Source organism: Crassostrea angulata, chromosome 7, assembly GCF_025612915.1.
Source record: "Crassostrea angulata isolate pt1a10 chromosome 7, ASM2561291v2, whole genome shotgun sequence".
Classification (NCBI taxonomy): Eukaryota; Metazoa; Mollusca; class Bivalvia; order Ostreida; family Ostreidae; genus Magallana; species Magallana angulata.
The window spans coordinates 45427281-45478135 of record NC_069117.1 but is presented as its reverse complement, the minus strand read 5'-3'; the positions used below and the strand labels follow the sequence as shown (position 1 = coordinate 45478135).

The window sequence follows — 50855 nt, the reverse complement described above, 5'->3', positions numbered from 1 at the left end:
CCCACTCACTGTTGTCGAAGTCATGGTCGTCATCACTGACGTCCCATCCGTTCTCCGATACCGACAGGCGGATTCTGCGCTCTTTCAAATACTTTAGCCAATCATCTTTGCAGGATGTGTTGGTAAGGAGAATTTGCATTTCAGTGATAAAATCTACATATTCGGACAATGATTCTGAAAAGTCCTGACGGTCAGACCAAATAAGATTGTTTTGCCACGACAAAATATGTTGCTTGAAGCGAGCAATAAACTCCTTCCATAATTTCATTATGTAATTTTGCCCCAATTTACTAAAACCGTATTTAAGACCGAACCAGCCTGACGGGTAACCGGTGAACAGACGTTTGTGCCAGCCCTCCTCATCATACTCCCAGAAAAACTTCCTCACCACCGAACCAATAGGGCGATTCCAGGGACCTCCAGTGGGCTTGCGTACTATATGCAAATGAGTATATACCGTGAACATAAAAAGCAGTACAAGAAAGCATTATCAAAAGCCCAGTGAAACGAAAATTGCAATTCTGTATCATGCATAAATAAATATTTTTTGTGCAAACCAATCAAGGATATTAATGATAATCGTGTACTACTACTATTGTAACAGCATGCGTATTGTAGAAACAATATTTGGCGTTAGTCGTTAGATCACTTCTACATTTCTAAAGCGCAAGCGGATTGCATTATTCCACGTAAAGCGGCGTTTTTATCCTCTACTGTACTACTGTGCAGCGCATGTTAATACTCAGCTAGAGCAAGGCGTAAAGCTTCGGGGGGATGGCTCCAGCAGTCAATGCACACCTCTCATTAAGCGGGCGTAAATATGAACTCTGTCTTACCGACCCTCCAGTCTGAATAGTTCCCTTTACCCGCGAACCACCAGTCATACTGAGCTCGATTGGATGTGGACATCAGCTCATCATATGCAGTAAAGAGCCAATAGACCCACAATTTATTGTCATTGGCGTACCCCTGGCTTAATACATCCCATCCTTCATTTGTGAGTACGATATGACGATTTTTACTTTTCATGCAGCGTAACCATGATCGGCGCGCACTGGATAATCCCAATATATTGCGCATCTCTTTGATAAGAGATATATAGTTCTTATTTTTGCTTTTACTCCAACATATATATTTTTTCCATCCCCTTTTGCGCACGTTATTTTTCGAAATAAAAAAGCGCCAGAAACGCGCTATTGCCTTGATCCCACTAGGCGCAAAAGGAATACGACTATTTAGCTTCAAACGCGTTGAGTGATGCCACTCTTTTACACCAAATGATTTGAAAAGCCAATATAGAAACGAGTCTGTGTCGTCCTTTGAAACATTTCTACCACAAAAGCAGTCCCATCCATTGCTTGTAGACGCTATTTTGCACTTATGCGCTTTCAGTAAATTTTTCCATTTATTCTTAACCTCACCAATGATAAGAATATTACGCATTTCTTGCAGAAGTAAAACATAGTTTACTTTGTTTGCGCCCTTGACGTTTCTTAAAGTCCATAATAACTTTTTACCCCATTTCTTTGGAATTTCTTGATTGCGCGCAAGGAATATATCCCAAAGCTTTGAAAGTGACCGTATACCATTCAATGTAAACTTGTTTTCTGATGACGTACCGGTATATGACGAAACATCCGTAATGAACAGCCAATCAATTACTGTTTCTGGTGTTAAGGACATGATGGTGTCGACTGTTGTTACGAGCCAGTAGATGAATCCAGCGATGTCGTTTCGTGTTCCACCTAGCTCTATTTCCCATCCCACAGTGGTCAGCACAAAGTTATATCCGCTGTTTGCCATGAAATCGATGAATTGATTCCTGATCACATCGTTATCCAACAAATGTCTCATTTCTTGGAAAAGAAGATAATAGTCTTGATGAGTAACTTCTCCGGTGTGTGTCTTTCGATGTGTCCAGTACAGCACATTGCTCCATGCAGAAACGTCTAGATTAACGTGCGCTAAAAATTGCTCCCAGAGTATTACCAACTGATGTAAACCCGTTGTAGTAAATCCTCTTCTAATATATCGCTCCCAGCTCTGTTTCCCGGGAGTAAAGATCCAATCAATATCGGTGATTGATCGATTTTCAATACTCTCCACTATGTTGAATAACCAAAATATAAATGCCGAAGCGTCATTGGTCGAACCACCTTTCACAACATCCCATCCCTCCGAGACTAAGACGATATTATAATTGTGTTTTGCAAGGAACTGAAGCCATAAGTTTCTGATATTAGTGTCAGATAATAAATGCATCATTTCTTTCAAAAGGAGAACGTAATGCTGATTCTGCATGGTATCTGACGGAGAACGTAATGTCCAGAACATATATTGTCCCCAAGTGTTTTTGTCCAAGTTGGTTTCTACCATGAAAAGGTCCCAAAGGTTCATTAAACTTTGAAGACCGTTCTGCGTTATACTGATCCTGAGATTGTTCAAGCCTTTGCCACTAATTAGCCAGCTGAAATCGGCATCAGGTCCGGAAGATTCAATTTCATCAACCGTAGCAAAGAGCCAGAAGATGAATTCGCCGATGTTGTTTTGCGACCCACCCTTGACTACATCCCACCCGTTATTTGTGAGAATAATGTTATGGTTGTGCCTTTGTAGGAACTCTATCCAAAGCTGTCGCATGTAGTCATCAGCAAGAACGTGGCGCATTTCTCGAAACAATGAAATGTAGTCCTGTAGTCCTGGTTTACCGGTGTTGGATCGAAGAGTCCAGAAAAGCACTCGTCCCCATACATTGACGTCAACGTTCGATTCCTGTATAAATCTTGTCCAAAGTTCAGCTAGAGTCTGTACCCCAGTGCTTGTTATTCCTGTTCTCCAGTCTTTTCCAAATATCCAGTCAAAGTCGGCGCCAGTAGTTGAGCTTTCCATTTCATCGACCACTACGAAAAGCCAGGTTATAAACGCTGCGAGGTCATTGCGCGACCCGCCCTTAACTATATCCCAACCGTTATTATTTAGTACTATATTGTAGTTATGTTTTTGTAAGAACTCTTGCCACCTCCTAATCATGCCTTCGTTAGATAAAACATGTCGTAATTCTCTAAGTAATAGGAAGTAATCTTTGTAGCCATTGTTACCACTACGTAATGTCCAGACAAGTTTATTACCCCACACATTTCTATCTAAAGGATTCTCGGCCATAAATAGTTGCCATAGGTCTGCTAAGGTTGTAAAGCCGTTAGTTGTTATTCCTACACGTCCACCATTGTTCCACCCACCTGGACCAAATATCCACTCAAACCCTAGACCGATATCCCAACCGTCTAGTCCTTCTCCCCCTGGGAACCAAGGCCAAGTGATGGATGTACTTGTTCCGGATCCACCGTGGTTGTTGCCAGTCTGAGTAAAAAGCCAGTATAACCATGCACCAACATCATTCTGGTTGCCTCCACGGACGAGTTTCCACCCATTACCAGTTCCGACAAGGTTGATGTCATATTTCTTTAAAAAGTCTAGGAAGTGGTTTCGAACTGTATCGTTTGCTAGTACGTTCCTTAATTCATCGATGAAAATTTCAGTTCTCTGTCCACCCGTTCCTCCGCCAGTGAGAGTCCAAGTAAGATGTGGATGTAAGGAGGACTGCTGGTCTAGTCTGGCGTCTGTTACGTACTCTCTCCAGATGTCTGCAATGTTGTTAACACCTTCGTGCGTGAATCCTCCGTGGTCTGTATGTATTTTTCCTCCTCCCAGTACGTAGTTCAGCCATTCGCCACCTTTGCCACTTTTTACCAGATCTTCTATGTAGCGGAGAAAGTGTGGATGTTTCTTATGAGCCTCACCACCGTGTGTGTAATTTCCAAAGATGGAAACACTCACGTTTCTTCCTTTCAAAAAGTCAAACCACAGATCTTTAATGGTTTTATTACGTCCAAGTACTCCTTCAATTTCACCTAAAAATTCTATTCCGAAGTGTCTATTCTTATCACCATTAAAGGTAATCTTCAAAATGTCTTTCCAATCTCTCGTATTCATTCCATGTTCATTGACAAATATCCTCCAAAGATCAGCTATAAGTTTTCCCATGTTGTGATCAACATTTAATCCAGGGATCCCGCCTTTGTTCCAGTCTTTTTCGTTCAGGTTGAGTGAATTTAGGAATCTCTGCCAGTTGACAAATGCATGCTTATGGTTTCCTCCTGTATGGTCTTTAATCCATTTATTCATGCCCTCAATTCGAAGAAGATTGTATAAAAGTTTTCTAACTTCTTCAGACCCATGAACGTTTCCAATTTTCTGCAATATCTGATTGATCAAATTAGATCCCTGTCCAGAGAATATAATGCGCAGGATTTGAAGAGCATTTGTTGCATCTGGCATAAATCCTAGATGGTAGAGTAAAGCCTTGAAATCAGGAGAGTTGGCGATCTCAATCATGTGCAGATTCATTTGCTGTGCATTTGTTGAACCCATCAGCTTCCGGAACATTCTTGTTAGTCTGCCTGCATTCCATCCTCCGCCGATTGTAATGTTACGAGTCCATGTCTTGCTTTGTATGTCAAATCTCCAATGTGTCTCGCCCTTCTCATAATGTACAACTCTACCTAAAATATATAATTAAAAGCTCATGGACTTTATGATGATGAAACAATTAAACTTATAAGTAATCGAATATAAAATATTAGTATACGACGATAGACCAATTACATCTTATAGTAACGGAATAGAATATAACAAACGGATCATAAAAAGATATATTGTTTTACCTGCGTGGTCCAAACTGTCCGGCCAACGGTCAAACTTGAACTTAAAGCTGATGAGAAGTTTGTTTCCGAGGCTCATATCTGCATACTTGTACAGGGTGAGCGCGCTGTTGCCCGTGAAATGGGCGCTTCCGTAGGGTGTCATGGTAACGTTCCTCACCATCACTGCAGTGTTGGATCCAGACTTGTCCTCCAAATCGACGTCAAAAGGAAGGTAGGCGGACGCTTTACATTGATCTGTTGCAAAAGGAGAAAAGACCAACGGATATATTGTACATTTAAGTAAAAATAATGCAAAAAAATTCATCATTTTGTAAGACTTGTATGATAACAAATAGTTAATCATGTTTTGATTTATACAGGGAAAAGAACGTCTTCATACCTCCAGGAAGTACAGGAATTAGTCCCTCCATATCAGGAATACAGGTACAGTATTCTTTGCTGAATATTGTTCCAGGAGAACAATGGCGGACAAGTTTCTGTTGCGGGACATCGTCGATGTAGAATCGTCTATCCCAATGGGCCTGTTTCTTGCACGCTTTCAAATTGAATGAAAAGCAACTTTTTCAAAAAATTTTGACATCTTCGTTCATAAAGTCAAACTAATGTAAAATGATTAATTAAACATTTTTTACTTAGTTCTAACTAAATGATTTGGTTAAATTTCTTTAACATAGTATTAATACTCACGTGTATAGATTTTCCCGCCATTCGGAGGACAAGCATCGTTGCATGCCAATCCCCGCATGCATCCCATGCCCTCGACATAGTGGGTCCCAGGAGCGCAGCATGACCCAAGACTGTGACTGTCAACACAGATCCAGTACGAACGACAGCGGGATTCCTCCATTCCGTACGTGAATCCATTGGGAGCGCGTAAGCAGGGGTCTGATTATAAAGGAATTGGTTTCATCTTGAGATATATTTCAAACATATTTTTTTATCTCGATAACAATGTATTGGTATGTGGTTTATGTCACTTACCCATTGTACAGTGAACATGTATAGATGGGACACACTTTAATTCCTCCTGTTTCCAGAACTCTCCAAATGGACATTGCTTCACGACGCCATGTACATAGCCATTATTTTCCCAGCACTGCACGAACTTGCTGCAGTCTCCGGGGAAGAAGTTGTACCCTGTTCCTCTGTCATAGAGACATCCCGCACACAGACCTACAAGACACGTACAAAAAATTGGAAGTTAAAAACATTGATTTCCACAGACTTGATTACACGTGTTCAAAAGGTCAACAGAAAATGAACACCTACATTGTATTTTAATACTTACTTGTGAAGTTATGCGACGGACGTGGAGGTCTTGTTGTGATCGGGGTCATGATATCTAGGAAAGTAAAACAGAGGGAAATATAAGCATTCATAAAAATCCTCAATAAGAAATACTACTAAAATGAATATATTTGAATTACATTTGAATAAGCTTATTTAGCGTATATTGGAAGATGTTTTACCATCACATATCAAATGTCGAAGGTTTGGTAAAATAGATTCCAGGCTTCTAGCGTTGGGAGTAAGCATGACGTGTTTTTCACTTGTGGCTGTATTCAGCAGCTCGCCTCTATCCACCAAGTTTCCAACGCCAATAGTATAAAGCTTCACGCCCTCCGTTTTTGCCAGGTCGGTTTCCGCCATTGTAAGACGCCGTGTTGATGTCGGTTCATTGGTGATCATGACTCCGATTTTTGGAGCTGATGGTCTCCCTTGTTCTCGGAACACCTCTCGCATCATCTTCAAAGCTGTTGTTAGAATTACAAAATTATTAAGAACGTGACACATGTATATACACACTGTTATTATATTAAAGTATTTTAAACTTTGTTCAACCGACCTGCCGCTACATCTGAACCAGATGATGTCGGTTTCATCATAGAGTTGAAGTAATTCTGCAATTCGAATTTGTCTTTGAATGGCTGTAGACCCACGTGGTCCCCGATGGCGCTACCGTAGACGAAGGCCCCGTAGTGGTGAGCGCTGGGACTGGCGTACATGTTGTTGACCACAGTACTAAGGAAACGCTTACTGTCGGCCCAGCTCTGGTCATCCGTAGCCTGGGAACCTTGCAGCATAAACATGATCTCGGCCGGCACGTCGCAATTTGGAACTGAAATATCATATGAAAAAGCAAGGTTTGAATTTTATGATTTATTCATCTACCCTGGAATACTAGTATTTGAACGGGTGGTGTTACTGCGTTTGTATTTTACTTTCATCTTTTAATTAACAAATAATGCCAAAAACAAGTATTTTAAAAATACATGTACTATTTGTCAATTTTCTTAAATACATTTTTCGTGAATGATTTTTATTTTCGATTTTGAAAAATTGTTTTTGCTGTCAAGTACAAGATTATAAGCACTATTTTAGAATTTCTTTTCTTCAAAAGTTCTATAATTAGCGCACACGATGATTCCTGTGTGATCTTATGGCGGATATTCCGTGACATTTATTTCCTCACGAGACAACATACAAGGAATATTCCTAAAATTGGTCAGGATTCTCCATCAAGCCTGTTCTATATTTCTTTGACACGTGTAATTCTGAATTTGACATTGTTCGATTCAAGAACCTACATTGTTCAGTGGCCATTAAAAATTGGCCTCCCCCATTCAAATCTCTTCTGATAATGTAAAACGCCAGTCTGTCAAGGTAACATTTGTAACGGTGTGTAAATTGCATTTTGTACAACATACTGCAGTGATAATGGGACGATTTCTTTGATTTGAATAATTTTATATAAAAAACAAGAACATAAGTTACTTTTAAAAAGTGCAAGACATTTCATTATACATGTAGTTGGATGAAGAAAAATTTAATGCAAATTTGATAAAAAAAAATGATTCGATAGCATCTCTGTTGATCTGGTAGGCGATATCAAAACAATTGTTATCTGTTTGTTGCGAAGTATAACATCCACAAGAAACAGTTCTCATTAAATAGCTTTATAAAGTGAAGAAGATGGTTTACATGTACATTTATTTTGTTGATTTAGAATACCTCTGCAACACATCACGGGGACTAGTAATTAATTCTTATGAAAGATGAATGTATAAATGAAACATCACAATGGAGTTTGTTTTCCCCTTTTTTGTTGTTTATAAAGATCAAACACTGTCAGCTTAAGAAGAGATCGTGACATTTTGTTTGTAAGGAAGCGGAGGTTGTCTTTGGTGTTAATGCTTAACTTATTTTGACAGATTTAACTCGTAATCTCTTATTTATTGTTACTTGCTTAAACAGTCTATCACAAAAAATGTTGTGTGTTCTTTTTTAATAAACAACCATGAACGAAAAAAATGTGAAATGTTGTACAAATAATTTTGATTTTCCAGATGGTGACACATTTTAAAAATAGTTCATTTATCATTAACTATTACATCAACATAGTAAAATGAAGAAAAGAAATAAAAACAAAAATTACAATTTTTGTCGATAATTTAATAAGCATAAGCTTTTGATAAGTTTATACCTTTAATGAAGATAAAATCAGAACAAGTGTTGTGATAATGAAACTTACTTGGTGACAGTGTTGTGGTGGCCGGTAGCGGGGTTGTCGTCTGTATAGCTGGTGTGGTGGTGATAACTGCAAAATAGAAAAAAAACAAAAAACCAATGCGATGTTCGAATCTAGTCTGAAAATAAAATATGTCTGTAGGCAGGAATAAGTTCACAGAAGATTGAAATTAGTCAATTACAAAATATTAAACAGTTTCGACTTATAAAAAAATAATGGAAAGAGATCTGTCACTATTAAAAAGAAACGAAATAAAATTTTTTTTTTAAATAATTGAGGATATTCAAATATGGAGTAATTCTTTGATTCCGAAAAGGGATAAGTATGATAGATGTTTTTTAGAGAATCATTAAACTGTGATCATTTTTTAATTTTTTTTATTTATTAGATTTCTTCCTTTCAAATAAAATTATTATTTAGATTACACTGAATTTCTAGTATAACGCCCACAAATGAAATTAAGAAAATTTCATAAATTGGTTTTTGGGATAAAATATACATGTAAGTATGTGTATAATATTATTATTTTGATTTCTAACAATCGCGGCGCCTGTGGACATTTTGCACGTGATAACAACAAAAGACCTATGAACACCGGAGCATCAATCTCGACAAATGCTGGGCCAGCCCTGCTTAACCGCTGACCGATCTGACCTTTGGCGCCTAAGTGACAATGAAAAATATCCACCATGTTTAATTGTGACGTTGTCATCCCTCTCCACTGGGCGTAGCTGGATTCTTGCCCACTGTTGCTACTTCCTTCGCATAGTCATACGGGCATTTTCTTTACTTACCCGCAAATGTATCAGTCATACAAGCTAATGGTGTTATTCCCGGGGGCTAACCCTTAAATTTTCACTTTGATAATCTAAATTAAGCATTGCTTATGCAACATCATAGGGAGGTGAAGAAAAAAGTCATCGTCATCATCATTTATGCGTTTTATTTAATGAATAAGTATCAGTTACACGGAAGTGCTCGAAGAAATCTGGTGATGAAGAAATGCAACTAATGCGCAGCGGAAACAAGCAAGATTGATGACGAACTCAACCCTCCTAAACCCTATGACTATGTTGTATGCACTAATTTACACAAGGTCATAATTAGAGAAATGACATTTATTATGATAGACACAGATGACCGAAATTACCTGTTCAACTTATCTAAGTTTATGATGGACAACCTCTATCTATACTTTTACGCTTACACTTGACTGACTTTTAATTAAGTCAAAACCGTTAATATATCACAGAACCTTGCCGAGGCACTAAGCGACATTTTTTTTCCAAGACGAACTTTTTTTCCAAATTTACTTTCAGAAAATTGAATTTTTTGGACAGTTCTAACAATTATTTTTAAAAAATGGTCCTAACGCTCTTGAATAAAATCGTTAAAAACAAGCTATCTTATCAAAAATGTTATAGTATTAACTTTTTAAACTGTACATTCGTGCAGTTGATAAACTTACCTTGGCAAATCAAATCTCTAATTGCGATGATGATCCTTTGCAAAGCAGCAAAGTCGGATACCTCAAACAGCTTCCTCTCATTGGTGGCAATCTGTCTCAGTTCGTCTCTGAAGATCTCTGTTCCAACACCGACAGCAATAACCACAATTCCCTCTCGTTTTGCTAGTTCCGCTTCCGCTATTGTCTCCCTCGGTCTGGTGGACCGGCCGTCAGTAACGATAACCATGACCTTGGGTGCGTTAGATCGACCTTGTGTTCGGAAGTACTCCCTCATTTTGTTTATTCCCTTAGCAGTATTGGTACCAACCTTTGGTTGCTTCAAGTTTCTTGTAAGGATTGTTAGCAAGGTCTTTGGTTTGAACGGGGTGAAGGGAATGGTTTGACCAATCAGTGTACTGTAAACAATGACACTAGCGTGGATTGTGTCCGGACCGATGTCAAGGTTGTTTATCAGGTTGGCAGCAAAGTTCTTCTCTTTGATGAACCCGCGGTCATTGATGCTGTCAGAGCCGTCCAGTAAGATACCAATGTCGGCGGGGACGTTACAGATCAGACCTACAGATTCATTATGTCAAAGCAATATGACACTTAAAAACGTTGGAAGTATTGGTTTTCTTTAAGATAAGTTTCCTTCTTAACTAATGCTTATTTTCTTAATTTACATCTTTTCACCATCAAAGTGAAATAAAGATAAACAAATAAATTTGCTCGAATAGCCTTTCGAAAAGATATTTATAAAAGAAACGTTTTTAACATGTAATAACCACTTTATCATATTTGAAGAAAATTATATAACTAACAGTAGGGGTTTACAATATATTAGATTTGTTATCTGTTTTACCGTCTGGTGGTGGCACCCTGGAGGGTGGTGGGGTAGGCATCTCTGTAGTGGTGGTTGTTGAAGTAGTGGTCTTTATCTCTATGATAACAACCGAATAATCAACCAATGTAACACAGTACGTCAAACAAAAAATAACCGTAAAAACTTAGTTACTATCAAACAGCAAAGAACTTTCTTTCAAACTCTCCACAAGACAAGTACCTTGACAGATGAGATCCCTCATGGTGTTGATAATTTCTCCTAGCTTACTGAAATCCCGGACCTCGAAAGCTTGCGTGGGTGAAGACGCCAACTGTCGAAGTTCGTCTTGGAAGATTTCGGTTCCTACTCCAATAGCTATCATTGTAATTCCTTCGGCCTTGGCAAGACTTGCTTCTCGAATGGTCTCTTGCGGCCTAGTTGACCGACCATCAGTAATGACCACCGCCAATTTTGGCGCGAACTGTCGACCTTCCTCCGCCATCATTTTTCTGACCCTCTGTATACCTTTCGCAGTGTTAGTTCCTATTTTTGGTTGTTTCAGACTCTTGGCCAGAATTTTGAGTAGCGGTTTGCCCTTTGCTGGTTGTAGGCCTATAACATCTCCAATCATGGTGGAGAACACTACCATGCCTACATGTATTGCCTCTGGACTGATTTCAAAGTTGTCCACCATGTTGGCGACGAAGGCTTTCTGGCGCATGAAGTCAACGTCACTGATACTGTCGCTACCATCCATGAGGAAAACGATATCGCCAGGAACATTGCAGATCATATCTAAATATATTCATAAAAAATTGTTTTTTAAGAATATTGTATTATCTGAAATGAAAAATTATGTCGTTTGATTTGCAGTGTACTAATTAAGCAATTAATAATTGGATATACTCTTTCAATAAAAGCTTTGTTAGTGTTGTTTGTGCTTTATTCTTATAAAACTCATGTCGTGCTTCTAAATGGTAAAATGATACCATGATGTTAGTGGTTATTTTAAGGTGATAATTTACCCTTTGGTGGTGGCACATAGATAGGCGGCTGTGTTGGAATCTTAGGAGTGGTTGTGGTAGTGGTTGTAGTTGTAATGACTGAAGGATAAACAGAAAAAACGGTTGTAAAATTAACTGAATTTCCATTTTATAACAAAGATAAGAAGTTTGACCATAAAAAAACCCATAACATTGAAACAAACCTTGACAGACCATGTTTCGTATCTCAGAAACCAGCGTGATTAGAGTTCCGAAGGTTGGGGAGGTGAAAACTTTGCTGGGTTTGGAGGCGATGCTCCGAAGTTCGTCCTTAAACATATGACCGCCGACTCCTACAGCTAAGACTTTAATGCCCTCGTTTTTAGCCGCATTAGCCTGTAGTTTTGTGTTCCTTGGATTGTCCGAACTTCCGTCCGTGATCACGATTGCGATTTTCGGAACACCTGGTCGACCATCCATTCGGAACTTCTCTCTTACATATTCAATTCCTTTAGCTGTGTTTGTGCTGTCTTTCGGGTGATTAAGAGCACCTGCTAACAGCTTTAGCATGTTTTTGTCTTTGAATGAGTTGAGGCCAATATGATCCCCAATCCGGGAACTGTAGACCACCATTCCAAGATGGATGGCGTCTCGGGCTATGTCGAAATTGTCAATGAGAAGTTGAACAAACTCCTTCATCTTGTACCAGTCACGTTCTTGAATGGAGTCGGAACCGTCCAGCAGGATCATTATGTCAGCGGGGACATAGCAATTTAGTGCTGGAATATCAAGTAAATTAGTCATTTGATCAAATTGATTAAATTATGATACGACTTTACTGTTTAGACAAAATTTTAATGATCAGGTTGCTTTATATTCTTGGATTATGTTCGTTTTTAAACATTAATACCTAGTATATCATCATGTAAATATTCAAATCAGAGAGTACATGCTTTGCCATTCATTTTTTTAGTAAAAAAGTTTGCGATAAGTAAAAGACAATGTTTGAAAGTCTTCATTAAAACTGTTTTATGTGTTCGTTAAATACATACACACGAAAACAATTTCATAAGTCTTTTAAAAAGATATTATATATCCAAATTTTTGTAAGTTCTTACACTGTAGGTAGGCATTGTGGACGAACAGGCCCAACAGTGCCAGCAAGATCGGCAGGCGCATGCTTCAGGAACCACTGTAAAATAAGAACCGTGCACGTGTACATGTCAGATCAGCTGTATATAAATAATAACCATTAAAAATGAACTCAGTTAATTATCAACTTATAACACAATTTTTGCACTTTTTTCATTAAAACTTCAACAACACGATAGTTTTCGCTTGATACTCAATTAAGTTTTCATGCTGAATTGTGATTTGCCGTGCGTCATCTAAATTGGCTGTTTAGCAGCTATTAACAACGAAAAGTTAGTTTTTGTGCGATTAAAATCGCACGATTGAGATAATTAGAAATGACAACCGTAAATTTCACAAAATTAAGCAATTTTGTCAACAAGCCGCAAGAAAAAAGTCCACTTCACGGCTTGAATTGAGATTAATCAAACTTCTTAAGATGGGCAATAATTACATCATGTTAAATAAGACAACGTGGGCCAGTATTTCATGGTTTTGACACCGTATTACATCCCTATATTATTGCTGTCTTTATCAACGGCTATTTTAAAAATTCACAAGAATTTACTTAAACATAAATTCAGACATTTGTTGTGTCAGTTAAAAAGAAATTGAAAAAACTTTTTTTTTACTTACACAAAATTACATCTATATTGAATTATTGAAGAAATTTGCAAGCTAAAATTTTAATGATAAAATGTTCCTCCCTTTCTTCTTGTCTTTGGTATATTTAAGAATTTATTCTATATGGCACTTGTTCTTTGCTATTTTGTGACTTACCTTTTCAATATTCAAGATGTTTTCACGACAAAATACCATCCAAACTAGTATTACTATTGTTTGTTTTTCTGTGCAATATATATGTTAAGTTCGGACGTATACATTGCGTATATAAGATGAGGAATGGGGTCCCCACCTATATATATTAAATGTATAATTAATATTTGTTATTAGTCCTGCCCATTAACCTTTAAACGTCACCTGGGGTGTTGTTTTCCTAAACTGAATGATCCCATTAACGCAGAAACACGAAATAAACAGCGAAAGATAAAGTGCGCTGAAAAAAGTTTCAAACTTCTTCAGAGTCGGAATTTTTTTTTTTAATTTATGTAATATTATAATAACTTGATATCGATTTTTTAAATACTAATATAAAAAAAGAATTTTGAAATATTATCTTACATATAATAATTTTCATGCATACATAAGTGTAAGGCAAATTGAAAAATATGCCGAATTAAAAGAACGGAATAACATGTTAAGAATTCATAGTTACGATGTATATAGCAGAGATTGAGACTTTTTCCAAAGAACCTAAAAAATACCTGTAACATTGCCGAAATCCGTACAACAAAACACACAAATAAGCCCACATCTTAGAAAAGATAACGGGAAATCAAATTTAGACAAAATAAAAGTCCTACCTGTGTGTAAAAGAAAATGTTCAACACGACATGAAAAAACCTGTTGGTCTGCAAAGAACTTCCGCTGAATTGCCCAGCAAACTACAGTCTGAGCTTTACAAAGCTGAAACACAGAGAGAGATTTTTTTTCTTTCTTGACTTTACTTTGATGAGAAGATTTTGGTTTGGGGGCAGTGAATTATTTATACTGACATATTCAGCATCGCCGGGAGGAGTCAAGAAATGTCCTGCATGTAGGTGTATATTCTGTGTCTCACATGAGGGGAGTTTTATAAATGATCGAGTGGCGGGATTCGGCCTCTGGTCTGTACAATTTTGTATATGGAGACAAATGAGACTGAAGAGGTACACGTAAGGTAAGGCAGAATCAATGGAAAAAAGAAGAACTCTCCGGACAGTGGAGGTAATTTATGACCCCAGTCACTTTTATTGTTGTCAAGTGACGGATTCCGTGTTATTAATTGATTACATATGTTATGATGTATGGGGGTAATAAATTAAAACCATCATTGTCCATCGCGCTCCATATTGCAGTTATCTTGTCAGACTTGACGTGAACATTCCCTGAAAAAATTCCAGAGAGAAAGATGCTGACTCGAAATATACTGAATATAGAGAAATGCTCAAACCAGAATATTGACGAGAAAAAAATATTTCTTAAGCAATCTGCAAAGAAATAAATGCTTATTTCGCACACTGACAGATTTGCTTTAAATTCCGATTTTGTAATGTCAACTTGAAAGCAACATTTAGGTACATGTATAAATACACGTAACTAAAGCAATATCGTTTAGAGCAGAATAAAGAAATTTGAAAAAAAACCCAAGAAAATAGAAATCACGAGTTAGATTGGATTAAGAAAGATTGCTGAATGTTTTTCTCCCAGTCTATTTGTATATTCCATTGTAATTAAAAAAACCTTAACAAAACTGTATTCTAGAAACTGTACTGGAAATCATTTTATTCACATTTCATGTAAAATTTTAAGAAATACATATAATTCTTCACTTTTTGGATTAATAATATACATCAAGTTCAGCTTAAATTTATCTGTCTTTGTCAGAAACCTTTCGCTTCTATCAGTTTTGAATTGACACCGAGATCTTAGTCATACCCATCGACAATTAATTAAAAGTTAATTCGGGAAAAAATACGTGGATTTTATTTTTTGATAAAAGCACAACGCCTCTCGCGAGCTATGGTGACAGTACCTGTGGGCATTCTTTTAACATATTTTCAAAATGATAAAGTATTATAAATCTATGGGACATTTGATGTATACACAGTTGTCTGGTCTTAAACTTACTTTATTTCTCTTTTTACAAGATTATAAAAGATAAATCGTTTTATTTTTGTAAAAAAAGCTATTATTTTGAAAAGTAGTTGAGATATTAACTTGACCCCCCCCCCAAAAAAAAGAATGAGTGAAATTATCTAAGTTCCTTATATCTTTTGCAACCAAATACTTTATGCAAACAATTATGTTTTATTTTAATTTATATTTTATAAATTGATTGGAAAATCGACCAATTAATTTTCATTATCTTTTCAATAAAATGTAGAAAGGACGCGACACAAACCCCCCCCCCCCCCCAAAGTGGGTAGTTTATAAAGGTGCAGCAAATAAGTATGACTAACTGTAGGCAACAATAATAAAAAAAGAAACAAAATATGACATGGGGAAAACAATGAACAAATATGTATGGGCTTTTAAGTAAGGTCGCATTTACGTCGCACGATATGATGTCATGGCGTACAGTCACAGGGTCCGGGCCTCTTTGCACCCATTACATTGTATCTGGACTCCCCACCCGCAGTGATGAATGGGTTATGTCGGTCGTCTAAGGAATCGCCATATAAAGGTAATAAACGGGTCTACGCGAACACCCGGACGCCCACGCGCTGCTTGTCTCCGACCAAGTCTCTCGCTAAAAATAGAATTTTTTTCTTTCTATTTACCTCGCCACGGTGTTTCGAAAGATTACTCGTGTCAATTTTTGTTGTTGTCGATTTTATTGAGTATAGCTTATTCACTTAAATGTACATTACACGACCATTTGACCTAGATTCATTTGTGTTCGTGGGGTCCTATTTTTCCTGGATTGTCCATACAAGGGGACGTGATGTAAGAATTGTGAAAAGTGCATGCAATGATCAATTATTAAAATGCTAAAAAAATGGTTGCATTTCAAGAATATTGTCAAAATATTTCGTCTTGATAAGTATGAATTATTATTTGTATTACAATTTATTATAACCCTCATTGCTGTCCTTGTGCTGTGGAAACTAAAAATGGATGTCTGGTCGATTTTTATAATAAAAAAAATTGCGAAATAAATTTTCTTTCAGGTAAATACTCTTCTCTCATGATATGAATTGTTTTATTTTCTCAGATCAACAGTTCATAAAATTAGTAAATCTAAGAGATTTTGGTATTTATTACTTATTCTTCTTTTCTATTTTTTTTTGTCATTACATGGCAATTGGTATGGCTAATATCAGGAGAAGGTTTTTCTTTTATAGAACTTGTTTAAAAATCTCCTATATGTGCCCTAACCATATGATACGCACAATAAAACGATTTTTACAAGTAAAAAAAAGGTTTCTTAACTTCTTTTAACAGACCCTTTTCCTTGAAAAATAATTTACTGCTTCACAATAAATAATAGTAACAAACAACGGATTATATTTTGAAACACTTTTAAAAAGAAATTCCACTAAACTCTAAAATTCGATGTTCGTATGCTAGAGCGAATTAGTTGATGTAATCATTGCTAACTAGTGATGAACTGGACTGGGGGGTTTTTGTGTCGATCATTCACTCCACATTCATGTTTTGTTGTAAGTATCGGTCATTGTCCTTGCTTATAGCACAGAGGAGACAGATCCAATTCTTTTCTTCTTCCTAATGCAAAGTAAATTCTCGTTTAATTAGTTAAACATGTTTTTTGTTTTTACTGTTTAGATTTGTCCATGTCCAGAGGAGGTTATATGTTGAAACATTGAACCGGAGTTAGTTTTAAATCATGACATAAAGAGATCATCCTGACGGTAGAATTAATTAAAGTCTTTAGGCTTAGTTAAGTTTTATTTTGAGCGGAAGAAATGAACTGTGTAAACCCAAATATCTTGTTGATGATAATGCGGAGATTTATCATGAAGCAAGTAGCCATTGGCTTAAGGAAGTACTAGAAATTTTAATTTTTTTTTTAATTCAAGAAACCTTGATTGTATTTCTATGACTTATCATTCATTTTTCCCAACGGAACATAGAAAAAAAAAATAAACGTCCTGAGATGGTGTTTATTTTAATGCATAAGGAAGTTTTAAAATAAAAGAAGATCTGCGAATTGGATCTGCATTGGCCTATAAAACAGACGGAAGTTTTCATACCATTCTCTACTAATTATAAGTACACAATCCGGGGATTGCATATAAATTCAGCTCTGTATACCTTCTTTAAAGAAGGTTATATCAAATATTATTACATATATCCATAAAATGTAATCAAATATTTGCAAGTATGGATCAATTTCATATTTTTATATGTCATTTCCCGGAAAATTTTACTCGTTAAAACTACAGAAATGCTGTATTTTTTCTTCAAACATACACCTTCGTACTTGTATTATTGACTGATTTGTAACAATCGCAACCTCTCGGGCCTTTCGGAAAAAAACTACGAAATCACTTACTGTGAGTATTTACTTGACCGAATATATAAATTGTAATACAAGATGGTGTCACTTCCAATCAGTTTTCTTCGTGTTTGTATCTATGCAGGATTTTGGCATCCTCAAAAAGGCTTTTTTGAATAAATTGTTAGTATCACATTCTAAAGAAGCATTTGAAAATGAATTTCAGATGCTTTTAGTTAGTAATTTTTGAGGTAAAACAGGTAAAATATTCACCCACGATGATTTCTTTAAGTATTAACTAATTTGAAATTGAAATCACTGCATTTTCATAGATCTCAGAGGCGGATCCAGCAATTTGGAAAAGGGGGGGGGGGTTCCAATTGATGATTATCAATACGTGCAAAATTCATTTTTTTCAACAAACAAGGCCTTTTGAACGTTTTCCATGCGTAAATTTAATTAACAGTTATCTCGTCAATATCTACTTGTATTTCATACCTATTTTAAAATCAGAATGCACTGCATTTATTATTTTTGTTGCTTATAGATGTCTTTAAATTATTGTTATACCAAATATTGGTGCACTTTCATACTTTTTTAGCTCACCTGAACCGAAGGTTCAAGTGAGCTTTTCTGATCACCCGTTGTCCGTCGTCCGTCCGTCCGTCCGTCCGTCCGTCTGTCTGTCCGTCCGTCTGTAAACTTTTCACATTTTCAACTTCTTCTTAAAAACCACTGGGCCAAATTTAACCAAATTTGGTACAAAGCATCCTTATGGAAAGGGGGTTATAAATTGTTAAAATAAAGGGCACAGCCCTTTTCAAAAGGGAGATAATTGCGAAACAGTAAGTATAGGGTGCATGTTTTTAAAAATCTTCTTCTCAAGAACCACTGCACCAGAAATGCCAATATTTACACAAAAGCTTTGATATATAGTGAAGATTCTAAATTGTAAAAATCGTGACCCTCAGACCAAAACTGGGGCCCCAGGCGGGGTTCAAAGTTTAACATAGAAATACATAGGAAAATGTTTAAAAAATCTTCTTCTCAAGAACCACTGCACCAGAAATGCCAAAATTTACACAAAAGCTTTTATATATAGTGAAGATTCTAAATTGTAAAAATCGTGACCCTCAGACCAAAACTGGGGCCCCAGGCGGGGTTCAAAGTTTAACATAGAAATACATAGGAAAATGTTTAAAAAATCTTCTTCTCAAGAACCACTGCACCAGAAATGCCAATATTTACAAAAAAACTTGTATATATAGTGAAGATTCTAAATTGTAAAAATCGTGACCCTCTGACCAAAACTGGGGCCCCATGCGGGGTTCAAAGTTTAACATAGAAATACCTTAGGAAAATGTTTAAAAAATCTTCTTCTCAAGAACCACTGCACCAGAAATGCCAATATTTACACAAAAGCTTGTATACATAGTGAAGATTCTAAATTGTAAAAATCGTGACCCTCGGACCAGAACTGGGGCCCCAGGCGGGGTTCAAAGTTTAACATAGAAATACATAAGAAAATGTTTAAAAAATCTTCTTCTCAAGAACCACTGCACCAGAAATGCCAATATTTACACAAAAGCTTGTATATATAGTGAAGATTCTAAATTGTAAAAATCGTGACCCTCGGACCAAAACTGGGGCCCCAGGCGGGGTTCAAAGTTTAACATAGAAATACCTTAGGAAAATGTTTAAAAAATCTTCTTCTCAAGAACCACTGCACTAGAAATGCCAATATTAACACAAAAGCTTGTATGTATAATGAAGATTCTAAATTGTAGAAATCGTGACCCTCGGACCAAAACTGGGGCCCCAGGCGGGGTTCAAAGTTTAACATAGAAATACATAGGAAAATGTTTAAAAAATCTTTTTCTCAAGAACCATTGCACCAGAAATGCCAATATTTACACAAAAGCTTTTATATATAGTGAAGATTCTAAATTGTAGAAATCGTGACCCTCGGACCAAAACTGGGGCCCCAGGCGGGGTTTAAAGTTTAACATAGAACTACATATGAAAAATGTTTAAAAATTTTCTTCTCAAGAAATGTAATGTTACAAGGAACTGCTGTTCAGGTGAGCAATGTGGCCCATGGGCCTCTTGTTTTATTTTGGGCCATATTGTACACTTGTCTGTATTTCACTAACACATTCTTGGAAGCCATGTTTGCAGTTTGAGTGAAAAAAAAATTATAAGACCTTCATTCTTGGATTTGTTTTTTATTGCATTCTCTTTCTTATATATTTAACTAAATAATATGAAGCTATCATACAGTTCTTTTTGAATTATTGGATATTATGAACTGAGGTTTAATATTACATTTAGTGCTGAAGCACCGAAAATATCAATGGCATACTTTTCTAAATATTTTGAAAACAACAAGGTAAATTTTCATTCTTTTTTTAAATATGGTACTGAGATATATGCTTATTGTAAAAATGAAAAGTATAGGTCTATACCTGATTTAGGTCGTTTTACATTGAATACCTTTAAGCGTTTTGGGATAGGTAAGGAAGATTTGCACAATTTCTAGCCTTAGGAAAAAAAAACAAGTCTCAGCAATGAGAACGTGCGTCTATGCTTAATAGAAAGAAACACTAAAAACAAAAAACAAAAATGATTCAGACTTATTACGACAAGCTATTGTAAATATGAATTTTTTGGTAATTTTTGCTATGTCTTTGCTGTTTAAATTCTGAACTATTTATCGATTTTGATTTCTATTGATTGCCTTCTTAAATAAAGGTCTAAATGATAGGATATGACAAAAAATGGGGATACTTTATCTGCTGAATAGATTGTACATGTGTAATACAATGGTACAAGCAATAGTCGTCCCAGGGAACTTGATGTGACCTCTGTAATGGGTGCGCAACATCATCCGGCACTAGTACAGATGCGATCATATTCAAGAAAGTTGTGAAAAATGTGCAATATACATAATGGTTTACATATAAACCCCTAACACGGTATTTTTGCAACGTAATTTCCGATTCTTGGGGGGAAAAAAGGCTTCGTCTGTGATTCAGGTATGAAGGTAGCTAGCATTCCAGAAAAATAGCATAACCCGCTTAAGAAATTCTTTAAATGAGCAATTTTAAAAGCATTTATTTGAGATAATTAAAGTATTTATGGTATAAATGGGAAAAATTGCCTTTAAATAGGCATTACAAGTTTTCCAAAAAATTCATATGTCCCCCGGACCCCCCCCCCCCCCCCCCCCCCCCTCTGGATCCGCCAATGGATCGGGCTAGTAATCAAATACCAGTATTGTGCAATTTCAAATAATTTCACTGAAATTATGTTAGTTAAGGTGGTATGTTTATCGAATTAAACAATGAAATAAAGTGGTTTCTTTCCGGGTTTTGTCACCTAACAGCACAGAAGTGGGATAGAGGGTTTACTACGAACCTGAAAGTCATGAGTTCAAATCCCGCTTGTTTGTTTGTTTGTTTGTTTGTTTTTAATATACATTCTTTGCCTCTCCAAATATTTTCAAAAACTATTTTTTGGGTTAAATATTAAATATTGTAAAATTCTAAACCCATGAAAGTATTCAAATTATAATATACTTTGATCCACTTTAAAATCAACAGTCCCGACCTAAAAAACGTTAATGCCCTTATTGATAAAATGACACAATTTTTGCCTCAAAATAGCTAACTGTTATACTTAAGAAACCCTTCAAAAAAGGAGGGTGATAAACCTTTATAAAACCCTTTCACCCAAATATCATAAAAGAGAATGAGGATAAAACAGAAATCTGAGGAAGCAGTCACGATTCCCCTTGGGACCCAGGGACCGTTACAAGTGAACCACTCTATGATGACCGTCCGACGTCTTTGGTGTAGAGAGGTCTGTGTGATTTCGTGTCCCCCGGATACAGGTGACACACGGCTGTTCTGGTGCCCCATTGACCTCTCCACACGCCGTTTGTTTACTTTCATCATTAGGAATTGTTCATAAATGACAAGGTGTCCAATTGTCGTTAGCAAGAATCTGTAGCATTTCTGCTATGCTTACATTTCATTCAACATGCTCAAGATTACACTTGTATATTAAGGCACGTGGATACATTTAAAATATTCGGGTTTATATTTATTCACTATAATTACAAATTTTTCCAAGTTAATTTAAATTTGAATACATATACAATAGGCTGTTTTTATTTCTGGATTTACAAAAAAATTGTCGGGAAAATAAAAATCAAAACGAGAAAATTCAAACGCTTTATTAAGTGAGTATTAAGCATACAAAAAATATAAACAACAATTGTATATCAAATCGTAATACCTAGGAGTTGAAAATAAATAAATGTCATCCACATTGCGATTTCAAGCCTGAAAACCATGTTTTTTGTTGAAAACATTAATTGATTCAAATATCATTTCTTTAACAAATGGATTGTAATTAAGCATGATAATTATTTTCAAACACAATTCTGAATTCTGCTCATTATGTTTCCCTTGATTCATTTCCATATTAATTTACATTTACCATTCACAATTTAAGCGAACCATTCTTGTGCATAAAATTAATAATTTGTACCATTTTTAATGAACATAGGTAAAATTGCATAGTGGTGTTTTAAAGAGTGCTATGGTCAAGATGGCGTAAAGACCGCCTTCAAGACCTGTGAAGTTTTGCCTTTGGCGTTGGAGTAGACAAAATACACGTCTCGTTTGTCTGTGAATACCTCCCAGTCAGTATTCGGCAGAACGTCCATCTGATGAACTCGTACAAACTTCTCCACACCCCGCCATTTGTAGATACTTGTCAGGTGATCACCTTCCAAAGCACGATTCTGCGCATTAGAAACAATGAGAAAGTGCTCGTCTCCAATGGTTACGAACTCCCAGTCCACTGCGCTGTAACAAGAGACTTTGATCAGTCACGCATTCTGATGCAAAACAAGACCCAGCTGTTTAAGGGTTAAGCAGGATAAACTTCAAAGTGGAAACCAAATATTTCATCCCCTGGAAAAATGCTTGCGTAGAAACGAGACATGAGAATGCGTTTTACTGTATACTACACACATAACCAAGGCTAATGGATTTTTATTGGGGGGGGGGGGGGGCTAAAAGAAAAGAAAGTTATGTTAACTTTGTTCAAAATCAAAATCAGAAAGATTTGCTGTATTATGTGTAAAAAATTGATATATTGATTCTCATGTGCAGATTCGATGTACATTAAATAAAGTATTATAATGATCATTTAAAGGGACTTGGACACGATTTGGCTTAAAATTTTCAAATTTTATTTTTCCATTTTCAATCTTTATATTGATAAATATATAAGTTTATAATGCTATGTCAAAATTTGAAAGTGAAATATCAAGTATTAAGCAAGATACAGAGTTCCTAATTCTTTGTTTTGTAAACAAAACTCGAATATTGTCATTTTTTACTTAGTTGTTGTATTGGTGTAAGTTTCAATCGAATGTATCTTTCTTTTGTTGATAATAGTATTTATGAAGATAATAAATTAGTTTAAATTGTTTTTTAAATATAATTTTGTCTAAGAAATGGTAATTCTCTACATTACATTTTTTGTAAACAACTATAAGACTCGAGCTTTGTTTACATAACAATCAATTCTTACCTCTGTATCTCGCTTGTAGCTTGACTTTAACATTCAATATTTTGGTCAATCATTTAAAATACACCAGTAAACCATTTTATACATAAAAAATAAAAATAAAATTTTTGATCTCAAATCGTGTCCAAGTCCCTTTAATGTGTCACTGCTTTTTAGACTAATGGAATAGGGGATTGCCGCTTCCATTCTTTTTACCCTGTTAAGGTTGCTCACTATACCTTAAAACAGTATAGCATACTGCACAAGAAGCATAGAAGTCAAATATAAGAAAAATACTCAACTGGGGGTATGATTTTTTTAAAGTTCAAATTCTGAATCAGTAAAGCTTAAGCTTTATCGTGTCTGTGGTTAACAAGCACAATAATTTAACAACTGAGCTCCGATTAATACATTCAATAAGGTCTATATAACAGTAAACTCGCCATCTTGTGACTCTGCGTCCTACAAAATATAAGCCCTTGGTGATGAGCTACCTTAGGCAAGTTGTCTCTCTTTGTCCCCTTGAGTTGTTTTACCTGAAGGTTTCGATGGTTTGGAAGGTTTTAAAAACTCTTCTCCCTTTATCTAGTTTGTAAATGGTTGAGTTGGTGAGGTATTCCTGTTTTTTATCGATGTTCTGAGGTCCGTAGTTATAAGCGTTGGCCACTGCAAGAAAGACCGAGTCTCCAATCTGGAAATATTCCAAGTCCGTAGCTCCATTGGTCTGCAAAATTTAAAGTAGGAAAAAAACTGAGATAAAGCATAATTTTAATAATTAGAATATGCATACGTTTTATTGTTACGCCCTTTTGTCAAAAATTTAAAAAATCAATTTTTAAACAAATTAAAAGTTGAAATTCATTACCCTGATACATAAACAACTTTTATTAAAAAAAACAAACAGAAAAATTGGGATTTTGAATAAACAATTATTTTTAAATTCATTCTTAAATCATATAATATTATTTTGCCTACTTTTTTTCAAGAAGGAGTATAGATAGTCTCGCTTACCCCAGACTCTCGCTCTCGAGACTTGCCTCGAGAGCGAGAGTCTGGGGTAAGCGAGACTAGAGTATAGAGAAATAATAAAGTTAGTAACCTCCATCGTTTGAAACAAAACAAATTGCTTGTCCTGCAAGACATATATTCTAGAGTCAGTAAGCGTGCTAAAGCCATCAAACGCTTGCGCAGCCGCCAGGAAGTGGTATCCATTGACCGAAAAGTAGGTCCAGTCATATGCTCCAGTTGTCATGATGTTTTGGAATAATTTAAACCGCCGAAGTTTCGTACTCCAAATATATATCCCTGAGTCAACCATTTGGCTAGAACCTTTCAATAAAAGGGGAATAAAATATATCGATGTAAAATTCATTCATTCTCAATTATTTGGTATTCTCTTAAGAATAAATACACTTATGCACTATTTCCGTAAACGTACACACTATTTACTACAAGTGCTTTGAACAAATCAAGGAAAAATATGTATATATTGACTTCCTCGATTCTCTCTGAACTGCAGTTTCAATCATATATAGGATAATTAAGAATGATAATAATATAATGTGTAGATGATACCTTTTGCATGGTTAGCAACAGCCAAATAATGTTTATCATTCATCACAAAATGCTCAAAGTCACGTGCCGTCCAAGTGGGTATGATTTGGAATTCTTTGAATCTTTTTCGTCGCTTGTGCCATTTGAATATGGTGGAATTTCCTTGGACTCTCGAATCCTTTCCGTAATTGGCAACTGCAAGGAAAAACTGAAATTGAAAGGACGTAGTTTGGTATATGATGTACTTATCTACGAATCTGGAAAATTCAAAACCATAAAATGATGACAAGGATTGCTCACGTGTTCAGTGAAACATAAAAAATCATTTAAAGAAAACTCACATTGTTATCAATAGCAAAGAACTTCCAGCATTGCGCTGCGTCCGTGTTCAGTCTCTGGTAAAAAACAAACTTCTTTTTCCTCCATTTGTATACAATTGATATATCCTTTTTAGATTTCCTGGGTCGGCTTGACGCAAACACGGCGAACGTCCCCTCGCCGTCAATAGTGAACAGTTCTACGTCAATGGAGGGTCCGGGGGTCCGGATGTCCTGGTAGTAATCTATGTAATCCAGTCTCCGGGGTAGTTCTGGGGCTTTGGTTGGGGCTTATAAGCAAGTATATATCAAATGGTAATTTTTTTTAAAAAATTATTTGTCATGTAAAATATGTTTATCAGTTTTAAGAACTGTTGTCAGAGTAAGGCAAGTATGTAGTAAATGAATGACAGCAGTTTTTAACTTAATTCTTTTATCTTTCAAGAGCCTTGAATCTGAAGTTCAATGGACTGTGCACGAATAAAGCATGTTCTGAAGAAGAATTGCACATTTTTGATGTTTTATTTATGATTTTCAGGTTAGACCAATAGTCACAATTCAGTAAGTTTCAGATAATATCGTATACCGTAGGGATGTGGTATACCTTCTATGTTGACTGTGACGTGCTGCCAGATGCCGTTGACACAGACCTTGAGGGACTTGGCGTGAAGGTCATACGCGATGTCCCCCACGTCCGTCCAAGTACAGTCGTCCCAGCGCGGCCCCGGCGATCCGATGCGATACACGTCTACAAGGGTATATAACTCTATAAACTAGACTGTAAAAGCTCAACCTCTACAGGTCAATAGAATTTACCAGAAAAAGAAGCATAAAAAGACACCTCCTAAAAATATATAGAAAAACAACAAACACACACAACAATAACTGCATAAAAACAAGAACAAAAAAGTTTTTTAAAAAACCCAAGGTACCCAACCTTTTACATGTACATGTACAATATCGATCTATGAATCTTAAAAAGATCGAGTAATTTGTTTTTTTTTTTTAGGTTGTATTTGATATAAAGTCTTATTAATGAATACGTTTTCACAATATAATTATTATAAATAAGCACTTTTTCATATAGATTTGCACATGATGCTATATAGAAACAGCAGAAGCAGTCGTGCACAACGATATCATGCAAAATGTCTGTAGACTATACGTACCAATCAATCGTCCTGTAATGATTGCAGATCGATGATTTGCAATATTGAGTTGTATTCCTTATAACATTTTACTCATATATTTACATCTTATGGAATCTTATTAAACGAAACATGTACATGTGTATGACATGATTCACGTGAATGATTTATACATACCCGGTACAGCTGGTAAGCGGTTGTCAAGGTGACGATGTTGTGGCGTCTTTGGGGGACATGCCCTGACAGCTGCATCAGCCCCGGGGATGAATATAAGATCTTTTATATGTCCCTACACAAATACAATCAAAATGGATATAAATTCTTGTATCCAAGACCAATATGTATATACATGTATAATATATTTTGCTTAATGATAAATATATGTACTTTATGTATAAATACATACAATATCAATGTAACATACATTTTAATTAATTTCATTATATAATTATGTGTTTCCATTTGATTTTCTTAATGTATTATTATCTTTTAACTTGACACCATTTTGAAACGGAAGTGAATACTTGGCATGCGGTAAACCCTTGTGCTTCATTAGAACTCATTTTGAGCCATAAATTGTGTGAAAGCCATTAATTCCACCCCATATACCCCGTTTTATGAATGGAAAACGTATTGGGTGCAAGATAATAACAGACTTTAGAAGTAGGTTTGTTATAACATGCTCAAGATATTTGAAATTGCGGTAAATTTATCTAATGTCTCCTTTTCCCAAATATTTCAGCAAGACAGATAAACCTGTCATGCAGTTGAGGACATCTATTAGGTTGAGGTTTTTGGTGGCTGATTTTGGGTTAACCCCGGTCAAACGCGCTACCGAAACTATCAGTTTCACGACCAAAGGTATCATTAGGCGGGGCCGCATATATCATTATCTTCTGGGCCCCATATATCAACAACTGAACTTTCTACATATCAATTATGATGTGAATATGTGTTTATCCAAAGTTAATAGATTTCTTTAAAGAAGCTGTTTAGATGGGGATGGTTCTTGAAATTTTTCGGGTGGCCGTATCAAACTACATTGGCAAACACCCGTTAGAAGGTACAATCTGGAATCAATTAGACACAAATTACACCACGGGTTTACTAATACCTAGCAATTAACAGATTGTAAAAAAATACATTTGAATAAACTTGCACTGAGATCAAGTGGAGGATATCAATCGGGACATAAGATTTCTGTAACGCCATTGTGGACCGCCGTTTATTCGCCTGTCGGCGAACTATTTATTTGCGGTGTCTCTTATTGTGTAATTTAACCGACGATAAAAGTGATACCCGCTAAAGCTATAGGTAATAAATTAACACGCGTCCATTAAGACGCAAACTGACGGGTGCTGACAAAGAAATGAGAATTCATTTGAATTCCTGGTTTTTGTCAGTTTGTGGCGATATTGCTTTAACACGCGGCGAGGTATTCGATAAAAATCTGTAAAAGGATTATTTAGCCTTAAATGGCAATCTGAGAGAATCGTCTCTTTCTCAAGGAACATGTGTATCTGTTTCATTTAGTTGAAATATGTATAAAAAAATCGGTGTCAGTCTTAAAAGATTTAAATTTCTTCAATTTTTTCAAGATAAATCAATTAGGCATCTTCCCTAGTCAAGAGATTCAGATCCGCTCGGATCAGAGGCCCTTGACTGGGGAATTCGAAGATGTCACTTATAAATGTAGACTTTCAATTTTTCCTTTTAAGCTAGCTTAAAATGGCTAAAATCAAAACCAATCTAAATGACAGACAAAAAAAAAATATCCAAAATATTTTTGTCCGTCAAAAAACTAAACAATTTTCCGTCAGTTAGGAAACAAATATAAAATAGGAATACATATACTTAAACTTATTTTTGGGTATTGATGATTAACTGCATGTAAACCAGCATATTATAATAATGTGTATCGATGAACATGAATTACCACAATATAATATTTATATCATTTCTACTTCGTAATAATGATAAATTGAAGGCCGACTCGAAGTTAAATATACAATATGGCTGTCAAAATGGAAGAATGTATTTTTCTTTACTAAAATTTAGGTTATTGAGAACCAAAATATGTGCATAACAAATGAAAATTTCCAAAAATATAAGTTTTGTAAAGAACAGTACTAACATACAAAAATGTCACATAATAAAAGAATCATATAAGTCTTTCTAATATAAATATCAGCGAAGAATAGTATGGAAAGTTTATCAGCACTAGCAAAATTTATTTCAATTCTTCATTTTTTTTTAAATTTGCTTTTTTCAAAATCATTAGAAATTCAAATAAATGGGCGACAGTTTGCAACATAGCCAAGTACTGTCGCGGTTTCCTCAGTAGCCGATGGCGAAGCTATCGTTTTGAAGGTATTCAATTTGTTAACATCGCGTCAAAATGAGAATTTTATGTTCTAAATTTGTAAATCTTGTGAGGAGACTTTGCGGTGGATACATTATGTAATTATTTACTAAGATAAGCCGGACAAACAAACTTATCGCCTGTGAAATGTATACTCCAACACAAAGTCGTTATGCGACGCAAGGCATGTACAAGCTTTGAGACGCGTTGCGAGTTTTAGTTGTACCTAATCGGTTGCTTATATTGAAAATCAAAAAATAAACCGTGGTTTTTGATAAAAGCCTCGTGTGTTTTATTAATAGTATTAACACGTACTTCGAATTCTTCAGAATCATTTTTGAATATGATTTGGTGTTAAAAAAAGATTGATTGCTTGAGGAAAAAAGGCCCAAATAATGAAATTACTCCATTTTCGTGTAATAAGGGAGATGTACGCAATTCAAAACTAAGAAAAAAAAAGAATGATAACTTGAGAAAAAAGGTTTTCAGATAACAGTATGACTATTGGGAAAAGTATATATAATTAATTCCTAACAGAGACTTCATCAAGTTGACATGCCGGACATCTGCGTTCATGTACAACTGAACGACCCGCTGAACTGAGGTTGATTCGGTCCTTTCGCATGTTGGTATTTACAAATGGATCCTACGCAAATATGCTAATTCTTAACATTCATTATATGTGTCTTGCAGGACGACGTCCTCCTTAAAAAAATCTTATTAACCTAAAATACAAATACTAGCTAACAAAGCTGCATGTATGTTTGCAAAAATTATTATCTAAATATTCAAGTTTTCTTAATTTGGCTTTAAATAGTACGTTATTCATACAGAAGATAGAAATGAAATATATATACATGTAAAAATGTACTTATATTCTCAGTTAATCGCACTTTAATCATGTTCCAACGTCTGTTATCCTGTTATGCATCAATATATTTTGTAAAAGTTTTGCAAGAGAGAAAATGTACATTTTTTCAATAGGTGATGGCTTGTAAAAAATTTTAGGAGGAGGGAAGCACCATTTGTATGGAAGGGGAGGGGGAGGAGGGGATATTTTGAACAGCAAAATGGTTGCCGAAATATTCTAGCTTACATTTTCGTCTTTAAATAAAACACATATAAACAACTGAAATAATCATACCAAATGAATAAATAAATAATTGAAAAATTTTGAAAAAGACATGTCAATTTGCCGATATTGAAATTAAAAATAGCCATCTTAATTTTTGTTAAAAAAAACTAATTCTGTTTCTACATGTAAGCCATAGCAAGATAAAAATATAGCTACATGTGCTATACAGATGAAATACATAACTGGTTGAATCGATTACTAGTATTTACTTTTATTTGTTTCTATACACACGAAATGGACCTTTGTTAAATATACACGTATATAATCACTGGAATGCTAATTACATTACTGTACATTAAAACATTTGCCGTGTCATTTAAATAATGTGCTAATTAATTTTTCAACATGTTCAGAGTTTATCAAAAACTTACACGTATTTTCACACGCGTGGTTTTATTTGATTCTTTGTTAACATTTAGAACCATTTTAACAAGGCCTTGGACTTTCAGTGGGATGTAACTATCTATTTATTGCATCATAACAAGTTAAAAATGGTGCTGGTTTCAAGCAAAATATACACCGATTGCATAGTCTTAGCCCAAATGTTTATTTCAAAGAGCCATGGCTGAATGGCCAGCAATGAAATAGATAGGCCTCTGTTACAATGATGTTTGACACAACTACCCAAAGTCCAAGCTCTTGTTAAAATGGTTCTAAACGAAAATTTCACATTTCACAAAATAATGAATATTGTGAGACGAAACAGCAGCGCTGAAAAAAATCTTTTTAAAAATTTGGTACCCTCAGTCGCTTCTATATGGAGAAACTTAAAAAAAATTGATCTCATCAAAAAGAGTGTGCCTGACTAGTGAACATTACTCAATTTTCGAGTTTTAAAAGCTCGCAGCTGCTGATCCCTGGAATGGTTGACATTCATTTCATGCATATTAGAATTTTAAGAATATTTATAATGATTGTGGTCCTTTTGACATGAAGCAACACCAACGAAACATAGAATTTCGTAACCCAGTTTATGATTCTTTTTATAGGAACAAGACAACATTTTTGTCATATCTTACCAGCGTTACTCCCCGCGCAGGCGCACAGCTTGCAATTTGAAAGGTGGCGTTCTTCAGTGGTAGATTTGACTGCCATTTTCTCTTTAATCTCTTTCTTCTTTTATTCACGCAGTCTGTTGTCATAGTAATATCACTAGCAGACACACTGAATCCGACAGAATGCCATTTCTTGTCCTTCAAAGCGAAATTTCTATATTGCACTTTTCTGTTATTGTAAGTCAATACTATATATTTCCTAGAGAGTTGTATTGACACTAAAGTAGTATTGTCTTGTCCTATATGTAATATACATTCCTTTTTATCATACAAAGGTTCATGTTTTATCACAAAGAATATCGAAAACTCGTCAGGAAAATACAAACAGTTTTTAAAGACTTTGGAGACAGGAAACTGTAAGTCTATATTGTTTCTTGAGAATTTATACGCATGCGCGTGGCTGTTAGTATCGTACAGCACGCTGACTCCATTTGGTAGAAACCCGTATTTTGGTATACTCTCTTCCAGAAGGTCTGCCGGTAAAATTCCTAAAACAAAGATTATAAACTGTATTGTATTATTTATATTTTTAATATCCCATACAACAAAAGCAATGAAGAATAAAATAGTTCACGTAATAATAATCATTTTCATAAATATGAACTGAACACTCCAAGCAATCAATGTTTCTGTACACATGCGCACAAGTTGGTTTTTTATTTCTTATAAATACATTAAATAAAGAGAGTTGTCCATCATTTAAAAATAACAATTGGCACAGCTTGCCACGTTTTAGAAGGCTACCGTCATTTGTCATAATGACAGAGAGCGGCCTATAATACAACAATCAATTTATATCACTTATTATTTCTATTTTCATTAATAATTATCTCCGTTTTCCGAGAAGACTCTTGTAACAGTGGTGGATCTTAATGAGGTGTGGTGGATTTTACTGTGGCGCAGATATTTCACTGTGACTCGATAATGTTTGAATATAGTAAAAATGCTCGAGGAGATCCTAATTTGAACAAAGGGTAGTACTTCAAAATATGGAACCTAACCAATAAACTTACATGTGATTGAATATTGCAAAAACCATTTATTTCTTCAACTATACATAGAAAGAGTTATAGAAGGTTGAGCACAGTAATATCTAAAAAGAACAGTAAGACCTAAGTAGCGAAAACTTTATTAATTGCTGTATGATTGTTAAAAAACCGTTATGATTCAACATTTCTTGTTGAACTGTCAGTGCTTTAAGATTGGTCGCCTGACCATTAACCTTGGCTATCGGAGATGCCTGAGTCTGTTGTATCGAATGATCTTTTCTTGTTTACACCTGATTAGGGTACGCTCGGAGGAGTTTTCGGGGGGTGGTAAGGGGGTGGCGAATCTCCAGGAGCGCTCTGTTTGCTTTGGTTTTATAAAAAACGTAATGCAATAGGGGTATCTCCGTCCAAATGCTAAAATAATGAGATGAATAAAAGTGTTGAATTCAAACATAAGTTGTCTTATTCAATTAAATCAATTTAAACACGTGTTTTTCTCGGGTCGACACACACTGACGACACGCCCCTTTGGACAAGCAAACCGTCAACTGCCAAACGACATTTAAAAGTCATCTCTGTTCGTAAAGGACAGGGCAAACACGGCATTTAACTCAGACTGGTCTGGAAACCTTATTCCTTTTCTTTTGATCGCTTATTCATAATTCATCAAGTTTTAGCCCAAAAAACTTGCTTCAAGCTCATTTTAGACCCGACTTGTGTTAAGGTACCAGCTGATTTTCTTCCTTAAAGTTCTTCACTTTCATAAAGTAACCTAATTGGATTTTTGAACGATCTCTTTGTAAATGATCTTGCCTTTTGATTCCAAAATGTCAAATTAAACTAAAAGTCACTGTTTCTTTAAAGAAAGGAATTCAAGGAACGCTGATTGTGTCACTTCATTTAATTTCATCACATTTAATTGACTGCTCGTTACTTGGACGAAAGAACAGTCATTTGAACTTTTTGAAAACGACATAAAATTTCAAAAGTTGTGAGGCATGAATATCTTGATACAATACGAAACATCATAAATAATGACTTCTATATTGCTACTTAATGGTTTGAAATATTTTCGAATCTTAGATGTAATTTTTTGATTATTTATGAATTAAGTCGCAGTTTCTCTTAATAGAGACGGCTTAAACGTGAGTGAACTACCCTTCGCCTGGCATGACTTCATTATGAAATGGCCCACAATAAACACCTGTGCTCTTAAAAGCACAATTGAGACACCAAATGGTGCGTCACTATCGATTTGAAAACATTTAAAACCGCGGAAATGGCGAGTAATTGAGAATTTACATGTTAAGGAAATAAAGAAAATCTTGATGTCTTACTTAAAATGCGCTAGATCAAAGTATTACATGCAAAATTATTTTGAAGTGAACATTATTAAGTTTTTAAAAATGACAAAACTTGAGTATTTGATGTTTTATGGTTGGTAAAAAGGTTAAATGATGGATAACCTATAAGACGGTTTTTGATTGGATACGGGTACGAATCGGTACAGCTGAGTTTCGACAAAGTCAATAACTTTACTTTTGCAGCAAATAAGATTTTGTGATAAATATCAATCTAGCAAGCTTTTTTTTTCATTTTTTAAGAGGCAAGATCCAATTATTAAGTTAAATTGTGCCAATGACAGATGCAACTTCATTCGCTAAATGCACTATTCAAGAAAAAGATTTTTTTTAAAGATTAGTTTTTGAAGACTTTATTTGAATCCTGTAGGCATATCTGATATTTGTTTTCAGATTGCAAAGGAAAAAAATTACATGTACGTATATTTCGAATAGAAGAAGTCGGTTTAATAAATCTTTACCATTATGTCAACGATCTTTAAGAAATGGAAAGTTCAAATCACGATAAATTTGCTTCTGAAAGGATTTTCCTCTTTTTTAAATTTATCTATGCATTTAGTACTCGCATCATTTTTTTTTCAAAATGTTATTTTAAAGCAAATTCTGACCTTCTTGTTTTTTACAAAGGTTTTACAGTGTATATAGAAACATTTTTAATTCATTTTCCTAAACCTCAAAAAAAGGTAATTATCGATTTAAAGAAAGGGAATTATACAGTTTCTGGCCATCCCACGCTTGTTGTAATTTCTGCCCTTGGTGATCGGTCTGGGGTTCATTACAGCTTGTATGTGGACTTGAATAATTTAATGAATCGACATGTAGATGTGATTTGCATGTAAACAAACTTTAATGTAGCGAAGGAAATTGCCGCTCGCCTGTGAAAGTAAATAATCTTATTTTATGTGAATAGTATTCCATCGACCCTCCGGTGAATAAATATTTATGATATTGTTCCGGAAAATCCTTGTAAATTTCACCTGACTTTGTGCAAATTAAGAGCAGTTCAATGGACGTGTCTGTAACCAATTGGTTTAGCAACATTTAAAACATGAGAAGAGAAATGAGGTTTGCCCCACGAAGTCTCGACAAAAAGAACCAGTTAAATATTCTAATTTGTAGGATTATAGAGCCACCTTTATTAAATCGAATGAAAGATGCTTCTATTTTTTTTTTTTTTTTTTTGACTGGCATCAAAAGAGACATGTAGTTTTTTTTTTTAATTGTCAAAATTGGAGAAAATTCTAGAATATCGGTCAGGATAAATCATACAAACAAATAAAATTTTTATAAAACAATATCACTATATCAATTATCAAAATGATGCCAAGCAATTAATTACTAATAGTAATTGATTATTTGTTTAATTTATGTGTCAGAAAAAATCGCCTCAGAAATTAAAGAGAGAAAAGATATCAAAGCGATCTAAATGAAAATTTCGTTGTTTGATGTAGGCAAATATTCCATCTATTAGATTTAGATTTGCATTTTTCGCCAGGTATTATGTTTGGAGATCTCTTTATCATTTACAATCTCACACACATAGAAGTCGGCAAAAGTAAAAGGCAAAAGTAAAAGCTTACCTGCACACGATGTCTGGCTAGAAATATTCCCGTGGACTCTTTTGCAAATTAAATTGAAATTCACTAAAAATAATATCTTTTTTAGCACCAGAATTAGATCCATTGCTTCTTTCTATGAAAATTAAGTTAATTTTTCCATTCTTTCTTATCAATTCTCCGATCAATCCGTTAAAAAAGAACAAGCCAATGAATACAAGCTATATCATCACATGATTGCTGACGCGATAAGGAGATTTTTCTACAATATGGCGCTGATTGCCATAATTAAAACCTTTGAAACTTTTTTAAACTCCTTTCGCCAATATCATGCCCGTAGTCAGCAAAGGCGGAGCGACAATCACTTTCTGCGTGAATTATTGGATTAAGTTACCGAGAGTTTCTTCTCCGGGTAGCTAAGTGTTTCAAATGGACACAGATAGAAGACTAATCAAAGATCTGCTCCTATCCCCGTGAACGATGTGGCTGACTTAAGTATCTCTTAAATTATTTCCCTTTTTCACTGCTTTCGCAAAGAACTGAAAGAAAATTGCAACATTTACTTTCTGCTTTTTTGGAGACAATACTCCATTTATGAAAGAAGGTTATACCCGTAAAAGACCCCACAAGATGTAAAAAGATTTTTGACTTGAAATGACAGAGTTACTTGGATTTTAACCTGTGAAGTGGAATAGATAGCGCATATCATCAAATCAAATCTGGTCATTTTGAAGAAGGTCCTTTCTGTTCTCATATGAAACTCTGTATTGGTAAACTCTTTCCCAAAAGGAACAAGATCAAGGCATATCGTATGTACCAAACCCGCTTGGAATGCTAATCTGTATCAATAACATGTAATATATCACCTCCAAGCATGGAGGCACTAACGACACGTCTATATAAGTAAAACGCCGGCATTTCGACTTGATGTAATTTGGTCGTGACGATAACACGTGTATCTTGTCGAAATATCAAAGCAACGCAAACAACACAGTCACTTCAAGTTGTCAACACCCAATATAATAATGCGATGCGACCAATAATTCTGATGTTATGATAAAGAAGTCTCTTTATGCCCAGCCATCGCCATGGGTTGCCGTACAAGGTCTATGAAGTCTTTTTATCTCTCTCAGATTTGCTGACATCCCGGATTTTTCGTCGATTAGATGGTCCCTCCATTGCTGATCAGTCTGGGACCCTCCAAAATATGCGTCCCCCAGACAGTAAGAGTTGTTTACAATCAGAATAAGGAATATGGCTTACTGAAAATACTGCTCTTAATTTTCATACATTTTATTAGTTAAGAGCATTTTTTAAATTTAATTAAGACATGATCATATTGTACTTCTGTACGTGTATATATTTTTACACTATTGATATACGTAAGAAGAACTAAAACACATTCCATCCGATGATGTAACAATATTCGAGGTGATAAGACGCTGTTGCGTATTTTGTTTAAAATGGAAAGTTGATCTAGTTTAACAGTTTTTTATTCCATAAATTGCCTGTAAAAAAAAGCGTGTGACACTTAAGTGACTTTGCAGTAAATTGCAATATATATTGCTGCATTTAGCTATTGCGAATAGTATCATACAGTACTGAGTACCGGAAATGAATTGCAGTATTGTAAATTATTCGACGAAATAAAAGGAAATAACCCCGATCTACATTAATTTTGGATATTATACATTCAGTTATTATAATCTACATTTCTTTTCTGTGATTAATCTTGAATAGTTTTACAAGATCCTTTTCCCTAAATATTTTTTTCCTTAAATAATCACAAGTTGGATAAAAATTGTATTTAATTATCATATTTATAACAAATCATGGAGTTTGAACTCATGTACAGTTTATTAAAAAGAAAAAAAATGAAAAATATAAACTCATTCATTCATTCAACTCGATTTTGTTTTCATTAACATGTAGAATGTCTAGAGAATAAAATGTCGAGTATATCATTTGTTGCGTATTTCAATTAAAAAGGAATGCATGATATGTTTTAAAACCTGTTCATGGTTCCTATCAGGATGACAACATGATGAAGCCACCTCGTTCAGTAATTTTTAAGTCATTTCTAAGTTCATCATCTCAAGTAAATGTTGTTTGTTTGTTTCACTAGTGCTTAATAACACATTCATTTAGACTTTAAAATACAACAGAAGCACATGGTCCTTGATATAAATAATGTTGCTTTAAAATTCCTTTTAAGCAAAATTTTGAAATTAGTCAAGGATTTGTATTTTAATTACAGCACACACAGAGAGAGAGAGAGAGAGAGAGAGAGAGAGAGAGAGAGAGAGAGAGAGAGAGCTGATATTTTGTTATGTTCTTCCTTTATAAATTGTGTAAACAGTATTCTACCCCGTGTCATGAAAAATGCATTGAAGTGCTGTCCTTTTTCTGCAAGAAAAATAACTTATAAGCGTGTAAATTGTAATTTTCTTGGGAAGGATTCCTATCACCGCTATATCTTGACTTCTGATAAACTGGTGGGGAGAAGATACTCTGAATTATAACAAAACAACCGGGATCCTTTAAAGCCACTTTAATTGAAAGCACCCGGGCATTTCACATAACCAGCTATTATGGCTTCTCGGTTAATTTACCAAAGTTTAGAGACATTCTTTCACGTAGTGTGTGAAAGTTACCCACGCCAAAATATAAGTCGTACCTCATCTTCCAAAAATAAATATAGAATCCATCGTATTCTTGCAATTTAATTTTGTCTACAAGATAATTAAACAGATTTTGCTCTTTTTGAGTTCGAGGTATTTTCATTTCAGATTCTTTTTCTCTTCGTGTAGACAACTTTTTTCCCCATTTAACTTCTTAAAACTCTTCACGGATGACAATTTAACAGATTATTCCACTCGGTTTTTAAATATTTAATTCGATTTTTTGAGTTTTAATATGATTACATGCTAGTTGAAAACGACTGAACAAGCACTCGTGAGGTCCTGAAGTGCTCAAATCCTAAATACAGATACTCCATACTCTGTCAAGGTTTTGCAGCTAAGGGTCGCATTATTTGCTTTGGGTCCTTTGAACATCCCTGGCTGGTTTACCTTAGTCGGGTAGTGACACCTTTGCTAGTCACTTCGTTTTAATCTTTCATCTCGCCGTTTTATCAGGGAGTCGAGAGGAGGGCTAAATATTTACCATGCCGATTTGTCCGCAATTTGGCAGACTCGAAGAAGAGGCGCTTTAATTAATTTGGTATACTCTAACCTGCTACCTACTCCTCTGTTGTTAAGAAATTCTCTACAGAATGAAATTTATAACATTCTATATGGTCCAAGACTATCAGATTTATAACGCACTATTGGTAGATAGGAATATGGAACGCTTGGCAAACTGACATTTTTCATCAGGTTAAATTAAAATCTTCTTTAATGACTGTTCAGTCTGGCAGTCTCTAAATAGAAAATAAACAGATGCTGTTTATTCTTACAATGAACAGGTCATTAAAGGGATTGACGAAACCGTCTAGGGTTTAAAAATGGAGGTTTTATTTTTAATCAAAGATTCAAAATACTAGCTTTCTTTTTAATTTGTAGACCTTAATTATTTAATATTCTTTCTTTATTTAAACTCAGATCACTGGTATATGGAAATATACACATGTACAAAGAACAAAGGAAAAAAATATAACTAAATAGAATAAACTAAAATAACCCATTTTCCCCCGAAAAATCCCAATAAATAACAGGTAAGTGTAATTATTAGCAGTGACAAGTACATATGTACATGTATGTGTAGAAGAATATGTTAACGTACAATCAGTTGTAAACGATTAGGAAAGAACACACTTTTTTTTAGTGTTTTTGGTTTTCTACATTGCTATAATTCATCAACTCATAAAGGTTAAAATTTTTTAAGCGTATTTGTTAATTAGATATAGGAAATATGAACACGTGTATGGTATAAAAAGGATTACAGAATGGGCATAAATTATCAGAGGCATCATTTTAATAATAATAATACAGTATGTTGTTAATAAGTCTTTATGTGCTCAGTTCAGAATGTAAACCGTGATATATTGAGAGAATAAACACATTTTACGAAACAGTGACGGTTTATTAAAAGCGTAGAGTTTGAATGTCGTCAAAGAGAAGAAACAATTTAAATGAATTGCAGACAGAATTAGCATGGGAGGATTTATGAAACGTTTCACTTTTGAAATAGTATCAAAACTTTTTTTAAAAATAAAACTTATTTTACAAAATATTCACGTTAAAAACAAATGGCAGTGCTTTCTCAAGTGAACGTCACAGAAATTGAATCTAATGAGACTTACAGAAAAAACAAAGTGATGAACTTGAAAATTATAATCTCTTTTATTTGTAATTCAAAACTATATTTACATACCAGAAAAAATACTTTTACTAAATATATTAATCTGTTGCTAAAAGAAAATTTTGAGCAGAACCAATTAATAAATGTATAATTTGGCTTTAGTGACGTCAATAACTAGTGCAATCCCTCATTTTCTACTCAAATGGCAAAAAATTGAAATTTCTCGGTTTTTATGATACAGAGACCAACATAAGTGTATGTCATATTGTAATTTTTGTATTTACACCCACCCAGTAAATTAATTAACAACATGACATGTAGTTGTGGTCGACACATGGCGTCATCTTTTTCCTCGTCAACTTTTACCCTGAACTTTGACGTTTTTTGTTTTTGTTTGTTTGTATGTCTGTTTTTTTTATTTTGTTTTTTCTTTTTTACAAAAATAAACATAAAAGTTTGTCACATTGTGACGCCATGCATTTTACCAAAAGAAAATTAAAATGTGGAGTTTTGATTCTTCGTTCTTGTTTCTGAGGAATTGAATGCGAACTTCATTTTAAATTTTAAAGGAATCAAAAAATGTTTAAGTTTGGAGGAAAAAAGGGAATATGAGAGTTGATATCTGTAGTTGGTAGTAGACATAACGCTCTCTCACTAAAGAGCATCACGCATGTATATGCAGGGGTGTGATTAGGATATGGAAAAAAGATAAAAATTCAAGAGTTTTATTTTCGGTCTGTCATGTGACTGCAGGGACTTTGTTTACCTTAGGTCCAACCAAGAATATGGTATGTTCTCTATAACAGAGTAAGATTTTATATTTATAAGGCAATTCTCATTTTTATTTTGACAACATGTACAAATGTCTTTTGTTAAGTATTATGTGCATCTTTTGATATACATTGAATTAATTATTTCGCTTGGAACTAAGGTATTCCCACACATTAAATAGTTTTTTAAAGAGTTTAAAAAGCATACAATCATAAACTCTACTATGTGTTTAGATCATACAACAAACTGGAAACTCAAACCGCACATTAATTACAAAATCTACTACGCTCAGTACCTTTGGTCCCCCCCCCCCCAAATACTCTAAACAGTGATAATACAGTTATGCATTTCTCATATATTGACAGGCTTAAGATTACTGATAATATTTGATGAAATAACACAGTCATTTCCGCTTTGGCGAACTATGCTCCGCCCTAGGTTTGAGTTTCCATATTACTTTTTGTTTCTTCATTGATTTGCATCTATTTTCAGTCTTGGAAAGGGTCAAGAACGAAATTAGATTTTTATTTCCCAGATGTATATTGGAAAATGTGACTTTTATCTATTCGAAAGTTCTACCCAACACACCGTATAAAATGATATCATTAATTATCACCCTTGTACTTTCATGCCGTTTGCAATTCAGGACCAAATGGAGGTATTTAATTGCATAAAATACCCCTGGCCTGTATTAAAAACTACCATGCCAAAATAGTACAGTAAAATTTATACTAATATTATAACTTTTTATAAACTTAACTGGCATAATTTATTCAGGCTTGTAGAATTCAAATTCATCAGTAGAATAGGTTAATGTATGGCACCTAACTTTCAGACTAGAAATCCACACAAACTCTATCCTAAAGCTACAGAATGTACCAAGGTAAGCTATAATTCCTTGACATTGATAAACTAAACTGACTAATATATGTGTCTCATCGATAATAGATTGAAATGGGCATCCATACAAATGTCACTCTAGATTCTAAACCCAGTTACACCTCTTTATCGGCGGGTAAGCCCCTCGTTGTTCATTTTTTTTAATACTAATTTCTAGGAGCATTTTCAATGTTTCGTTCATTATTTTGATTTAAATTTGAGGTATACAAAGTTCCGCCAAGTAAAGTAACATTTTTAACAATATTTTTATTGCTCACTTTCAATTTTAACGCATCGTTGTTACGTTAATTTTATGATTAATAAGTTTCGATGCCTTGAGAAAAGCGAGATAACTTGAATTTCTAGTCTTGCTCATTAAGACGTTATTTCATTATCATATTTTATGCGTATACAATAACGGTTGCTTTACTCATCGATTCATGATTTGATGGATCTATAAAGTATATTTTTCGATAGGCGATTCTGCAATTACATTCAATTATTTATTCACTATGTTCACTGGTATATGATATTCATGTTCAACTTAAATATAAACAAATGCACACAAACGATCTGGAGAAAATGCATACATAATTAAGGTAAAAAAAAATTTGGAAATAGTTTGATGTATAGATTTTTTTGAGAGAGCAGACCTAGAAAGACTTTTTAAAATAATGGTGACTATGTTTTTAGTTTTTCAGCAATAGCGAGGTTAAAGGGACTTGGACACGATTTGATTCAAAATTTATTTTTCCATTTTTAATGTTTATACTGATAAATATTGACGTTTATAATGCTTTGTCAAAATTTGAAAGTCAAATTTCAAATTATAATCAAGATACAGAGTTCATAATTCTTTGTTTTGTAAACAAAGCTTAATATTGTCATTTTACCGAATATGTTGTATTGGTGTAAGTTTAAATCAAATGTATCATTCTTTTGTTGTTAATAGTATTTATGAAGATATTGAATTAGTTTAAAAGTTTTTTACATGTCATTTTGTCTAAGAAATAGTAATTTTCTACATTACATTATTTGTAAACAACTATAAGACTCGAGCTTTGTTTACATAACAACCAATTCTTACCTCTGTATCTCGCTTGTAGCTTGACTTTAACATTCAATATTTTGGTCAATCATTTAAAAAGTATCAGTTAACCATTTTATACATAAAAAATAAAAAATAAAATTTTTGATCTTAAATGGTGTCCAAGTCCCTTTAATGTACATGTAATTATTTTATATCGTTTTTGGAAGCATGTTTCCAAATTGGTTGGTTCCAGATAAGAAATTTTACAGCTAATTATTCCACGATATGTTTTTTTTTTAGTAAGTTTCATGATAATTTTTTTGAAAACTTCCATACAATAGAGACAATTACAATATGTTATCCTTTCCAGCAAATTACATGACTAAAACTTCAAAGATAATTTATGTGCCGATACACGTAATTATGTGTTTAAACTATCAAAGATAACGGAGACCACATATAATACTAGTCTTTTAACTTTTTCTAATCTTTATTCAACATTATCCATAATCCGAGCAACTTTCTACCTTTGATACAAAGTCTTAAACAACATTAATATTTGTGTTTTATTTGCAGCTTTTTGTTGATCTCAAATTCGTGCAAAAATATGTCTAGATATAGTAGACAGATTGAAATCAACAAAACCAGAAAATTTGGCCATTTTGATGTTTTTCACTTTAACTAGTTGTCAAAATGTTTGATTTATGTATATTTTTGGCATTTTAAAAGGGTAGAATGAGACAACAAGAATTTCGCTCCCTAATATTTTGGGTCCCAATATCAGCTGGGTAAGAAAACAATTCGCGCTTTTAGATAGCAGCGTCAACTTATTCTAAAATAATAAGTACTAAAACTTTCAGAGGTCTATTATTTTCATTAATTCATCGATATTGACTTTCAGCAAAGCGGGAGTAAACAATTTAAAAAAAAAATCAGCGTTTTTCCGAGTTTTGTCGGAAAAGTACGAGATGAGTTGATTGACATTCTAGGGTTTTTTTGGCACGTTTGAAGCCATTTGATTGTTTTTACGTAACAAAATACGTATTGAATATTTTAGGATTCCTTCAACATGCAGTTTATCACGTTTAAGAACTTGACAGTCAAAGGCGGCGATATGTGCTGTCACGGAATTCCCTACGCTGAGTTTGATCGAACAGGTATGTTGTCCGAAGTCCCGTGAGAGACAAGTCGTACGCAGTCATACAAAATGTATATCAATATTTTTAATAATCTATTCTAGGTCACTGGGGTATCTGGAACTTCATGCGCATATTTGAAGCCAGCAGACATGCAATAACAATGAAAAATGATATTTTTCGACTAACATTTGAAAGCAAAGATTACACATTGATGACCCGAAGACAAAAGTTCAAATTCGGCCAAAGGTTTCACGACAATATAAGTTTGTTTTCCCGTTTTCTTCCTAAAGTGACTTATGAACTGGTCGAAATCGGCAATTCTACCTTCACGATACACCAACAACTTTTCGACAACCTTTCTGGATCCAGTGAAATATTTGCCGAGTGTTTAACTCGAGTAGTACACGTTAATTTAAAAACAAAACAGCATGAGGCTTTAAACCCGGAAGTAATCGATCGGTACTCGGACCTTTATCGTAAAACCTCGGCCATATGGCATGTCAAAAACATCTTTCCAGATGACGTGAAGAAGATGCCGTCCTATACAATGTCCGTTCGCGTTCCATACAGTGACATAGACTTCATGCAGCGCATGTCTCATGCCTCATACTGCAAATACTACACAGACTGCGCCACCAACGCCATTGATGCTGGCGTTTACCGTCATTTCGAACAGGACATTTGCTGGTACCCGATACTGGAGGTAGACATTGAGTACAGAGATGGTTTGGCGGCAGGAGAAATGTTTGAGGTCCAGACATGGCAGGACGATGAAAACCTTCAACACCTATTCTTTGAGACGCGATCAAAAGGAGATGTTATCAATAGGGCATCGTTCGTCATGGGACTGGAAAAGTCAAAGAAAAACAGACATTCTAAAATCTGATCTCAGATTTATACTAATTACAGTCATTAGCATTTAACATTTTTCAACCTTCAAAATTAAGTTAATGAATGCAATTAAAACTAATTTTGCCTATTTACTTACAGTTTATCATCGATTCTACAGATAGAGTACTTGTTGTTTAATTAAATATATTGTTGTTAAAATTTATATCAAGAGTAATAACGAAAACTTTCAAAACAAGTGCATCACTTGTTTCACCTACCTGGGTATACAACTTTAATTTTCTTTATTGTTAAAGACAGGTTTTGCAAAATAATTTCTGGAAATTTCATGGTAGCCAAGTGATGAATAGAAAAAGGGACAGTCTGCCTTATTAAGAGTACATGGCTATACAATAATCTATAGATACATGTACATGTACTTCGAAAATGCTTCCAAATTTTTGGAATCAATTTATCTACTTAATATACGAGGGTTGTCCCAAAATAATGTAGACAGGACACATAATTTATCATTTGTTCACTGCAATTTCATTAGAGATTCTATGTTTTCTTCAATGACCCTTTGGCAAACAATACTGAAAAATTCAAATCTGTACTTTATTGATTTCTCGAGAAAATAAATAATTATTAACAACCAGTTTTGTCAGGCGGCGCAATGTGCGACGTCGAAAATTTCCAGTTTTACGTTGTTGCTAAACCCTCCACATCGTTTTACGATAACATTTACGTTTTATTTCCGAAAATGTCTTAGAAAAAATATCATCTTTGAACATGACCCTGAGTGCACATTCAACAAATATTTCTAGTTGTTGTTTTTTTTTTTTAAATATTTTCTAAGTACAAACGATATGTCGGCTCCAGACTTGTCCTGTATTACTTGTTGTCTAACGTCCGTCTTACCGAAATGTGTCGTTCTGCATTTTGACGTCCATTGATATCGTTCGGTGTTTCTTTTTTTCACTTTTTGTCATCATACTTGTTCAAATATTTTCAATGTTGTTTAACTACTTATTGACAAAACGCATTTCTAATCGATTTTGTTAATTTCATTTACTTCCAAAGCAGCTTAGGATTTATTTCACGGTTTTACAAAATTGTATCAGTTACTGCTGCGCCGCCTTAAACGCTGACATCGTCATTTTATTACGATTTAACTTTTTAACTTGTCACAAAACGCGCTATATAATATTTAAAACTTTTGTTATCGCCAAAACATTTTCTGAGTAACTAATAGAATTATTATCAAATATCAATGTATGTTTTATTTGAATTTTTTCATGCAAAAAGTACTTTTCCTCGCAAATTTTCATTTCATTATTTTGATTTTAACTTTTTGTTTTTGACATTGCGCCGCATGTCGAATTTCTGATCTAACATGCTTTCATTTCACTAATTTAATCTCAAACAAAATTTAATTTTAAAACATTATTTGAATGCAAATATCTTGAACCCTTTGTGGCACAAATTTCATCTTCCTTTGTCTTCGAATAACTGAATAACGCCACTTGTCTACGCTATTTTGGGACAACCCTCGTATATGTATTAATCATAAAAGTTGGTCTTTTAAACATTAATGAGTTTCATAAATGAATTATTTTTTCCAGAAACCAATATATATTATTTTGAAAAATATGAAGCATTCATCGATGTCAACTCCAACTGTTATCATGTCTGTTTCTGGACGTGAAACGTTATGTATACATATTGTTGGATTTCACATTACTCACATTTTGGAAACTTCATGATAGAAACAAGACCAAACTGCCCTAGACCGGGTTTTGGTTCTCTGTTCGGAAAAACGTGATTGGCAAAAGATAAGACTGTGCCAAACTTGCGAACATAAAAGGAACCTCTTCTCATTGCCGATACAATTAATACCGCAGTATATTCCAACGAGTGCTTGTCCACAATGGTCTTTTCAGTGGTTTTCGTTGCTTGTCTTGTTTCTGTGGTAAGACTTTTCAAAAATCAAACATCCGTCTTGTTTATCAGATCTCGTAATATCTAAGGATTTGTTTACATTACAGAACGTCTTGCATAACATTTAGAATTTTAACAAATGTTCTATGAAATATGTTATCATGTATTACTCTGCCATTTTTTGAGTGTTGCTTAGAGTTACACGTTTCTTATTGTTTAATTACATAATGCATTCGCTAGTTCTGTTTAAAAAAAACCCCGAAAAATTAATATTTGAATACGACATAATTTTGAGGCTATTGGCAGAATATCAACCAAAAGACTACATACATCCAGCTACATGTATTCAAGCCCTGGTTGAACATTTCGAGTTTGAAGACTTCATACAATATGTAATGGGAAAAATCCAAACATTTGTTATCTTAACACTTGTAATACGGTGCATTATATACTTTGAAGACAAACGAAGTGTACCCAATATGGACTCTATTGTGTACCTTCAATATTTAGAGGGAATCATTGTGTTTTGACACAAAAAAGTATCAGCAAATAAATTTCCCTTAGTTCAATCTATTCTGTTACCTATTTTTGTTGGAATGGAAGAACACTTTGCTACAATAATTCTATTTTAAAAGCTTAGAACGACTGGAGTTTTCACACAAGATAATTTTTAACCTAAGTTTTTGTTGAGCATTCATACTGAATTCGTATGCAAACATGACACAGAATTGCTAAAAAGGAACTGAAGAACTGTCGATGTGTCTTCTTGGAAGGGTTACAAACTTTCACACTGTGATATGCATTTGCTGACATTTCTATTTTAATAGGCAGTGGGTATGACAACACCCCCACACCATCACCATTCCCATGTGTCACACCCGCACCATCATCACTCCACGCACGAGGCAAATATCAACGAAGCTTTCTCCTTCCATTACGATGCTCATTCGGTAAGAATGTACACGTAGTAAATTCTTTGCTTCTTAGGAGCCCAGAGTAACTGACCAATTAACATCATGTGATATTGCAAAGACAGCACTTTTTCCCAACCTTGTTACCATTATTAATTATAATTTTTATCTTCTCTCTAATTATATGAATAATAAAATTGTCGGTACTTGATGAATTACAGACGTCCCTTGCAGTGAAAACGCACAAACACTGCTACTTGTACATGCTCACAGCCGATGAACAAACCACAGTACACACATCAACTGGCCTTCACTCCATCGAGGTAACGAACCGCAGATACAGCTAGTTTGTTATTACACAAGCCTAGGTTGTTTGTGTGTGTCCCATGGTCCTCTCTCTCTCTCTCTCTCTCTCTCTCTCTCTCTCTCTCTCTCTCTCTCTCTCTCTCTCTCTCTCTCTCTCTCTCTCTCTCTCTCTCTCTCTTCTCTCTCTCTCTCTCTCTCTCTCTCTCTCTCTCTCTCTCTCTCTCTCTCTCTCTCTCTCTCTCTCTCTCTCTCTCTCTCTCTCTCTCTATTCATTTTAAAATGTAACTGTATTCTTCCTTATTGGTATCGAATTCTATGTGTCGTTAAATGCATGTAAGCTGTAGTCTGAGTCCCGTACATCTGACTTGCAGAAGACCGTTATCGATCTGATTGACGCCAACAGCGCCACCACCGCCGTCTCGGCACAAGACCTCACCACCATGAGCCACGGACTGTCACATTTCTGTGGAAAACTCACGGCCATGAGATTGAACTGAATAAAGACGTCGTTATTTCATTTCAGCATTCTGTTTGTAACTTGTCATCATCAATGAATATTCATTTTCAACTGTCTTTGTCTGTTTTTAACATTAAGAATCAATTTTGAAGCCAATAGACCAATAATTTCATAAAAGATGAGCGACACAAAGTAGGCGTGCCTTACAGCAAAATAACCGAAAATGGTATTGGCTGAGTCGCGTAGTAATTACGTGGCATGTGCTACCTGAAAAAATAGTGGTTTTGAAATGTTGTTTTCAAAAGTGTAGAAATTGAAAATAATATAAATATAAGTAATAAGGAATCATTCTTTGAATATCATGGGGTGATAATTTGAATCGAGCAAATATTGAACGCCTATACGAACCGCGGTTCTTTAGTTACACAAAGTCACCGGTAAACTTAAGGACGTTGGATCCTGCGATCAAAAGTCTTAAAGTTTTCCTAAAGTGTTTTTTTTAAATCTACACACATAGCTTAACCAAAATTCAAAACAAAATTTTGGGGTCTATATGCTTCATTTTGGCGCTAAGGTCTATTTAATATGACCTTTCTGCACTGAAAGTGCAGATTGCATGCGCACATAAATCGCTTTTCCCTCTAAATTTTATTATCGAAATGAACCATGGCACCAAATACAAATTTATACTATTTAAAATAAATAAAATTCAAATTATCACAAAGAAAAATGTTACAATTTCTTCACATATTTGATATTTTGACCTTTTTGCACTGATAAAGCGCTATTCTTATCCATTACCAATTCAACATGTAATGAAATTATTTAACAGTCTCAAACCTTTTCTTACATTATGATAAACTTGTCAGAAAAATCTTAAAATTTCAGAAAAATAAACAAAAAGTATGGGCCTATTATGTAAAATTTGAGATATGGCGTGAAATAAGCTGATTTTAGGCAAAAATTGGGATTCATTTTTCCTTGACTTTTATGAAATATAAGTTAAATTTGCCAGTATGTGTCGATAGAAATATTGAAAAATGGTAAAATTATGTTTTTTGTAACAAATTGAAGATATCCTAATGCACAAACTATCTGGAAATTTTGTTTGGACTGAAAATAAGGAAGCTAAAGTGACGGTACTCTAAAACAACTGATTTATGAAAAATGTACAATTTCTTCTTAAAAACCTTCCGCCACAAAATATAGTCCCATACTAAACTCTGTAAAGATGTACTTTTTCCATTACTATTTCATTTAAGATAGTTTAATTAGCATTATAAAATTTGAATTTATGGGTAGAATCAATATATGATGATTTCTAGAATAGAGGTGACTCAAAATGGCTACCCAAAAACAGAGGAACAAACCTCTTTAAAGGGTTATAGCAAGCGAAGCGAGCTCTAAGAACGAGTGTGCGCGGGAAAAAGAACGAGCTAAACCTATAGATTCATGAAACAAATTTTTGTCTACGTCCCATAATGCTCTCTAATGTTTACACCCGTGGTGCGATGCCAGAAATGGCCGCCATTTAACTCGTAATTTACGGTGTCTTGAGGTCTGAAGACACGTTCTGAGTACTGCACCAGCTTTGGCGAGACCAAAGAGATTTGTTACATACTTCCATATCTTCGTATTGAGTCGAGATACGTAAACAAAAACAAAAAAGGTCATGGATGACATCACAGTGCTCTCGTGATATATTTCCCGTGATAATGTGTGTACTAGCAATTTTAAGTATAGACTGTGATACCTGCCTCAGATGATGTTTTTAATTTTTCTTTTTTGGTTTTGATAGAGAGATTAAATATATACTAGCATAAGCCATACTATACTGTCATATCGATCAAATTTGAAGCTTATTTTGCATGCATGTTCAGTATATATAAGTAGGGATGATAAAAAAAATAAATAACTAAATAAAAAAGAACAAAGAGAAAAAAGAAACAGTTGATATTGCATATTGTCAAACCATTAAATTGGAAAAGGCGAAATTACAGACTTACAAACAAGGACCTGGGGGCACAGATACAACGTATGCAAAAATAAACAAATAAAAAGAGTTATGAACCAGGAAGAAAAAAAAATAAAATTCAGACAACAACAAGGTACCAAAAAAAAAATACTGTATTTATCATAGCAGTTTTGACCAAATCAAACACAAATTACGTTTTGACAGACTGATCAATTCTCCCAAAAAGTAAAGTAAAGAACGGTTTAAGGGTAGAAGCAAATTTATGTATTTTGTAAGAATTTTTTAAAACTTATAAATCTTCTCTCTCTCTCTCTCTCTCTCTCCGTCTGTTCTCTCTCTCTCTCTGTCTCTCTCTTGAATTACAGGGGCCATTAAAAAGTTATCTGACAACTGACATCATCTGTAAGTTAGAAACAGCGAAGAAAGGCCTTTAAAAGAAAGAGAATAGTTTGTTTACTACTACTTATCATACCTGATAAATATGAAATCATATTTAAATTAATTTGAAGACCATTTGTAAAGTTTCCTCATCATTTACATTTTAAATGATACATATGTTCCAAATTTCACATTAAATTTTAAGAAAACATGCAAATGAAAACCATCGTGCTACACAGACCTTTATGTACAACATACATTTTAACCCCGTCAATCAAGATAACCAAACCAACCTATATATTAGAGTACATCTTACATCGTGACTGCAACGATTAAAAGGGGCTATGATAACATTCCTAGCGGTCTAAGTACAAACCTGTAGTGGATAAAAACTGAAAAAGTCGTATATTATTATACTTATATAAGATAAATAACCCACAGAACACATTACAAACAAGAGGCCCAGGGGCCACATCGCTCACCTGAGCAACAATTGCCTTAATTCTGATCAAATTAGCATTACAGTATCAAAATATCTTGACAACTGAGTACAGTAGATCTTGCTAAAAAAAAATTGAAAATCTGCCAATTTTTATCCACCTCTTATTTTTTAGTAAAGCCCCTTTTGTTGTTGTACCTGTAAGTAGATTTTTCTCTATTCCTATAACCCCCCCCCCTCCCCATTTCGTGGCCCCAATATTCTCTAGGGAATCATGGTTTCATCAAACTTAAATCTACCTTTAATCTCATAACCTGTGCTTTCACACTAAGTACTGAGTTTTGGACCGAAAACTTTCCCAGAATTTTTTTAAGGATTGTAAAACTTGATCCCACAATTGTGGCCTCACCCTACCCCCGGGGACCATGATTTGAACAAACTTGAATCAACACTTCCTGAGGATGCTTCCATTTTAATTTGAGTTTTTCTGGCCTAATAGGTTTTGAGAAGAAATTTTTTAAAGATTTTCTCTATATATTCCTATGTAAATCTTGATCCCCCAATTGTGGCCCAACCCTACCCCCGGGGACCATGATTTGAACAAACTTGAATCTACACTACCTGATGATGCCTCCACTCAAAGTTGAGCTTTCCTGGCCTAATAGTTTTTGAGAAGAAAATTTTTCAAGATTTTCTCTATATATTCCTATGTTAAACTTGATCCCCCAATTAAGGCCCCA

The 50855-nt window shown here is 34.5% G+C and overlaps 4 protein-coding genes across 9 annotated transcripts in view; 2 read left to right on the top strand and 2 right to left on the bottom strand.

Annotated features, from left to right (window-relative positions):
* LOC128155962 (uncharacterized) overlaps window positions 1-12698 on the bottom strand; it is a 17392-nt gene extending 4694 nt beyond the window's left edge. For 2 of the 4 annotated variants that reach the window (XM_052817892.1, XM_052817893.1), the window contains exons 1-15: window positions 12625-12698; window positions 11731-12285; window positions 11549-11626; window positions 10764-11318; window positions 10563-10640; window positions 9722-10276; window positions 8257-8322; window positions 6571-6843; window positions 6194-6478; window positions 6013-6066; window positions 5706-5897; window positions 5412-5609; window positions 5104-5259; window positions 4725-4958; window positions 3240-4562 (exon numbers count right to left, since the gene is read on the bottom strand). In XM_052817892.1, coding sequence (XP_052673852.1) covers window positions 3240-4562; window positions 4725-4958; window positions 5104-5259; window positions 5412-5609; window positions 5706-5897; window positions 6013-6066; window positions 6194-6478; window positions 6571-6843; window positions 8257-8322; window positions 9722-10276; window positions 10563-10640; window positions 10764-11318; window positions 11549-11626; window positions 11731-12285; window positions 12625-12685 — 4663 coding nt within the window. In that variant the 5' untranslated portion in view covers window positions 12686-12698. Of the gene's footprint in view, window positions 436-3128; window positions 4563-4724; window positions 4959-5103; window positions 5260-5411; window positions 5610-5705; window positions 5898-6012; window positions 6067-6193; window positions 6479-6570; window positions 6844-8256; window positions 8323-9721; window positions 10277-10562; window positions 10641-10763; window positions 11319-11548; window positions 11627-11730; window positions 12286-12624 lie in introns of all 4 variants that reach the window. The other 2 variants (XM_052817889.1, XM_052817890.1) reach the window with 2 other exon arrangements.
* A 9220-nt stretch (window positions 12699-21918) lies between these two features.
* LOC128156135 (thrombospondin-type laminin G domain and EAR repeat-containing protein-like) lies at window positions 21919-35021 on the bottom strand. Its single transcript, XM_052818156.1, has 9 exons — window positions 34784-35021; window positions 30818-31341; window positions 26479-26590; window positions 25758-25901; window positions 25178-25443; window positions 24858-25044; window positions 24382-24611; window positions 23819-24006; window positions 21919-22573 (listed from the first exon to the last, which is right to left on the bottom strand). The coding sequence occupies exons 1-9, from the start codon at window positions 34884-34886 to the stop codon at window positions 22309-22311; spliced, it is 2019 nt and encodes a 672-aa protein (XP_052674116.1). The 5' UTR covers window positions 34887-35021; the 3' UTR covers window positions 21919-22308.
* A 90-nt stretch (window positions 35022-35111) lies between these two features.
* Window positions 35112-44292, top strand: LOC128156136 (uncharacterized). 3 transcript variants are annotated; one of them, XM_052818159.1, is made up of 4 exons: window positions 35112-35568; window positions 35893-35982; window positions 42799-42898; window positions 42982-44292. In XM_052818159.1, exons 2-4 carry the CDS (start codon window positions 35926-35928, stop codon window positions 43764-43766), a joined length of 942 nt encoding a protein of 313 aa, XP_052674119.1. In that variant the 5' UTR covers window positions 35112-35568; window positions 35893-35925; the 3' UTR covers window positions 43767-44292. The 3 variants fall into 3 exon arrangements, with proteins under 3 accessions (XP_052674119.1, XP_052674118.1, XP_052674120.1); XM_052818158.1 differs by lacking the exon at window positions 35112-35568 and having other exon boundaries at window positions 35702-35982; window positions 42982-44291; XM_052818160.1 differs by lacking the exons at window positions 35112-35568; window positions 35893-35982 and adding an exon at window positions 40808-40847 and having other exon boundaries at window positions 42982-44288.
* Window positions 44293-45524: 1232 nt separating this feature from the next.
* On the top strand, window positions 45525-47383 carry LOC128156137 (uncharacterized). Its single transcript, XM_052818161.1, has 4 exons — window positions 45525-45680; window positions 46477-46599; window positions 46782-46883; window positions 47238-47383. The coding sequence occupies exons 1-4, from the start codon at window positions 45639-45641 to the stop codon at window positions 47361-47363; spliced, it is 393 nt and encodes a 130-aa protein (XP_052674121.1). The 5' UTR covers window positions 45525-45638; the 3' UTR covers window positions 47364-47383.
* The last annotated feature ends 3472 nt before the right edge of the window (window positions 47384-50855 follow it).

Coding starts and splice junctions, on each gene's coding strand:
- LOC128156135 (XM_052818156.1), bottom strand. CDS start 34,886: ATGGATCTAATTCTGGTGCTAAAAAAGATATTATTTTTAGTGAATTTC. Junction 25,902..26,478: donor CCGCTTACCAGCTGTACCGG/GTATGTATAAAT, acceptor ATACCCTTGTAG/ACGTGTATCGCATCGGATCG. Junction 25,444..25,757: donor CGTCACAGTCAACATAGAAG/GTATACCACATC, acceptor CTTGCTTATAAG/CCCCAACCAAAGCCCCAGAA.
- LOC128156136 (XM_052818159.1), top strand. CDS start 35,926: ATGGTCCCTCCATTGCTGATCAGTCTGGGACCCTCCAAAATATGCGTC. Junction 35,983..42,798: donor AAATATGCGTCCCCCAGACA/GTAAGAGTTGTT, acceptor TGAATATTTTAG/GATTCCTTCAACATGCAGTT. Junction 42,899..42,981: donor CGCTGAGTTTGATCGAACAG/GTATGTTGTCCG, acceptor AATCTATTCTAG/GTCACTGGGGTATCTGGAAC.
- LOC128156137 (XM_052818161.1), top strand. CDS start 45,639: ATGGTCTTTTCAGTGGTTTTCGTTGCTTGTCTTGTTTCTGTG. Junction 46,600..46,781: donor TCCATTACGATGCTCATTCG/GTAAGAATGTAC, acceptor GATGAATTACAG/ACGTCCCTTGCAGTGAAAAC. Junction 46,884..47,237: donor CTGGCCTTCACTCCATCGAG/GTAACGAACCGC, acceptor TCTGACTTGCAG/AAGACCGTTATCGATCTGAT.